This window comes from Ranitomeya variabilis, chromosome 2, assembly GCF_051348905.1.
Source record: "Ranitomeya variabilis isolate aRanVar5 chromosome 2, aRanVar5.hap1, whole genome shotgun sequence".
In the NCBI taxonomy this organism is placed as follows: Eukaryota; Metazoa; Chordata; class Amphibia; order Anura; family Dendrobatidae; genus Ranitomeya; species Ranitomeya variabilis.
Window position 1 is genome coordinate 462,228,324 of NC_135233.1, and position 72,089 is coordinate 462,300,412.

Genomic DNA, 72,089 nt, shown 5'->3' on the forward strand with positions numbered 1-72,089 from the left:
AAGCGGCAGTAGTGTCCAGAATATGAGACGGTAAAGAGGCCACAATAGATTTTAAAATAATAGTCAATTATCTTACAAATTAATTCACATAGCCCTTCATTGCCTGAAACAATAGGGCGCCCAGGCGGATCGGTGGGGTTTTTCTGAAGTTTTGGTAATAACTGCCTCCAACAGTTATTTAGGAATGACACCACCTTCAAAGGCCTCCAAAAGGATACTGACAAGTTCCCTTTGGTAGTCCTGAAGAGGGATATAAGTTAGTTTTTATAACAGTTATGATCCTGTAGGGCCTGGCCTACAATTGTCATTCTTATTTGATTAAGTATGTACTTCATGTGAATTGCATTGACTTATTTAATTTTGGAAATAATTTTTGCCTTGCTCATATATAGTTAACCCCCTGTGGTCCTGCATTTAGTAGTGCTACTCTATTTTAATCTAGTTTAGATATTTGTATCAATAAAAATTGTCAGTCATGGTTAAAATACTCTTTTCCCTCTCTTTGCTTTAATATGCTCAGTTTGGTTTGTATTCTACCTGTGCGTGTATCTGCAGAGCATCACTTCCCTGCTTGTGTATGTCTCTGGAGAACATTACTTCACTACGTGTGCGTGTATCTGCAGAGCATCACTTCCCTACCTTTATGGGAAGTAGGTGGGACGGCACAAACCTCTGGAGTCCTACACTATAGTTTACCAAATTGCATATAGGCATAACAAATGCAGGCTTTCAGTCCGGAGCAGGAAAGTCACTAAACAGCAACATGTGCAATGTATACTGGTAAGTGAGGGAAAAGAAGTTCCAGTACCTACTTTGCCCCCAGAATGCAAATGAAGAGAAACTGCCCAGCGAAGAAGCGTGTATGCAAAGTTAGAGCATGAGAATCGAGACGGTTCCTGGACATATTTGATTGGTGTCGACTCCAAGTGTAACTTGATGTTGAGGATGTGGGAACCATGACCGTGGTAGAAGCCTCCACTCCTATTTCTGCAGGTACCTTGTTAAAAAAAGAAGCAATGGGCACTATAGGAAATAATTAAAAGCAACAAGGGGACCATGGGCGGCAAAGGAAAGAAACATGGTTCACCACGAGAGACAAAAAAAACAAGGGACACAACAGGAGACAAAGAAAATAAACATGGGGCACTGTCATGGTTCCCAATGGCAAGGGAACGTCAGAGAACATAAATAACAGAACAGCTCTTGGGTGATGGAATCTCGAGCTGACCGTGAGCTAAACCTACCACACAACTAACAGTGGCCGGGTGGCGTACCTACGTTTTATCCCTAGACGCCTAGCGCCAGCCGGAGGACTAACTAACCCTAATAGAGGAAAAGACAGACCTGGCTTACCTCTAGGGAAATTCCCCCAAAAAGGAGACAGAAGCCCCCCACATATATTGACGGTGAGTCCAGAGGAAAAGACATATGCAGTATGAAGGTAGGTTCAGCAAAGCGAGGTCCGCTTACTAGATAGCAAGAAGATACAATAGGGAACTTCACGGTCAGCTGAAAACCCTATTAAAATACCATCCCGAAATTACTTTAAGACTCATGTGTCAACTCATGACACCGGAGTGGCAATTTCGGCCCACAAGAGCTTCCAGCTACAGAAAAATAACATAACTGTGAACTGGAACAAAAATGCAAAACAAACTTAGGACTAAGAGTCCAACTTAGCTGATAGTAGTCTAGAAGCAGGAACATGCAACAGAAAGGCTCTGGTTACATTGATGGCCGGCACTAGAATAACTGAGCAGCAAGGCTAAATAGGATACTCCCATATCCTGATGGAAACAGGTGAACAGAGAAAGTGAAGCACACAAGTCCAGTACCACCAGTGACCACCGGGGGAGCCCAAAAACCAAATTCACAACAGTACCCCCCCCTCAAGGAGGGGGCACCGAACCCTCACAAGAACCACCAGGGCGATCAGGATGAGCCCTATGAAAGGCACGGACCAAATCAGAGGCATGAACATCAGAGGCTGTCACTTAAGAATTATCCTCCTGACCGTAGACCTTCCACTTGACCAGATACTGAAGTTTCCGTCTGGAAACACGGGAGTCCAAGATCTTCTCCACAACGTACTCCAATTCACCCTCAACCAACACCGGAGCGGGAGGCTCAACGGAAGGCACAACCGGTACCTCATACCTGCGCAATAATGACCGATGGAAGACATTATGGATAGAAAAAGATGCTGGGAGGTCCAATCGAAAGGACACGGGCTTAAGAATCTCCAAAATCTTATACGGGCCGATGAACCGAGGCTTAAACTTAGGAGAAGAAACCCTCATAGGGACAAAACGAGAAGACAACCACACCAAGTCCCCAACACGAAGACGAGGACCAACACGACGACGGCGGTTAGCAAAATGCCGAGTCTTTTCCTGGGACAACTCCAAATTGTCCACCACCTGTCCCCAAATCCGATGCAACCTATCCACCACAGTATCCACTCCAGGACAATCCGAAGACTCCACCTGACCGGAAGAAAAACGAGGATGAAACCCCGAATTGCAAAAGAAAGGAGAAACCAAAGTGGCAGAACTAGCCCGATTATTGAGGGCAAACTCCGCCAACGGCAAAAAGGCAACCCAGTCATCCTGATCCGCAGACACAAAACACCTCAAATAAGTCTCCAAGGTCTGATTAGTTCGCTCAGTCTGGCCATTAGTCTGAGGATGGAACGCAGACGAAAAAGACAAATCAATGCCCATCCTGGCACAGAACGCCCGCCAAAATCTAGACACGAACTGGGTCCCCCTGTCAGAAACTATATTCTCCGGAATACCATGCAAGCGAACCACATTTTGAAAAAACAGAGGACCCAACTCGGATGAGGAAGGCAACTTAGGCAAGGGCACCAAATGAACCATCTTTGAAAAACGGTCACACACCACCCAGATGACAGACATTTTCTGAGAAACAGGGAGATCAGAAATAAAATCCATAGAGATGTGAGTCCAAGGCCTCTTCGGAATAGGCAAAGATAACAACAATCCGCTAGCCCGAGAACAACAAGGTTTGGCCCGAGCACAAACATCACAAGACTGCACAAAAACTCGTACATCTCGAGACAGGGAAGGCCACCAGAAGGACCTAGCCACCAAATCCCTGGTACCAAAAATCCCGGGATGACCTGCCAACACAGAAGAATGAACCTCCGAGATGACTCTACTGGTCCAATCATCAGGAACAAACAGTCTACCAGGCGGGCAACGATCAGGTCTATCCGCCTGAAACTCCTGCAAAGCCCGTCGCAGGTCTGGGGAAACAGCAGATAATATCACCCCATCCTTAAGGATACCTGTAGGTTCAGAATCACCAGGGGAATCAGGCTCAAAACTCCTACAAAGGGCATCCGCCTTCACATTTTTAGAACCTGGTAAGTATGAGACCACAAAATTAAACCGAGAAAAAAACAACGACCAGCGCGCCTGTCTAGGATTCAGGCGCCTGGCAGACTCAAGATAAATCAAATTCTTGTGATCGGTCAATACCACCACCTGATGTCTAGCCCCCTCAAGCCAATGACGCCACTCCTCAAAAGCCCACTTTATAGCCAAAAGCTCCCGATTACCAATATCATAATTTCGCTCGGCGGGCGAAAATTTTCGAGAAAAGAACGCACAAGGTCTCATCACGGAGCAGTCGGAACTTTTCTGCGACAAGACCGCCCCAGCTCCGATCTCGGAAGCATCGACCTCAACCTGAAAAGGAAGAGTAACATCAGGCTGACGCAACACAGGGGCGGAAGAAAAGCGGCGCTTAAGCTCCCGAAAGGCCTCCACAGCAGCAGGGGACCAATCAGCAACATCAGCACCCTTTTTGGTCAAATCAGTCAAAGGTTTAGCAACATCAGAAAAACCAGTTATAAATCGACGATAAAAATTAGCAAAGCCCAAAAATTTCTGAAGGCTCTTAAGAGAAGAAGGTTGCGTCCAATCACAAATAGCCCGAACCTTGACAGGATCCATCTCAATGGAAGAGGGGGAAAAAATGTACCCCAAAAAAGAAATCTTTTGAACCCCAAAAATACACTTAGAACCCTTCACACACAAGGAATTAGCCCGCAAAACCTGAAAAACCCTCCTGACCTGTTGGACATGAGAATCCCAGTCATCCGAAAAAATCAAAATATCATCCAGATACACGATCATAAATTTATCCAAATATTCACGGAAAATGTCATGCATAAAGGACTGAAAGACTGAAGGGGCATTTGAAAGACCAAAAGGCATTACTAAATACTCAAAATGGCCCTCGGGCGTATTAAATGCGGTTTTCCACTCATCCCCCTGCTTAATTCGCACCAAATTATACGCCCCACGGAGATCAATCTTAGAGAACCACTTAGCCCCTTTTATTCGAGCAAACAAATCAGTAAGCAGTGGTAGAGGATACTGATATTTGACTGTAATTTTATTCAAGAGTCGATAATCAATACACGGCCTCAAAGAGCCATCTTTTTTAGATACAAAGAAAAAACCGGCTCCTAAGGGAGATGAAGAAGGACGAATATGTCCCTTTTCCAGGGACTCCTTAATATATTCTCGCATAGCAGCATGTTCAGGTACAGATAGATTAAATAAACGACCCTTTGGAAATTTACTGCCCGGAATCAGATCTATGGCACAATCGCAATCTCTGTGAGGAGGTAGTGAACCAAGCTTAGGCTCCTCAAAAACATCACGATAATCAGATAAAAATTCCGGAATCTCAGAGGGAATAGATGACGAAATGGAAACCAAAGGTACGTCCCCATGAGCCCCCTGACATCCCCAGCTTAACACAGACATTGCTTTCCAGTCAAGGACTGGGTTATGAGATTGTAACCATGGTAATCCGAGCACCAAAACGTCATGTAGATTGTACAACACAAGGAAGCGAATCATCTCCTGATGGTCTGGATTCATACGCATAGTCACTTGTGTCCAGTATTGTGGTTTATTACTAGCCAATGGTGTAGAGTCAATACCCTTCAGAGGTATAGGAACTTCCAGAGGCTCTAGATCAAACCCACAGCGCCTGGCAAAAGACCAATCCATTAGACTCAAAGCGGCGCCAGTGTCGACATAGGCATCCGCGGTAATTGACGATAATGAACAAATCAAGGTCACAGACAGAATAAACTTAGACTGTAAAGTGCCAATTGAAATAGACTTATCAACCTTTTTTGTACGTTTAGAGCATGCTGATATAACATGAGTTGAATCACCACAATAGAAGCACAACCCATTTTTTCGCCTAAAATTCTGCCGTTCGCTTCTGGACAGAATTCTATCACATTGCATATTTTCTGGAGCCTTCTCAGAAGACACCGCCAAATGGTGCACAGGTTTGCGCTCCCGCAAACGCCGATCAATCTGAATAGCCATTGTCATGGACTCATTCAGACCTGTAGGTGCAGGGAACCCCACCATAACATCTTTAATGGCATCAGAGAGACCCTCTCTGAAATTCGCCGCCAGGGCGCACTCATTCCACTGAGTAAGCACAGACCATTTACAAAATTTTTGGCAGTATATTTCAGCTTCATCTTGCCCTTGAGATAGGGCCATCAAACCTTTTTCAGCCTGAATCTCTAAGTTAGGTTCCTCATAAAGCAACCCCAAAGCCAGAAAAAACGCATCCACATTGAGCAACGCAGGATCCCCGGGTGCCAATGCAAATGCCCAGTCTTGAGGGTCACCCCGCAGCAAGGAAATTACTATCCTAACCTGCTGTGCGGGATCTCCAGCGGAGCGAGATCTCAGGGAAAGAAATAATTTACAATTATTTTTGAAATTCAGGAAACGAGATCTATCCCCGGAGAAAAATTCTGGTATAGGAATTCTAGGTTCAGATATAGGAGCATGAATAACAAAATCCTGTAAATTTTGAACCTTCGTAGCAAGATTATTCAAACCTGTAGCCAAACTCTGAGGATCCATTTTAATCAGGTGAGATCAGAGCCATTCAAGGATTAGAAGGAGAGAGAGACAAAGGCTGCAATTAGAGCAGAAATGCAACTAAGTCAACTATAGAGCAAGCTCAGAGGAAAAAAAAAAAAAAACGGTTTTAACACTGGGCCGGCCATACTGTCATGGTTCCCAATGGCAAGGGAACGTCAGAGAACATAAATAACAGAACAGCTCTTGGGTGATGGAATCTCGAGCTGACCGTGAGCTAAACCTACCACACAACTAACAGTGGCCGGGTGGCGTACCTACGTTTTATCCCTAGACGCCTAGCGCCAGCCGGAGGACTAACTAACCCTAATAGAGGAAAAGACAGACCTGGCTTACCTCTAGGGAAATTCCCCCAAAAAGGAGACAGAAGCCTCCCACATATATTGACGGTGAGTCCAGAGGAAAAGACATACGCAGTATGAAGGTAGGTTCAGCAAAGCGAGGTCCGCTTACTAGATAGCAAGAAGATACAATAGGGAACTTCACGGTCAGCTGAAAACCCTATTAAAATACCATCCCGAAATTACTTTAAGACTCATGTGTCAACTCATGACAGCGGAGTGGCAATTTCGGCCCACAAGAGCTTCCAGCTACAGAAAAATAACATAACTGTGAACTGGAACAAAAATGCAAAACAAACTTAGGACTAAGAGTCCAACTTAGCTGATAGTAGTCTAGAAGCAGGAACATGCAACAGAAAGGCTCTGGTTACATTGATGGCCGGCACTAGAATAACTGAGCAGCAAGGCTAAATAGGATACTCCCATATCCTGATGGAAACAGGTGAACAGAGAAAGTGAAGCACACAAGTCCAGTACCACCAGTGACCACCGGGGGAGCCCAAAAACCAAATTCACAACAGGGCACCACATGAGGCAAAAGGAAAGAAAAATTGGGCATCATGGGAGGCAAAGGAGAAAAACAGCGGGCACCACAGAAGGAAAAGAACCAGGAGGTAACATCAGAGGCAAAGGAAAGAAACAAGGGGCACCATATGAGGCAAAGGAAAGAAACAAGGGCATCAAGGGAGGCAATGGAGAAAAACAAGGGGCACCACAGAAGAAAAAGAACCAAGAGGTAACATGGGAGGCAAAGGAAAGAAACAAGGGGTACCGTAGGAGGCAAAGGAAAGAAGCAAAGGGCATCAAGGGAGGCAAAGGAGAAAAAAAAGGGGCACTATAGGAGACGAGGAAAAAGAAATAAGCCGTAGTTGGTCTTAAGAAAAACTAGTCAGATCACCTTAACGTGTCAGATTGCGGTGTAGTGTGGGATTACTATCAGGGTGGCGTTGCCCTTAAATATCTGCCGGCTAGCAAAAATTGTGTAATTAGAATAATACAAGGACATCTGAGTGAGGACATGCAGATTAGTGATTGGTCTTACCGGCCATAGATGGTCACTTTGTCTGGATCTTCACCAAATGATTCGATGTTTTTCTGCACCCACTTTAGCGCAGCGATCTGATCCATGAAACCATAGTTGCTTGTGGGGCAGTAATGTGTGGAGAGAGGTTATTACAGAGCTGTTTGGGGTCACCGAGTGTCCCTGGTTATGTTCCGCCCTCTAGCAGGATCAGCTTTATCTATTGTGCTCCTAGTAATGAGCGTTGGGAGCGTAGTTGCCGAAGCTGTTGGTGGCGGATCCTTCTCTCAGCGTCTCCAAAGTCATGAATCCAAACGCGTTCAGACGGTAATTGAAGCTGACGTGGACGATCTGACTCCATTGGGCCAGGTCCTCATTAGGACAATACCCGGGCTCAAACCCACTACCGATGAGCAGATAACCTCCATGAATCCAGTCCACAGCAGGCAGGATGGCATCGGGATCCAGTGAGGGTGTCCATACATTGATATACAGGAAATCCTTTGATCCCATCACTTCCCCCTTTTCACTCAGAGGGCGCACCAGAGGATACATTGATCTCAACTCTGTAGCATCCTGGGTGTCGTTCCAGCAGGTGGGCTCCTTGGGTGGTCTCCACCGTAATGATCCATTCAGAGGACTGGCGTATGGAATCCCTTTAAACATGTAAACCTCATAGCAGTGTTGATCTCGCACTTTACCACATGAGATGATCACATTTACCAAGGTGCAGGCCGAGATTGCAGACAGAAACGCCAAACCGGCCACCACTAAACCCAGTAGCACAACGCCCATGTACATTGTGGCCAGAATCTTTTCGGACAGGGAGCTGCAGGAAGCGTCCGATGGATCAGAGTCCAGAAAGGCGTTCACACCTTTGTTTTCTTCTTCCTCCTCCTCGTCATTGTCAATCAGATGCTTAAATCCAGATTGAGTGTCGGTCTCCCCCCGCACGTTCACTTGTCATGTAGTAATTCCACAGCAGAAAATACACAGCGGCAAAATGTGCAGATTTTCAGTGGAAACGCCCCATGCATCGCATAGAAATAGGCAGCAGAAATCACCATTCTGCAGCTCGCAATCCTACAGCAACAGTCAGTGAAAGCGGAGGATTTTCTCTGCGGTGCACGGATGAGATTTCAGAAAATCTCAAGTCTTGTGTGCTATAATCCGCAGCAGATTTTCCATCTCTGGACGTTTTATTTTGAAAAGTCCTTGACTGGGTTTGAAAGGATCAATCAATTTGTCAGTTGCCGGCGGGGGTGCCCCCAATCCACTGCACACGTGATCCATCATCAGGATCATAGTACAAAAGAAATATACAGTGGCTTGCGAAAGTATTAACCCCCTTTGGCTTTTTACCTATTTTGTTTCATTACATCCTGTGTGTAGATATTTGTGTCATCCGATTTGTGTGATGCATCCGCACTACTGTATATAGTCTAAGTGAGAAAAATATAGGCATAAATTACATTTAAGGGATCAAATAACCAAAAATTGGCATGTGCATATGTATTCACCTCTTTGGCTATGAAGCGGCTAAAAATTTTTGGTGCAAGCAAGTCCCAGACTTAGTGACAGGACGTCCCCCTGTGTGCAATCTAAGTGTCACATGTCTGTCAGTATATACACTTGACCTTTTCTGAAGGTCACTGAGGCTGCAACAACATTAACAAGGGCACCATTAACCAAACACCACCATGAAGACCAGATAGATCTCCAAACACGACTATGAAATCCAAGGAGATCTCAAAACACCACCACGAAGACCAAGGAGATCTCCAAACACCACCACAATGACCAAGGAGATCTCCAAACACCACCACGAAAACCAAGGAGATCTTCAAACAATACCACGAAGACCAAATAAATCTCCAAACACCGCCGCGAAGACCAAGGAGATCTCCAAACACCACCACAAAGACCAAGGAGATCTCCAAACACCACCACGAAGACCAAGGAGATCTCCAAACAACACCACGAAGACCAAGGAGATCTCCAAACAATACCACAAAGACCAAATAGATCTCCAAACACTGCCACGAAAACCAAGGAGATCTCCACACAACACCATGAAGACCAAGGAAATCTCCAGACAAGTCAGGGACAAAGTTGTTGAGAAGTACATGTCAGGGTTGGGTTATAAAGAAAATATCTCCCAATCTTTGATGATTCCCCACTGCACCATCAATCCATTATCATCAAATGGAAAGAACGTGGTAGGTACCACAAAAATCCTGACGAGAGGGTGACCCACCAAAACTGTCAGCCTGGGCAAGGAAGGCATTAATCAGAGAGGCAGTCACCCCAGCCCTCCTGTGCCACCAGGACACCATCCCCTTTCACTACTGTGTCGCCAGGACACCATCCCACCCCCTCACTCCTGTGTCACCAGAACACCATCACCCCCTCACTCATGTGCCACCTAAACAACATCACCCCCTCACTCCTGGGCCACCAGAACACCATCACCCCCTCACTCCTGTGCCACCAGGACACCATCACCCCCTCACTCCTTTGTCACCAGAACACCATCACCCCCTCACTCCTGTGCCACCAGAACACCTTCACCCCCTCACTCCTGTGTCACCAGGACAGTTTATCCCCTCACGATTGTGCCACAAGGATGCCATCCTCTCCTTCTTTCCATGCCACCATAAATAAGTGAAATAAAACTAGCAGAAATAGTCGCCAATGAGAGGGCTCAAACTGAGAAATAAAAGGTTAAGCAAAAGAGAAGGCATGAAATAGCAAGAACAACCTACTGATCGTCTGCAGCCGGGATCACGAGAGGACGAAGCACTGGCTGCACAGCAGCGTTACATACGTGGGTCATCCCGGTACAGGTGATGCTGGCATCGCATTGTGGGTGTGGATGACCCCAGAGTGTAACCGATACACAACAATTCACATTTGTCACTGGATGTACAGTACCTATAATGAGATTTGGTTTGGGAATAATTCCACTTACCAGCATGTGCTGATGAAGGCCCCATTGTGAGGGCTGGGGTGGGAGCGGATGGTTTTTCTGGTGGGGAAGAGAAGCCATATTTATTTGTCATAGTTCACTGTGCGACATAAAAGACCCGGCAACTTTAGGAGTCCGATCCAGACGGCGATTCCACATTTATATTGTGTTTGGGATTTTTTTTACAATTTATATTTTCCTACTTTTGCCCAATGAAAACACAGAAATCATCTGTTTTCTGTCGCCGTGTTCCAGGAGCCTTCACTTTCATTTTTTATTTTACGGTTGATGGAGCGGTGATGGAGGATTTTATACATTTATGTATCTTGCTTATATTTTGGTTTATTAGTGGTGATCACTGTATATTGTGGGATGGAGCGCAGTGATGATATTCTGCAGGTAAATGAGGGAATGCGCGCAAGTTGAGGATTTACAGCAGAATTTTCTAGATAGTCAGCAGGAAAAATGCAATGTAAAATAAACGTGTTGGATTCGCTTTTTATGTGTTTTCATTTGTATTTTGTTTTTTTCAGATTCAATGGGTGAAAAAACCCTGAAAGAAGTGATCCTGAAGATTGGGAAAAATACCGTAATAATGGTTAAAATCTGTAAGGAAAAAATAAGCATCGTGTGCCGGACCACATCATTCATCATTCATCAAATAAAGCCGAGTATCCGCTGCGTCACAGAACCGTCTGTGAGGAACAACTCGCTGTCAGCACCACCGCGCATCACACATGAGGCATCACCTCTCCTGGAAGATGCTGGACATCAACTTCTGGTTTACTATTGTACGACTGCCAAAACGTGACCATATAAAAGGATTGTACTCACCTTCATCTTCAGTAGGAGAGACCTTGTCTGTCTGCCACCTGCCGAGGTCCGTGCACTCCTGAGTGTACACGCTCATTACCACTACAGTCACCGTCTATAGGAGGTGGTCGCACACGCTCATTACCACTGCAGTCACCGTCTATAGGAGGTGGTCGCACACGCTCATTACCACTACAGTCACCGTCTATAGGAGGTGGTCGCACACACTCATTACCACTACAGTCACCGTCTATAGGAGGTGCTCACACACACTCATTACCACTACAGTCACCGTCTATAGGAGGTGGTCGCACACACTCATTACCACTACAGTCACCGTCTATAGGAGGTGCTCGCACACACTCATTACCACTACAGTCACCGTCTATAGGAGGTGCTCGCACACACTCATTACCACTACAGTCACCGTCTATAGGAGGTGGTCGCACACACTCATTACCACTACAGTCACCGTCTATAGGAGGTGCTCGCACACGCTCATTACCACTACAGTCACCGTCTATAGGAGGTGGTCGCACACACTCATTACCACTACAGTCACCGTCTATAGGAGGTGCTCGCACACGCTCATTACCACTACAGTCACCGTCTATAGGAGGTGGTCGCACACACTCATTACCACTACAGTCACCGTCTATAGGAGGTGCTCGCACACACTCATTACCACTACAGTCACCGTCTATAGGAGGTGCTCGCACACACTCATTACCACTACAGTCACCGTCTATAGGAGGTGGTCGCACACACTCATTACCACTACAGTCACCGTCTATAGGAGGTGCTCGCACACGCTCATTACCACTACAGTCACCGTCTATAGGAGGTGGTCGCACACGCTCATTACCACTACAGTCACCGTCTATAGGAGGTGGTCGCACACACTCATTACCACTACAGTCACCGTCTATAGGAGGTGCTCGCACACACTCATTACCACTACAGTCACCGTCTATAGGAGGTGGTCGCACACGCTCATTACCACTGCAGTCACCGTCTATAGGAGGTGGTCGCACACGCTCATTACCACTCCAGTCACCGTCTATAGGAGGTGGTCGCACACGCTCATTACCACTGCAGTCACCGTCTATAGGAGGTGGTCGCACACGCTCATTACCACTACAGTCACCGTCTATAGGAGGTGGTCGCACACACTCATTACCACTACAGTCACCGTCTATAGGAGGTGCTCGCACACGCTCATTACCACTACAGTCACCGTCTATAGGAGGTGCTCGCACACACTCATTACCACTACAATCACCGTCTATAGGAGGTGGTCGCACACACTCATTACCACTACAGTCACCGTCTATAGGAGGTGCTCGCACACACTCATTACCACTACAGTCACCGTCTATAGGAGGTGCTCGCACACGCTCATTACCACTACAGTCACCGTCTATAGGAGGTGGTCGCACACGCTCATTACCACTACAGTCACCGTCTATAGGAGGTGGTCGCACACGCTCATTACCACTACAGTCACCGTCTATAGGAGGTGGTCGCACACACTCATTACCACTACAGTCACCGTCTATAGGAGGTGCTCGCACACGCTCATTACCACTACAGTCACCGTCTATAGGAGGTGGTCGCACACGCTCATTACCACTGCAGTCACCGTCTATAGGAGGTGGTCGCACACGCTCATTACCACTCCAGTCACCGTCTATAGGAGGTGGTCGCACACGCTCATTACCACTGCAGTCACCGTCTATAGGAGGTGGTCGCACACGCTCATTACCACTACAGTCACCGTCTATAGGAGGTGGTCGCACACACTCATTACCACTACAGTCACCGTCTATAGGAGGTGCTCGCACACGCTCATTACCACTACAGTCACCGTCTATAGGAGGTGCTCGCACACGCTCATTACCACTACAGTCACCGTCTATAGGAGGTGGTCGCACACACTCATTACCACTACAGTCACCGTCTATAGGAGGTGCTCGCACACACTCATTACCACTACAGTCACCGTCTATAGGAGGTGCTCGCACACGCTCATTACCACTACAGTCACCGTCTATAGGAGGTGGTCGCACACGCTCATTACCACTGCAGTCACCGTCTATAGGAGGTGGTCGCACACGCTCATTACCACTCCAGTCACCGTCTATAGGAGGTGGTCGCACACGCTCATTACCACTGCAGTCACCGTCTATAGGAGGTGGTCGCACACGCTCATTACCACTACAGTCACCGTCTATAGGAGGTGGTCGCACACACTCATTACCACTACAGTCACCGTCTATAGGAGGTGCTCGCACACGCTCATTACCACTACAGTCACCGTCTATAGGAGGTGGTCGCACACGCTCATTACCACTACAGTCACCGTCTATAGGAGGTGGTCGCACACGCTCATTACCACTACAGTCACCGTCTATAGGAGGTGGTCATTACCCACACACACACATGCAGCGCCTGAGTCCTGGTCGTTGCAGTGATGTCATTCTTCCACCTGGGGGAGTGATATTACGTCTGAAGGTAACAAAGGAGATCTTCCTACCAGGTATCACAAACCATACACTACACTTCACACTCCAGACCACCAGGGAGAGCCTTGCTCCTATCTACTAGGGCACTCCTCACAGAAGGGTAAAACTGGTGGGCTGGATAGAAAGTTAGAGAGACGCTGACTGGGCTTTGCCCAGGCAACACCTGTCAGGCAGACAGGGGGAAAGGAGGAACATCTGAGCTGCAGACAGAGGGTCCCTGTCAGGGGTGGGATCCTGACAGAGGCCTAGCGAGACAGAAAGCTACGGAGCTGCGCCTGCCCCACGTGCGGCAGCATCCTAAGAAAGGACATGAAGAGAATTGTATTGTAGAGGGTGAGAAAAGAAGTCACAGCACAAGGAGAAAAACCGGGAGGAGTTCTGCCCTGAAATAGGCTGCCTCCTTCTGAGGCGCGTAGCTGGTGGCCGGAACACCGAGGGAGTAATTGACTCTACGCTTTACTTCAGAGACCGGCAGGACAGTCAATTCCAAGTTGGCTGCCCGACCTTAATACCTAAGAAGACACAGTGGCAAATTGTGGGGGTCGGGGTGTCTCTAGGGTCCCTATAAACAAGCCTCAGGCCATCAGTCATACGGGTTTGTCCTATCCATACCATCTGGGGAACAGAGAGGAAGAAATAACATCTAGAAAATCTACAAGAGTTGTGAGGACCTTATCGAGTTGCTCAGCAGGGAGGGACTACAACACACAGGCGCTAGTAGGAAGGCTACTGATTTCCACCTGGATAAGTGGACTCTGGATTTGCCTTCGGACCGGCCAGACTATACCTACCCCTGGTCTGTACCCTGGACTGTGGATGCTGAAGTCTTCAGTAAAAGGTAAAGAGACTGCAACCTTGTGTCCTCGTTATTCTCTGCGCCTTACATCTTCCACCATCACCATCTACCCTTCTGGGAAGCCCTGGGGAAACACTTCACCTGTGGGAAGGTATACCATCTTGCTGCCATAACATCACCGCAGCGGACCCCTAAGCAGCGTCGGTCACCCTGACCGAATACCACAGGTGGCGTCACGAACTTCCCCTTTAAAGACCTTTCCCAAAATCATAAAAACTCTATCCCTTTGAATACGGACGTCCCTAGGGCCACGGTCAGCCACTGTGACATCCCCCGAACCGAAGGACCCGGTACCGAGTACCCCATTGCCCTACTGGGGGAGCTCCAACTTTGGCGTCACGAACAGGATCTACTTAAGCCTGAAAATCGGGTCATGTGTGCCTAAGAACTGTGCCAGAACTGTATTTGAACCGTGATCTGCTTAAAGACTGTATTGCCATTTGCCGCCAAAATTCCCGCCAAAATCTCTGCCATTACAGCGCCACGAGGAGCGCAGGAGAAGAAGAAGAGCGTGGAGTTGTGGGCGTGAACGAACTGAGAAGCGCAAAAAATAATGGCCGCCCAGTCTAAATATCTCTGTACCTTGAGGACGTGTCCGTCAGCAGCCGAGATCCACCTCCTGATCCTCAATGGCGGGCAGAGACAAAGAAAACGAAACCGCCCACGAAGGAGGGAGCGGGAAAAAGACCAGGAAGAAGTGAGCCACGTGGAGAACGCCATGGCCAGCTGCCCAGAACCAGAGCATGGGGTCGGAGCGGAGGACTCCCCCAGCTACCCGGAAGGGCACCGGAACCAGGCCTCCATCGCTGACGCCGACTCCCTGCAGGCCGGAATGGAGGAGTTGATTGACCAGCTCCTGCAGATGCGGGTAAACACCAACGCCGCATACCGGATGACACCTGCGGAGGATTCCTCGACACCGCCGCCGCTCCCTGCACCGCTCCAGTAGCCTCTGCCAGTGCCGTCGCAGATGACGCCGCCGACAGAGCCAGTCAACACCGGGAACACCGCTACGGTCGGTAAGCGCGCCGACCCTGCCCCAGAGACAGAGGGACTGCTGATAGGCCCCGTCGCAGCGCCACCTCCTTGCGGTACCCACCGCCTGCAGCGTCTAGCACCATGGGACCAGGCCACGGGCATGGAACACTTTCTGAAGGCCCCAATTGCGCCCACCACCCTGCCGGGTGAGGTGTACGCGGAGCAGACTGTGTACCGCTGGGTGAATCCCGGTCCAGACTTCATGGAGTTCCCGGGGCGGAACAACATAAAGGAGAGACGGTGGAAGTCCTAAGTTGGGAGGACTACCAGACCCAACTTGCCTGTAAGTGGGAGGAGAAGGAAGAGAGACACCAGGCCAATGCCAGGCCCACGACCGACGCGACCTAGCAGTGAAGGCCAAGGCCCGTAAGGACCGCACCACCCACCAGGCCCCGAGTAAGCAGGGCACAGTGGTAACCTTCAAGCTCCAAGGGGGATGGGGCTTCATCAACGAGCAGGGACTGTATGCGGAGGTCTTCGTCAACCGCAGAGATGTGGAGGCTCACCTCTAGGAAGGCCACCCAGACCGAGACCTTTACACGGGAGACACCGTTACTTACACCAGACATTTCGGTGAAAAGGGCTGGTTCGCCTTAAATGTGCACAAAAAGAGGGACCCTGTGGCACATTCTACCAAAGCTCCAGTTAAATTGTCTCCTGTGGCAGCGGCGCCCCCTGGTGTCCAAACTACTGCTACCACAAAGACCACATCTGTCACCCCGACATGCACCATCATCAGGACAACTACATGTACTATCGCAACTACAACCACTGTTGTGGCTAAAGAGTTGACTCCAGTGATGGCTTGTGCTTTGGCTGCTCCCGAACGAAAAACTGTGGGTACTCAGACCCCAAAGTGGAACGAGGGACCTCCCTATGTAGTACCAGGCAGTAGCCAATACCCAAAGGGACTACCCCCGCCGGTACTACCTCCTGAATGGTTTAAATAAACCTCTAAACCACGGCTTGTAAATAGTTAAAAACTGCTTTTTCTTTGCTGCTTGAACCCATCTAGGGTTAACTTTTAAAGGGATCCCCTGTTTAAAGGGATCCTATGTTTTGCACAAGTTGTTTTATCATCAGAACATTTGAATCATGGACGGTGAATGTTTCACAAACTGTTTGTAAATAGTTTGCACCTTTTTAAGGGTGCTCTCTACTGGTTTTACATAGGAGGCTTTTACAGAGACTGCCTCTTAACAGAAACTACTGTTAATTATGCTGTAGAAATAACTGCTTTGCTTCACAGACCTGAAGAAAAACCCGTTGGTGCGGCAGAATTCCGGGTCAGGATTGCACGTCTTGTAGACCACCCAAGACCAACGTTCGGGGGTTCGTAACGGGGCCCTCATATTCTATCACGTCATGTTGCCTTTAAGTAAACTTGGATACTAATGATGTGATTCTTTTGCACTACCTCGAAAAGACTTGGATTTCCTCTTAAAGGGAATGTTAGTTTGTAGCACTTTGCCTAAGAGAAACAATGTTGCCTTGAGTAGTTAGTTAGTAATAATGTTCATACATAGCTAATAGTATGTAGTTAAGAATAGAATGTTGGATGATGTATTTTAAATAAAATTGAGGATAAAGAAATTGGAAGAAGGATACAGTGAGCCCGTAGAGGGGGTGAAACCTGTTCTGTATTTCAATAAAGTGAACCCGTAGGGGTTAGTGAGTCCTCTAGTGAGCCTTAGAAAGTTAGTTGAAAGACTTTGCACTTAGAAAAGAATAACTGTTTTATGCTTGAATAAAGAAAAAGTTAATTTATTGTTTTATAATTGCACTTAGTAGTTAATAGATAGTATACCTGTATGGGTAATAGTATTTCATAGTTAGTTAGCACATCCGTAACTGGTCAATCTACAGAAGTAAGCTGACAATGTAAATATGTTCTTGTTTTGCAACGTTCAAGTGTTCTCACCTCCCATAAAGGGAAGCATTGTTATATTAATTTGTTTTATTGCATTTCAAAATTTTGTATGTCTTTTTGCTAATGTATTGTTGTTTCTTTTCCCAGTCCGGGAGTACTGGATTTAACGGGGGGGGAGTGCAGCGCCCCAGAGTCCTGGTCGTTGCAGTGATGTCATTCTTCCACCAGGGGGAGTGATATTACATCTGAAGGTAACAAAGGAGATCTTCCTACCAGGTATCACAAACCATACACTACACTTCACACTCCAGACCACCAGGGGGAGCCTTGCTCCTATCTACTAGGGCACTCCTCACAGAAGGGTAAAACTGGTAGGCTGGATAGAAAGTTAGAGAGACGATGACTGGGCTTTGCCCAGGCAACACCTGTCAGGCAGACAGGGGGAAAGGAGGAACATCTGAGCTGCAGACAGAGGGTCCCTGTCAGGGGTGGGATCCTGACAGAGGCCTAGCGAGACAGAAAGCTACGGAGCTGCGCCTGCCCCACGTGCGGCAGCATCTTAAGAAAGGACACAAAGAGAATTGTATTGTAGAGGGTGAGAAACGAAGTCACAGCACAAGGAGAAAAACCGGGAGGAGTTCTGCCCTGAAATAGGCTGCCTCCTGAGGCGCGTAGCTGGTGGCTGGAACACCGAGGGAGTCATTGACTCTACGCTTTACTTCAGAGACCGGCAGGACAGTCAATTCCAAGTTAGCTGCCCGACCTTAATACCTAAGAAGACACAGTGGCAAATTGTGGGGGTCGGGGCGTCTCTAGGGTCCCTATAAACAAGCCTCAGGCCATCAGTCATACGGGTTTGTCCTATCCATACCATCTGGGGAACAGAGAGGAAGAAATAACATCTAGAACATCTACAAGAGTTGTGAGGACCTTACCGAGTTGTTCAGCAGGGAGGGACTACAACACACAGGCGCTAGTAGGAAGGCTACTGATTTCCACCTGGATAAGGGGACTCGATTTGCCTTCGGACCGGCCGGACTCTACCTACCCTGTGGTCTGTACCCTGGACTGTGGATGCTGAAGTCTTCAGTAAAAGGTAAAGAGACTGCAACCATGTGTCCTCGTTATTCTCTGCGCCTTACATCTTCCACCATCACCATCTACCCTTCTGGGAAGCCCTGGGGAAACACTTCACCTGTGGGAAGGTATACCATCTTGCTGTTATAACATCACCCCAGCGGACCCCTAAGCAGCGTCGGTCACCCTGACCGAATACCACAGGTGGCGTCAAGAACTTCCCCTTTAAAGACCTTTCCCAAAACCATAAAAACTATCCCTTTGAATACGGACATCCCTAGGGCCACGGATCGGGTCAGCCACCGTGACATCCCCCGAACTGAAGGACCTGGTACCGAGTACCCCATTGCCCTACTGGGGGTTCTCCACACACACACACACAGTATGATGCCCCTACAGCCTCTGAGACAGTATGATGCCCTCCATGGCTCTCTATACACAGTGTAATGTCCCCACAGTGCCGCACCCACTATGATGCCCCTACAGCTCTCTATACACAGTGTAATGGTGGAGCGCCCTCTAGGGCTGTGGGATACTCATTACTGGGTCTGCAGTTTGTAAAGGGAACATGTCACGGCAGCAATGACCCGGTCCGTGGTCCAGGGCGTCGAATAAAAGATGTGAGAAAGGGGAATACAGTTTATGGGATTAAATGTTTGTGACGCCACCTGTGGTAGTCAGCAATAAAGGTCATGTTAGCCGACGCTGCTTGAAGAATCCGCTGGGTGGACTTCTCACTTCCCGTGCCTCTAGGACCCCTTCTGTCCTTCTGGGAGCTTCATTCTGCTTCTCCCTCTCACTTCTCTCCTGTCTGTCAGGAGCTGCAGACCCTCATGTCTGCTCAGCTCCACTTCCCATACCATCTCCTCTCTCCTTCCTCACAAGCTCCTCCCCTACACTACCTACCCCACCCACTCCTCCAACACCGTTTCCTACCCAGCCTGGGATGAGGCCTTCCTCCCTTAGGGTACGCCCAGGTGCCCCGACTGAGTTGCTAGTGTTGGATGCAGGTGTAGGGTTCTGTGCCATGCCCCCTCCTTACCTGAGAGCGGAATACCACACCTCTGGGTGAGGTGCAGTACTCTGTGGTGACTGGACCCTCAGGGGCGCCACAATGGCATCACACTTGCCTGCATAAGCTGGTCTCTGTTGTCTGGTCACATTCCACATATATTTCCAGTCGGCACTCAAATAAATGGTGGTGCTCATGTCACGGGATGGTGTCCCACTCGTGAATATATGTGTAGACCGCCACTCATGTATGTTGCAATCAACTCTAAACTTTATTCCGTAGAATCTTAAAATATCGGATATATGACGCGTTTCGGAATGAAACCAAAGCCTTGTTCAAACAGTTTAGCTTTGGTCTTTACATCTCTTCATGAGTGTTTCCCGGTCACATAACATTCTCATGTCACGTAACCTGGAGGTCCCTCTGGATCTTCAGTGTCAACATAGAATGGCGAAGTTGGGGATCTGTTTTCTCCTTGCTCCACCACTTTGTTCAACTGAACCCATGTCCTAAAAAGAAACATAAACTATAATGAAATGTAGGCTCTTGTAGAATTTGAGAACCTACTGTAACTGAGCATGTTGGAAGGGTATCCTTCACTAATGATCTCTCCTTGTCAGACAGAACCAATCATTTCTGCTTTCAAGACAAATATTTGCTATTTCGGATATACCGTAATCTCTCCACTTGTTCAGACACCACTGATCAAAATTATTTAGAATTTTAGTTAGAAATTACTATCTCACCAGCAGGGGATGACCAGGTTCTGTCTGACCTGCAGCCCAAGACATTCCAAAATGTGAGTATTTACCCCCATCTGCTGGTAATACTTGTACATGAGAAAGCAAGCTGAGGCTTCGGGTAGAAGTGGAGACCCCTACGTCTTTGTACTGTACAAAAATATAGAAAAACAGCCGTAGACACATTTTTTACATATATATACATATATATATATATATATATATATATATATATATATATATATATATATATATACACTCACCGGCCACTTTATTAGGTACACAATGCTAGTAACGGGTTGGACCCCCTTTTGCCTTCAGAACTGCCTCAATTCTTCGTGGCATAGATTCAACAAGGTGCTGGAAGCATTCCTCAGAGATTTTGGTCCATATTGACATGATGGCATCACACAGTTGCCGCAGATTTGTCGGCTGCACATCCCAAAGATGCTCCATACAAGGCAGGATGGATCCATGCTTTCATGTTGTTTACGCCAAATTCTGACCCTACCATCCGAATGTCGCAGCAGAAATCGAGACTCATCAGACCAAGCAACGTTTTTCCAATCTTCTACTGTCCAATTTCGATGAGCTTGTACAAATTGTAGCCTCAGTTTCCTGTTCTTAGCTGAAAGGAGTGGTACCCGGTGTGGTCTTCTGCTGCTGTAGCCCATCTGCCTCAAAGTTCGACGCACTGTGCGTTCAGAGATGCTCTTAGGCCTACCTTGGTTGTAACGGGTGGCGATTTGAGTCACTGTTGCCTTTCTATCAGCTCGAACCAGTCTGCCCATTCTCCTCTGACCTCTGGCATCAACAAGGCATTTCCGCCCACAGAACTGCCGCTCACTGGATTTTTTTTCTTTTTCGGACCATTCTCTGTAGACCCTAGAGATGGTTGTGCGTGAAAATCCCAGTAGATCAGCAGTTTCTGAAATACTCAGACCAGCCCTTCTGGCACCAACAACCATGCCACGTTCAAAGGCGCTCAAATCACCTTTCTTCCCCATACTGATGCTCGGTTTGAACTGCAGGAGATTGTCTTGACCATGTCTACATGCCTAAATGCACTGAGTTGCCGCCATGTGATTGGCTGATTAGAAATTAAGTGTTAACAAGAAGTTGGACAGGTGTACCTAATAAAGTCGCCAGTGAGTGTATATATATATATATATATATATATAATTTATTTTATTTTTTACTTGTACAGAAGCCAGTTGTTTCTTTTTTTACGTCTAAATTCTTTGCATCCATTCTTGTATTATATGAGACAGAAATATTCTACGTTTAAAGAAATAAAAATGGAAATAGAGGTCACAGATAGTAAGAATATATTTGCAATCCACTGCGGAGATCCTGATATCACTTCTGTGCACCTCACTGACTTGGCAACGTTTGCCAAATTCATCCACAGAAGCATGCTCTCATATCTAATCTATGCAGTCATTATTTTCATAATCTTTACTATCTAAGTTTCTGGTTACCGTTTCTATCCACAGGATGGTACCTGGTAGATTGGTGGGTAGATTACCCCAGAGGTAATAAGAACAGGGGTCTTGTGTATCGCATGGCTCTCATCCATTCAGAGTCTATAGGACAGACGGAAATAGCAAAACCCGCACATTGCAGTTATTGCCTATCTAGGGGATAGATGAGACCTTGGTATATCTGGAATCCCTTTTTAAATCTTAAAAGGAATATGTCACCATGTTTTTCCTATCCCATCTGAGATCAGCATGATGTAGGGGCAGAGACTGATTCCAGCGATGTGTCACTTACTGGACTGCTTGCTGCAGTTTTGATAAAATCCCTGTTTTCTCTGCTACAGATCTAGCAGTTCTCTGAATGGTGAGCCCTGTACTATGCCACCCACATCTCTGATTGGCAGCTTTTGTGTACACTGTGCATTGGCAGAAAGCTGCCAATCAGTGGTGGGGGTGGGTTATACAGATCTCTTGAATATGGAGAAGGATAATGTGTTTTATCAAAACTACAGCAACAACCCAGAAAGTGACACATCGCTGGAATCAGGGTCTTAGTCTCTACATTAGGGCTCTTTCAGAGGTCAGTGTGTGGTGACAGCTTTCACACGTACCAGAGACACTTACACACGTAGACCAATTCAAGTGAATGGGTCTGTTCGCATGCGAGTGTGTTTCCTAAGACCATGTATCCATGGGCAAAATATGCTGACGTGTTCGTTTTTGTTTTTTAACAGCAGCACGGGCCACAAAACGTTGTGCACACTGATGACACATGGATAACACACAGAGATATATTCAACTGTTAACAGTGAGAGCAGGCGGCGGTTGATGGGAGTGTTCATCATCCGCCGCCTGTGTTATAAATAAATACATTTTAAAAAACGACGTGCGTTCCCTTACATTTGTGATAACCAGCCAGGCAAAACTGACAGCTGCGGGCTGCAACCCTCAGCTCCAGCAAAGCTGGTTATCAAGAATAGAGGGGTCCCCACGCTGTTTTTTTTTAAATTATATAAATAATTTAAAAAAAACGGCGTGGGGTCCCCTCCATTTTTGACAACCAGCCCTGCTAAAGCAGACAGCTGGGGACTTGTATTCTCAGGCTGGTAAGGGGCCATGGATATTGCCCTCCACCCACCAGCCTAAAAATAGCAGCTCGTAACTGCCCAGAAAAGGCTCATCTATTAGATGCCCCAATTCTGGCACTTTGCCTGGCTCTTCCCACTTAGAAAGTAGCTGTGGCAAATGGGGTTCATATAAAGTCACGACCATAAATTGGGAACATGACTGGCTGTATGTGCTCATCTGCATATGTCACATGCAGTCTGTTGATTTCCACGGACTCATTGACTTGCATGGCCAAGTGCGATCCAAATCTCAGACCAAACTCAGGTGCGAGGAAAAAATTGGACATGTGCCCTGCCCCATTGAATAACATTGATCCGAGCGTGATCCAACATTTTGTCAGATTGCACTCGGACCGAACATACGGCCAAGTGCACAAGCCCTTAAAATGAGAATTTAGTGTTCCTTTAAATTGTGTCCTTGCACCTGCTCTGTAATAGAGCAGCGCTGCCGGATGCTATTTCTGTGTGGCAAGTGCTCGGTACTGAATTTAGTAACAAGCAAATCATTTTTGGCCGGGGACACAACTGAGCAATAAACTCCCAATGGTTGCAGCTGTAGATGATCTGCACCATGACTTCTACAGGGCTGTGGTCTGTCGACTATGAAGTTTATGGAGATGTGCAGGGTAAGAACATAGATTGGCATTTGAAATAATTTTGTTTTTTTGTTTTTAATTCCAAAATAAAAACAAATGTTTAAGTTGTGAAATATATCTGGAAGTCTGAACATGGCCTGAACGCTCTGTATTTGTATTGTGTGTGCAGATGACGGATTCCATCGGTTGCAGACTCGGCATTTAAACACAGTTGCATTTAATAAAGGGCCACTAAAGCTGGACTATAAAATGTGTTTTATGAGCAATAACCATCAGCGAGCCCAGGCAGGTCCATACATATTTGGACATAGACCACATTGGGGTTACTTTAGCTCTCCATTACTGCAGCTGTAGGAATTAGATCCCTTCATACCTTCCCTCCCACTCAATTGTAGAGATTAAGTGTAGAAACTAACAATCATAAATTAAATTGTAACTTTTATTACTGGGTCGCAAATCCTATGTTAATGAAGGCCTGGAGTCTGGAAAAATATATATATTTGTACTGTGGTGGCCAGTAGATAGAATAATATTAATATTTAAAGATATCAGTGGTTGATACCTTTTAATGACTAACTAAAAAGATGGTAACAAATTCTAAGCTTTTGAGACTACACACCTGATGAAGAGACCTGAGTAATCTCGAAAGCTTGCGATTCGTTACCATCTTTTTAGTTCGCCATTAAAACGCATCAACCACTGAGGACTCTCAAATATTAATATTTTTCTGCCTGGAGACTGGAACCCATACACGTTACAAAAGGAGTCTTCTGAGATCATAAAAAGCTGCCAACGCAGGTAATGTGATAAAATATCAAAAGATTATGTACTGATCTGTTATATCCAATGTTGTTCCAGCACTGATGTGCTCATGCTCTATATACTGTAGAAACAAGTGATTGGCTGCAGCGGTCATTTGTCTTGGAAGCCCTTCATTTTCTCAGTCAAGTAAACAAAAAAACAAGTGGAGTTGGCATAGGTCGTTTTCTTCACTTTATCACATTGCCTGCTGTTGGCACCCAAATTATTTATGATCTCAAAAAAACTTTTTTAAGGTATGTACACATGGGACTTTTTGGCTGCGGACCTCCCGTAGCGCATACACTGCAGCATGTGCACGAGATTTCTTAAGATCTCATTCACAAAATTTCTACTAATAAGCAGTGGACATTCCATCCAGACAGTAAATCTGCTCCGACTATATATATACTGTATGTATATATGTATATATATATATATATGTATATCCCTCGTGTACACATACACTTATTGCTGGTTTTCCTCTCTAGTCATTCTTTGCCAGGATCTTACTACGGTTGTCTTCTGTTTTCCAGAACAATAGACTTTTTGTCTTGGACAAGTCTTGGGTTGCTTGGTTTCACACTACGTTTTGGATCATTGTCTATTTGCACTGTTCAAAAGGTTTCAAAGGATTTGAGTAAATATTATAGTTCCATTACCAGAATTAAAGGTATAATTCCCTCCAACAAAAAGGTTATCCCCTTTCCATAAAATGGTGGATAACTTGGTGATCACTGAGGGTCTTAGCTCTGGGACCTTCAGCAATCCTGAAAACAGGGCTATATGGTGTAGAAGCATGCGTGCTTGACCTCTACTCATTGTTTGTGGGACTTCGGGATAAAGCTGAGAGTTGTATATTGCTTTCTCCGGCTGTCTCATTGACAAGGAATGGAGCAGAGGCTCCTCTCCATTCAAGATCAGGCTGCAAAGCCACATTCTCTGGGATCCAGAGCCATGTTCTCAGGATTGATGGGGGTCGAACCAAGGCTGTGGAGTCAGTAAGCCAAACCTCCAACTCCGACTCCTCAATTCCCATGACACCAACTCCACGACTCCAACTCAAGAGCCCTAGTTCGAACGCATGGCAATCAGTGAGTTATCCCCTATCCACCTTCTTTTGTTAAAAATTAATGTTCATTTTGCGTCCTTTAATAACAATTTCATCACCAATTAATACAATATAGAAGTGAACCCGTTCCATTGGCGGCCATATATGCTTACTGCATAGTCTTACATCCACTGAGCTTCAAAGATGATGTGATGTGCTTGAAATCATAAGCAGACCCTTCCCATCTCCATACTCTTTTAACTTCTTCCTTCTGATGCAAGTTGATTCTTTTTTATCTGTCAATAATCTGTTTTTGAGGCTTATGCTGGTTTCACACATCCCATTCATAGTCCAAGGACAGACTGTGATGTCCAGACCGGTCGTAGATTTCCTGACCAAACTCCCCAGCTTCAGATATGATTGTAAGGCCATATGGTATATGACGGCTGTTGAGTTTGGATCAGGAGACCCACAGTCGGTCTGAAAATGGCGGCCTGTTGTCGGATTTTTAAACGTTGACTATGCCAGACCTCACTGTTGGCTTACATCTTGTGATAAATACTCTGTATTTACTCAAGTGAAGGTGATCTTAATTATTAGCCCATACATACAATTGTTTACAGTGGCACAATAAAGAAGTTATAAGAAGAGAAGAAACATAAGTGACATAAGTGAAGAAACAGAGAATTGTCTACAGCTGTTTTGCGTCTAATTACGCTTTATCTGGCTCTTCATTTTCAGGACCAGATGAAGCGTAATTGGATGCGAAACAGCCATAGCCCAGTCTGAGTGTCTTCACTTTGTATTTGATCTTGGAATAACCCCCCTAAAAACATTTTTACACAATAAATTTAATCTGTCATTAAAGCAGTGTCCAATCCCAAGAAGTTTTTTTTTTTTTACAAACAGTTCATAGTGGAGAACCTCCCAAGTCCCAGTTCATCTAGGTCCACCGTTGATGTGTCAAGGCAGCATCTGACCTTTACGGACCATTACTGGCTGCAGGTCAAGGGTAACATCTCCGCTACAGCCAGTGCTTGGCTGCAGTGGTCCCAAGTCCATCCCCCACCTGTTGATTACCCATCTCCAGTGATGACAAGTGACCATTGCACTCAACAACACTAAAGTCACCACTGCGTTGGGTGATTTGCTGCAGCGGTCAAGTTTTGTTGATACAAATCACTAGACCTGGGTAAACAGATAGACAGGACACCAGGGAAGCACGGGTACTTTAGTAAAAGTGGACTGGTGAGTATTAATACTTTTGTTGTTTTGTAGTATTGGGCACTATTGGTAGAATTAAATAACCACTTGGAAATTATCACTTTTACAGCATAAAAGAAAGATAAAACCTGGACAAGTGGAAAGTCGCTAAAAATACGTAGTCATGAATTATAAAAGTACGTGTACATTATTTTCAGGTTTAACTGGTCAACTGTTGTAAGGGGGAGGAAAAGAATTCAGACTTACAGCACAGTTGTCGTGTGTGTCTTATGTCTGTGCAAAAAAAAAACAGCAGCTGCGTATGGTATTAAGAAGTGCAGAATAAAAGGGATCTCTCAGACATAAAACCATTAATGGCTGGAAACTCTCCTCTACTAAATATTTTTAAAAAACAGAGAGATAATCCCTTTAAATTGTACTTCCAGTGATATCTTTCACGTCAGCAGCGCACGCCAAACTTTATTTTTATATTTGGATCAGTTGTCTGCCGTCCTTTATCTATAAGCTCTGATGTACTGGCCGCGCAAATGAATAAAACATGATAAAATGTGCGTTGCTAACATCCCAATAGAAGGGCTGATTGATATAAATTCATCTGTAAAATACATTGATATTGACTTTATTTGGAATCCAGCTATAATTACAATTTGACATTTTGTTTCTCACGGTCTATGGGTGTCCAAACTTTTAACCAGAGAGCTTGAAGTGCAGTCCAAGTTGATATTTCTTTATAGAAAAAGTTACTTTGCTTAAAAAAGAAATATAGAATAGAATTATAATTTGTCCCTGAGGCTGAGGAACAAGTGGTATGTCTTATAAGATCATTGAAAAACTTTTTTTTACTTAAAGGAACATACGCAAGAAGTTATAAGAGCAGCATTAAAGAGGATATCCAGTGCTATTCTATTTAATTTTTTATTACTATGGGTCTAAAAACCAACAGGTAAATAACTGTTGTGGCTATCGCCGATCTTTGCTTGCACAGAGCAGTCACAGACCGCTCCGCTATTCAGAGATCACGTCGACAGAGCAACGGCTTTTCTTCTGCTCTGCTCTGTTGACGTGGTGTGACTGACTGCCAGTATCATGCCGGCTGCCTAACTGCGGGTAATCTTTTAGAATGATGCCGATGAGGAGACCGGAAGAGGAAGAGCTGCTCTATTGACATGGATCAGCTGAATCGCCAGCAGGAGCGGTCAATGACTGATCTTAGTCGGCGCTGAGTAGATCAGGCAGGTAGCTGCCTCTGTTAGCAATTCCCTGCCTTTTAGTTTTTAAGCACATTGTAAAAGAAAAAAGATAACCTCTTTTGTCTATTACTTTTATCTTTAACCCCTTAAACCCATATGACGTACTATCCCGTCAAGGTGACCTGGGACTTAATTCCCAGTGACGGGATAGTACGTCATATGCGATCGGCCGCGCTCACGGGGGGGGGAGCGCGGCCGATCGCGGCCGGGTGTCAGCTGACTATCGCAGCTGACATCCGGCACTATGTGCCAGGAGTGGTCACGGACCGCCCCCGGCACATTAACCCCCGGCACACTGCGATCAAACATGATCTTAGTGTTCCGGCGGTATAGGGAAGCATCGCGCAGGGAGGGGGCTCCCAGCAGGCTTCCCTGAGACCCTCGGAGCAACGCGATGTGATCGCGTTGCTCCGAGCGTCTCTTACCTCCTCTCCCTGCAGGTGCCCGGATCCAAGATGGCCGCGGGGCTGCATCTGGGTCCTGCAGGGAGGTGGCTTAATAAGCGCCTGCTCAGAGCAGGCGCTGGTAAGCCTGCAGCACTGTAAGTCAGATCGCTGATCTGACAGAGTGCTGTGCAAACTGTCAGATCAGCGATTTGTGATGTCCCCCCTGGGACAAAGTAAAAAAGTTTTAAAAAAAATTTCTACATGGGTAAAAAAAAAAAATTCCAAAAATAAAGAAAAAAAAATATTCCCATAAATACATTTATTTATCTAAATTAAAAAATGAAAACAATAAAAGTACACATATTTAGAATCGCCGCGTCCGTAATGAACCAACCTATAAAACTGTCGCACTAGTTAACCCCTTCAGTGAACACCGTAAAAAAAAAACAAAAAAAAAACGAGGCAAAAAACAACGCTTTATTATCATACCGCTGAACAAAAAGTGGAATAACACGCGATCAAAAAGAGATATAAATAACCATGATACCGTTGAAAACGTCATCTTGTCCCGCAAAAAACGAGCCGCCATACAGCGTCATCAACGAAAAAATAAAAAGTTAGAGTCCTCAATAAAGCTATGCCGAAATAATAATTTTTTCTATAAAATAGTTTTTATCATATAAAAGCGCCAAAACATAAAAAAATGATATAAATGAGGTATCGCTGTAATCGTACTGACCCGAAGAATAAAACTGCTTTATCAATTTTACCAAACGACGAACGGTATAAACGCCCCCCCCAAAAGAAATTAATTAATAGCTGGTTTTTGGTCATTCTGCCTCACAAAAATCAGAATAAAAAGCGATCAAAAAATGTCACGTGCCTGAAAATGTTACCAATAAAAACTTCAACACGTCCCGCAAAAAACAAGACCTCACATGACTCTGTGGACCAAAATATGGAAAAATTATAGGTGGAGACGCAAAAACTTTTTTGCTATAAAAAGCGTCTTTTAGTGTGTGACAGCTGCCAATCATAAAAATCCGCTATAAAAAACTCTATAAAAGTAAATCAAACCCCCCTTCATCACCTCCTTAGTTAGGGAAAAATAATAAAATTTAAAAAATGTATTTATTTCCATTTTCCCGTTAGGGCTAGGGTTAGTGTTAGGGCTAGGGTTAGGGCTAGTGTTAGGGCTAAGATTAGGGCTAGGGTTAGGGCTAGAGTTAGAGCTAGGGTTAGGGTTAGGGTTCGGACTAAAGTTAGGGTTGGGGCTAAAGTTAGGGTTGGGGCTAAAGTTAGGGTTAGGGTTGGGGCTAAAGATAGGGTTAGGGTTTGGATTACATTTACTGTTAGGATTAGGGTTGGGATTAGAGTTAAGGGTGTGTCAGGGTTAGGGGTGTGGTTAGGGTTACCGCTGGGATTAGGGTTAGGGGCGTGTTTGGATTAGGGTTTCAGTTAGAATTGGGGAGTTTCCACTGTTTAGGCACATCAGGGGCTCTCCAAACGCGACATGGCATCCGATCTCAATTCCAGCCAATTCTGCGTTAAAAAGTAAAACAGTGCTCCTTCCCTACCGAGCTCTCCCGTGCGCCCAAACAGGGGTTTACCCAACATATGGGGTATCAGCGTACTCAGGACAAATTGGACAACAATTTTTGGGGTCCAAGTTCTCTTGTTGTTTTTTTCTCTTTGCTTTGAAGTTCTCTTGTTACCCTTGGGAAAATAAAAATTTAGGGGGGCTAAAAATCATTTTTGTGGGAAAAAAAAGATTTTTTATTTTCACGACTCTGCGTTGTAGACTGTAGTGAAACACTTGGGGGTTCAAAGTTCTCACAACACATCTAGATAAGTTCCTTGGGAGGTCTAGTTTCCAATATGGGGTCACTTATGGGGGTTTCTACTGTTTGGGTACATCAGGGGCTCTGCAAATGCAATGTGACGCCTGTAGACCAATCTATCTAAGTCTGCATTCCAAATGGCGCTCCTTCCCTTCCGAGCTCTGTCATGCGCCCAAACAGTGGTTTCCCCACACATATGGGGTATCAGCGTACTCAGGACAAATTGGACAACAACTTTTGGGGTCCAATTTCTCCTGCTACCCTTGGGAAAATACAATATTGGGGCTAAAAATAATTTTTGTGGAAAAAAAAATATTTTTTATTTTCACGGCTCTGCGTTATAAACTGTAGTGAAACACTTGGGGGTTCAAAGCTCTCAAAACACATCTAGATAAGTTCCTTAGGGGGTCTACTTTCCAAAATGGTGTCACTTGTGGGGGGTTTCAATGTTTAGGCACATCAGGGGTTCTCCAAACGCAACATGGCTTCCCGTCTCAATTCCAGTCAATTTTGCATTGAAAAGTCAAACGGCGCTCCTTCCCTTCCGAGCTCTACCATGTGCCCCAAATAGTGGTTTACCCCCACATATGGGGTATCGGCGTACTCAGGACAAATTGCACAACTTTTGGGGTCCAATTTCTTCTCTTACCCTTGGGAAAATAAAAAATTGGTGGCGAAAGATCATTTTTGTGAAAAAATATGATTTTTTATTTTTACGGCTATGCATTATAAACTTCTGTGAAGCACTTGGTGGGTCAAAGTGCTCACCACACATCTAGATAAGTTCCTTAGGGGGTCTACTTTCCAAAATGGTGTCACTTGTGGGGGGTTTCAATGTTTAGGCACATCAAGGGCTCTCCAAACGCAACATGGCGTCCCATCTCAATTCCAGTCAATTTTGCATTGAAAAGTCAAATGGCGCTCTTTCCCTTCCGAGCTCTGCCATGCGCCCAAACAGTGATTTACCCCCACATATGGGGTATCAGCGTACTCAGGACAAATTGCACAACAACTTTGGGGTCCTTTTTCTCCTGTTACCCTTGGTAAAATAAAACAAATTGGAGCTGAAATAAATTTTGTGTGAAAAAAAGTGAAATGTTCATTTTTATTTAAACATTCCAAAAATTCCTGTGAAACACCTGAAGGGTTAATAAACTTCTTGAATGTGGTTTTGAGCACCTTGAGGGGTGCAGTTTTTAGAATGGTGTCCCACTTGGTTATTTTCTATCATATAGACTGTTATGGACTGGTAATTTAGGAGCGACATGCGACTAGCTCTGGGCAGGTGGTAACTATACAGACCGCAGTTCCTGATCTTAACACAACACTAGCAGTAGCCGTGGGATGTTCCTGTCACTCCCTGGACACCTCGTTACAGCCGGAGAACTAGCTACCCCTAAAGGTAGAAACCGGAAAGCTATCTTGCCTCAGAGAAAATCCCCAAAGGATAGGACAGCCCCCACAAATATTGACTGTGAGAGGAGAAGGAAATGACATACGTAGTATGAAACAAGATTTAGCAAAGGAGGCCAATTCTAGCTAGATAGACAGTAAGGAAAGAAACACTGTGCGGTCAGTAATAAAAACTAGAAAAAGTCCACCGCAGAGATATGCAAAAATCTCCACACCTGACTAAAGGTGTGGAGGGCAAAAACTGCAGCCCAGAGCTTCCAGCTTAGCTGAATAGATCCATACTGATAAGCTGGACAAATGAGCAAAACATAGAATGTGCTGAACAATAAAGTCCACAACAAGTGGACTGCAAAAGGACTTCTCTTTGCTGAACTGGACAGAGTGTCAGGGAAATCCAAAAGAGCAGTGGCTCCAAGCAGGAACAATTGACAACTGGCATTGATTGAGGAATAAGGTCAGACTAAAATAGCCGAGCCAGAAAGACCATCAGTAGGAGCAGCTGCTGATGCTAAATCCAAGAAGCAGCTATACCACTCAAAACCACAGGAGGGAGCCCAAGAGCAGAATTCACAAAAGTGCTACTTACAACCACCGGAGGGAGCCCAAGAGCGGAATTCACAACAATAGACCCCTCAAAATGACTTCAAATAAGATGTGGTCCCTAAAAAAAATGGTGTTGTAAAAATGAGAAATTGCTGGTCAACTTCTAACCCTTATAACTCCCTAACAAAAAAAATGTTGGTTCCAAAATTGTGCTGATGTAAAGTAGACATGTGGGAAATGTTACTTATTAAGTATTTTGTGTGACATATCTCTGTGATTTAAGGGCCTAAAAATTGAAAGTTTGAAATTGAAATTTTCGCCAATTTTCCATTTTTTTCACAAATAAACGCAAGTTATATTGAAGAAATTTTACCACTATCATGAAGTACAATATGTCACAAGAAAACAGTGTCAGAATCGCTAAGATCCGTTGAAGCGTTCCAGAGTTATAATCTCATAAAGGGACAGTGGTCAGAATTGTAAAAATTGGCCCTGTCATTAACGTGCAAACCACCCTCGGGGCTTAAGGGGTTATTGCTATTTTGTCTGATATCACAAGCTATAGTTGAGGAATATACAGGGTGGGCCATTTATATGGATACACCTAAATAAAATGGGAATGGTTGGTGATATCACCTTCCTGTTTGTAGCACATTAGTATATGGGAGGGGGAAAACTTTTCAAGATGGGTGGTGACCATGGCGGCCATTTTGAAGTCGGCCATTTTGGATCCAACTTTATAAATGGCTCACCCAGGTGTATCCACATAAATGGCCCACCCTGTGTATTAAAAAAATGTTCTCTGTGTTCCAGTAGCCTAGCCATCTTCTCCTCTCTTCTTCAGTGCCTTGTGCCTGGCTGTAAGACAACTAGCTGCAGTCTCCCTGCCCAATATGCAATAGGACAAACTGAATCTTCATCCCTTGGCTAATAGCCCACGTTCCGCAACTGAAACAAATGGAACAGTTTAGCAGGAAATTAACCTTTGTTGTGTGATTCATTTCTAGCTTTTGTTCATTAGAAAATACAAATGATGCATTAATCGTAAAATACAATATAGCAGGGGTGTCAAACTGCATTCCTCGAGGGCCTCAAACCATGCGTGTTTTCAAGATTTCCTTCTCATTCCACAAGGTGCTGGAATCTTTCTGTGCAGGTGATTAAATGATCACCTGTGCAATACAAGGAAATCCTGAAAACATGACCTGTTTGCAGCCCTTGAGGAATGCAGTTTGACACCCCTGCAATATAGGCTTAAAATAATACAATGTCATGTGTTTTATTATGTCTTCCAGGGGTATTCTTCCGAAAGGTACAGTACAAATGCATTGATATTGATTGAACATGTTCCTACACTGTCGTGTTTGCAGTGCGCTTACATTTGTTTGAGAAGGTGGAGGAAATATAATGATCTCGCGCCATCATTTTCTGATTTCATAGAAATATTCACTGACGTAAATATTATTAGATTTTTTTAAGTTAGCAAAACATATTCCACAAAGCTTTACTGTGCAGACAAGAAGCAGACGTACGGGGTTTGTGTTAGTTCTCCTGCACTCCCTACAAAGGAAACCAGAAGAAAAGACAAGAACAACATAATGACAAATCTATCAGCGATTTAATGTCCATGGCTGCTGCCAAGCATCTGGGGAAATCATATACAGTTTTTTATATAAGTATTTGCACCTTGTCAAAATTTCTACATTTTTTCCACGTTAAGAGGTATGAATAATTTTTCAAGACACAATTGGTGGAGAAAAGTTGAACTTGGTGGTCCTAGGTCTTATTTTCAACCTATGTAACTATATATAGAATTTTTTTACAACTTTTTAAACTTTCAAAAGTTTCGGATTTTGTGCTTCACAACAGTTTACAGCACTATACAGTGATGGCCAAAAGTGTTGGCACTCTTGAAATTGTTCCAGAAAATTTATTGACACTGGGCACTACATTGCGACTCAAAAACCTTTGGTAATCTTCAGATTTCATGATACCTTGTATACAGTCAAGGCACCTAGTCCCAATGGCAGCAAAACAACCCAAAAACATCTTTGAACCTCCACTATATTTGATGGTAGGTACTGTGTTCTTTTCTTTGTAGGCCTCATTCCATTTTTGGTAAAAAGTAGAATGATGTGCTTTACCATAAAGATCTATCTTGGTTTCATCTGTCCACAACACTTTCCCAGAAGGAATTTAGCTTATTCACATACATTGTGGCAAACTGCAGTCTAGCTTTTTTATGTCACTGTGTCAGCAGTGGGGTCCTCCTGGGTCTGCTGCTATAGTGTTTAATTTCATTCAAATGTTGACTGATAGTTTGCACTGACACTGATGCACTCTGAGCTGCAGGACAGCTTGAATTTCTTTGGAACTTGATTGGGACTGCTTGTCCACCATCTGGATTATCCTGCATTGCAACCTTTCATCATTTTTTCTCTGCTGTCCACATCCAGGGAGATTAGATACATTGCTATGGGTTGTAAACTTCTTGATTATGTTGCGCACTATGGACAAAGAAATATCAAGATCTCTGGAGATGGACTTGTAACCTTGAGATTATTGATATTTTTCAACAATTTTGGTCTCAAGTCCTCAGACAGTTCTCATCTCCTCTTTCTGTTCTCCATGCTTAGTGTGGCACACACCAGACACACAATGTAAAGATTGTGTCAACTTCTCTCCTTTTTACCAGGTTTCAGATGTGATTTTCATATTGCCCACACCTGTTACTTATAACAGAAAACTGACTGGCACATCAAGAACTAGTCTGAACAGGTGCATTCCAAAAACCAACATATATCAAAATATGAAAAATGGTTGCACTCAGTCGTGTTAAAGCACCGTGGTCACGTGCCCGCCTGCTCCCTGCACCGGAGAATCCTGACAGTGACATTCCGACTAGACGTGTGCGGCTACTCTCAATTCAGTTAAATTGAGTCAGGCCATGCATGTCTAGTCGGCATGTAACTGCAAATATGTAAGTCGTGGTCACGTACCCGCCTGCTCCCGACATCAGAGAATCCTGACTTTTGCACACTGCGCGCTGTGATAATTCACAAGCCTGCAGTCATGTAATGAAGCAATTCTGGTTTTGGCTACCCACACATTTATACACCAAATAAACTATTGCATTCATGTTTCTAAGTGTGAAATTAGCACATTAGTGATGTAAATGTACATTACTATGCCCGTACACAAGGCTATGAAATGTCACAAAACCACACGTTAATACAGTACAGGAGTCCGTATACAAGTCATTACGCCATAGAACAAATGAATGGGAATGTTATGGGAGTTCCCCAAATCTCAGGAATAAAGGTGTAATAATCTAGAGATGGCTCACACCCAGCGAGTAACCACAACAAGTTCTTTCCTGTGTTAATTAATACCAGTGCTCGCTCTGTAGAACCTGCATTGGCGTAAACACATAGGTGCATTGCTCATTGTTTTTTCGTATGAAGATTCTTCTCTCTTTTGAAACCATCTTTAAAGGTGTGGGATAATAATTCCCTGTACAATCAATCAATTTCCGGTGCCAATAAACTGTGGAGCACCCAGTGCTAAATTTAGTGCACTGTATTTTTTTTTTCACTGATACTATTACCACCGATCCTCAGAGGATATTATTCTATCATATTTTATATCTGACTAAAAGGGTCGGTCATCGTGACAAAATTCAATTGTCATGTAAAATAATGTTATTAAACTGTATATATGGGATTTATCTGCAGGGTAATAGCAACGATGGCAATGAGAGCCCCACTGCCAGGAGGAAAATAAATGTATTCCTCTCCAGCAGCTTTCAGTTATAGGGGTGGCACCAGCACTGAAAACCCCACTGTCAAGAGAAAATGATCTTTATTCCTCTCCAGCAGCTTTAAGTCATAGAGTTAGCGCCGGTACTGAGAGCCCTGTCAAGAGGAAACTAACTTTATTCCTGTCCAGCAGCTTTCAGTCATAGAGGTGTCACCGTCACTGACAGTCCCACTGTCAAGAGGAAATTAACTTTATTCCTCTCCAGCAGCTTTCAGTCATAGTGGTGGCACCGGCACTGAGAGCACTGTCAAGAGGAAATTAACTTTATTCCTCTCCAGAAGCTTTCAGTCATAGAGGTGGCACCGTCACTGAGAGCCCCACTGTCAAGAGGAAATTAACTTTATTCCTCTCCAGCAGCTTTCAGTCATAGGGGTGGCGCCGGCACTGAGAACCCCACTGCCAGGAGGAAATGAACTTTATTCTTCTCCAGCACCTTTCAGTCATAGTGGTGGCACCGGCACTGAGAACCTCACTGTCAAGAGGAAACTAACCTTATTCCTGTCCATCAGCTTTCAGTTATAGGGGTGCTGCCAGCACTGAGAGCCCCACTGCCAGGAAGAAATTAACTTTATTCCTCTCCAGCAGCTTTCAGTGATAGGGGTTGCGTCGGTACTGAGATCCCAACTGCCAGGAAGAAATGAACTTTATTCCTCTCCAACAGCTTTCAGTCACAGGGATGGTGCCAGCACTGAGATCCCCACTGCCAGGAGGAAATGAACTTTATTCCTCTCTGGCACGGTTTCAATGACCAGTCAATGTAAAGAAAGCAGCAGCTGTAACTGCTCCCCGGCACTGACTGACAGCCAGCTCTAGTGATGGGCTGCTGTCAGTCTGTGCCGGTTGCACGGTCACAGCCGCCGCTTTCTTTTCACTGATCGATGACTTAAATTGTGCCGGTGCCACCCCTATGACTGAAAGAGCGAAGTTTGGTTTAAGGGACCACCATTATTAAGAGTGTTGGCTGCAGGGCCCCCATAGTGAGATGGATAAGTTCGGGGTTCTGAGTATAATAGTTCTGGTCTGGGGTCTGAAATAAATGTATTGGTCCAGTATCACCTGGTGAAAAGCTGACATTCCTGCACACAGCTGAGATATGTTTATTTGATGCCAATCATCATGACTAAGATTGTGTTTTGGATTGTCTTTCAATCTCCGGGTGTTGCTAGGGTGTAGTGGGGTGTAACATGTTAATAGCAGCTAGACGACCGGAATTAAAATTTCCATGGTTTAAATTGCTGCCTGGATAAAGAGGATAAGAAAATCTACCACAAAAGAGCCCGAAAGTTTATGCTAGAAAAGTGACATTTATTCCAGAACCAAACAGCTTTATTTTTAAACAGTTGAGAATTTCTAGTTACCTAGTAAATAGCTCAAGAGATGCCGACATAATTCCGGCGTTAAGCTGCGTCCCTCTGAGCCAAAAACAAAAGCGTTTTATGTAAGGATTCAGCAGATAAAAGAAACTACATGAAAAAGAAACATTTAATTCTCTGCTGGAATCAATACAAAGAGAACTGGAAGAAATAACAAGAAACATAGTAAAAGTAGGGATTAGCTCTTACTACCGCAGCTGCAGTTTATATGCAAATCATGTGTCCATTTAAAGGGGTTTTCCAGGTTTGACATAACAGTCTGCAGTCGCTCTATGTGACTGCAGACTTCTGAATCCTCACAGCGTACACTGCATGCAGTCAGGATTTTACGATGCAGGCAGCCGCGTGTCCACAAGTATGGGATTTGCATATATGCCGTCACGTGCCAATTAGTCGTGAGCGACCACACGCAATTCACTAAAGTCTTTGCACGTCTAGTCGGAATGTATCCAGAAGAATGCAAACTGCTCTCACCGCTGACACAGTACAATTCTGACAGTGTGCGATACATGAGGATTCAGAAGTCTGTCTTTTTCCTTCCTTTCTTCTCCGTCTGGCTCAGACCTTCATAACATCTTCCAGCTATGTCTCACCTCTGCAGTTTACTGCCCAGAAATCCTTAGTTCTCAACTGCACCAGTCTCTGATCCTATATAAAAAGCCCAAATTCTTAAAAGTGCCCCATACTTTGCCTCCAAAAAAACAATACCGCCACACACTGTGCCTTCTCAAAAATGACACTGCTACACATGTGACCTGAAAACATCGCCACTGAAATAACTAATCTACACTTACCCCTTGAAGTTAATAGAAGCACATACTATTATTCTCCTTCCCTAAAAATGAGCTCCATATAAATCCCTCCTAAATTACATTACACAGTGTTCCCTAAAATGATTTTTTTCAGTGCCCCCTAAAGTAAATTATAATGCACACATTGTCTACCAGAAGTTATAATATACATTTTACCCCCAGGATTAATTGTAATATACTGTGTCCCCCAGAAAAAATATAATATACTATGCCTCTAGAATACATTATAGTATACTATTCCCCAAGAAATATACAGTACAGACCAAAAGTTTGGACACACCTTCTCATTTAAAGATTTTTCTGTATTTTCAAGGCTATGAAAATTGCACATTCACACTGAAGGCATCAAAACTATGAATTAACACATGTGGAATTATATACTTAACAAAAAAGTGTGAAATAACTGAGACTATGTCTTATATTCTAGGTTCTTCAAAGTAGCCTCCTTTTGCTTTGATGACTGCTTTGCACACTCTTGGCATTCTCTTGATGAGCTTCAAGAGGTAGTCACCGGGAATGGTTTTCACTTCACAGGTGTGCCCTTACAGGTTTAATAATTGGGATTTCTTGTCTTATAAATGGGGTTGGGACCATCAGTTGTGTTGTGCAGAAGTCTGCTGGATATACAGCTGATAGTCCTACTGAATAGACTGTTAGAATTTGTATTATGGCAAGAAAAAAGCAGCTAAGTAAAGAAAAACGAGTGGCCATCATTACTTTAAGAAATGAAGGTCAGTCATTCCGAAAAATTGGGAAAACTTTGAAAGTGTCCCCAAGTGCAGTTGCAAAAATCATCAAGCGCTACAAAGAAACTGGCTCACATGAGGACCACCTCCAGGAAAGGAAGACCAAGAGTCACCTCTGCTTCTGAGGATAAGTTTATCCGAGTCACCAGCCTCAGAAATTGCAGGTTAACAGCAGCTCAGATTAGAGACCAGGTCAATGCCACACAGAGTTCTAGCTGCAGACACATCTCTACAACAACTGATAAGAGGAGACTTTGTGCAGCAGGCCTTCATGGTAAAATAGCTGCTAGAAAACCACTGCTAAGGACAGGCAACAAGCAGAAGAGACTTGTTTGGGCTAAAGAACACAAGGAATGGACATTAGACCAGTGGAAATCTGTGCTTTGGTCTTATAAGTCCAAATTTGATATAATAATAATCTTTATTTTTATATAGCGCTAGCATATTCAGCAGTTCTTTACAGTTTGCACACATTATCATCACTGTCCCCGATGGGGCTCACAATCTAGATTCCCTATCAGTATGTCTTTGGAATGTGGGAGGAAACCGGAGTACCCGGAGGAAACCCACGCAAACACGGAGAGAACATACAAACTCTTTGCAGATGTTGTCCTGGGTGGAATTAGAACCCAGGACCCCAGCGCTGCAGGGCTGCAGTGCTAACCACTGCGCCACCGTGCTGCCCCACAGATATCTTTGGTTCCAAACCACCGTGTCTTTGTGCGATGCAGAAAAGGTGAACGGATGGACTCTACATGCCTGGTTCCCACCGTGAAGCATGGAGGAGGAGGTGTGATGGTGTGGGGGTGCTTTACTGGTGGATTTATTCAAAATTGAAGGCATACTGAACCAGCTTGGCTACCACAGCATCTTGCAGCGGCATGCTATTCCATCCGGTTTGCATTTAGTTGGACCATCATTTATATTTCAACAGGACAATGACCCCAAACACACCTCCAGGCTGTGTAAGGGCTATTTGACCAAGAAGGAGAGTGATGGGGTGCTACGCCAGATGAGCTGGCCTCCACAGTCACCAGACCTGAACCCAATCGAGATGGTTTGGGGTGAGCTGGACCGCAGAGTGAAGGCAAAAGGGCCAACAAGTGCTAAGAATCTCTGGGAACTCCTTCAAGATTGTTGGAAGACCATTCCCGGTGACTACCTCTTGAAGCTCATCAAAAGAATGCCAAGAGTGTGCAAAGCAGTCATCAAAGCAAAAGGTGTCTACTTTGAAGAACCTAGAATATAAGACATATTTTCAGTTGTTTCACACTTTTTTGTTATGTATATAATTCCACATGTGTTAATTCATAGTTTTGATGCCTTCGGTGTGAATGTACGATTTTCATGAAAATACAGAAAAATCTTTAAATGAGAAGGTGTGTCCAAACTTTAGGTCTGTACTGTATATAGTGCCTCCAAGCCATAGTATGAGAAACTACGACCCCAAAATAGATGATCATATACTGCACCTTCATAATTTAAAACACTATGCCCCAGAATAAATTATAATACTCTGTGCACGCACAAAAAATGTAATATACTGCACTCAAGAATAAAAAAGAATACACTTGTCCCTATAATTATAATACAAAGTGCCCCTAGAGTAAATGTTACTACTGTACTCCCCATAATAGAATACATTGTGTCCCTTGAATAAAATGCATGGCACCACTAGAATAAATTATAATACACTGCACCCCCAGAAGATATTATAATAACCACAGTGCTCCCTTTTCCATACTAATACGTGCAAAATTCACCTGTGCCAGACTCAGCGATTCAGGACTTGTTTCTGCGCAAGTATGCTGGTCATGTGATGCATGCAGTAAGCAAAAGTGGATCATAAGAGAAAAAGAATGAAGGACTGGCTCCTGTGCAAGTATGCTCGTGGCGTGATGCTTGCACAAAGCAAAAGTGGATCAAAAAGTATAAAGGACTGGCTTCTGTGCAAGTATGCCAGAGGCGTGATGCATGCTGCAAACCAAAGTGGATCATAAGAGAAAAAGAATGAAAGACTGGCATCTGTGCAAGTATGGTCGTGGCATGATGCTTGCACCAAGCAAAGGTGGATCAAAAAGTATAAAGGACTGGCTTCTGCGCAAATATGCTGGTGGCATGATGTATGCAGCAAGCAAAAGTACTGTAGTTCATAGAGCGAGAAAATGTATGAAGGAGGGGCTTCTGTGCAAGTATGCTGGTGGCATGATGCATGCAGCAAACAAAAGTAGATCATAAAGAGAGAAAATGTATGAAGGTCTGGCTTTTGCGCAAGTATGCTGGTGGCATAATGCATGTGGCAAGCAACAGTGGATTGTAAACAGAGAAAAACTATGAAGGACTGGCTTAAACTTATCCTTTTTTGGTTAAAACTTGCAAAACAGCACAATTTCACTGTGTGAATAAAGGCTTGAGCTTCAGTATTTTTCACGTGTGGATTGCATTGCGTGTTGACCACAACTAACATCGTATGACTATAAGTATTAGTATCATAATGCTATTATTTCCTGAGTAGCACGATGTTCACACTGGCTTTATGTTTTTTTTTTTACTCTTTTTAGTTGCAGATCCTAATGGATCACATTAATTGGTAATGGGATGGCTTACATTATACAGTATTTTACCTATGGAGAACCATAGGAAAGATGCCGTGTGAACATAGCCCAGTTTATTCTGTCTGTTTGTTCTTGCAGTATACAGAAGACCAGGCCAAACGTGTTTCTGTCGTTGGATGGGTGAAAAATACCCCATACGGAACAGTTACCGGGCAAGTACAGGGATCAAAGGAAAAAGTAGATTTAATGTGAGTACAGTTAATTTCAATATTATGTGCCACATTATAAATTCTTGCACGGCCACAACAACATGAACCCTTTACTAATTGGTCCATTTCTTGTTGGTTTTATGGCACTCCCATATTGTGCAGGTTTATGGGATCCCACTGTAGCCATTTCAAAGCAAACGGTTAATAATGACCACTTAATAATGAATACAGAATATCGTGTCTGCTTTATGAAATTTTGTCACTACCAGACTTTTAGTCCCCAAGTCATCAATTGCGGGGGGTGGGGGGTGTTATGGGTAAATCCTTTTTTTTGTCTTGTGACTTTTGCACCAAATTCACAAAAATGACCATGATGTTTGATGATACATTATCATCACTGTCCCCATTGTAAATCCCCTATCAGTATGTCTATGCGGTTTGGGAGGAAACCCACACAAACACGGGGAGAACATACAGACTCCTTTCAGATTTTGTCCTTGGTGGGATTTGAACCCAGGACCCCAGCGCTGCAATGCCAACCACTGAGCCACCGTGCTGCCACACAATTGCACACACATTTTCTGACATTTCCAAAAAATGCAAAATTATTAAAACAGCTTGATAACCAAACTGAGCCAATAAAGCCTAACCACAATAAAAATTAAAAAAAAGCTAAGAAAAAAAAGGTTAAAAAAGGCTCAAATTAAATACTGAATAAGGCACAAATAAAAAGTCACTAATTAAAAACATATTTATGCAAAAAAAAAGGCACAATGTGAGATTTGTATTCTTGGTGCATGAACTCATGGACGGGGAAGTGTAAAAATTCCAGTAGGAATACATGTATCAGGCAGCACCCACAATATGTATTTTAGCATTTTCCAAACACATTCTCTTTTATTTATTTTTTTTCAGGAAAAATTGGCTAAGCAATGTTGGCAGTCCAATGTCTCGGATTGACAAGACTGTTTTCTCAAATGAAAGGCAGATACAAGATCTGGGATATTCAAACTTCCAAACAAAGTACTAAAGTGCAAGGAAAAAAAAAAACAGATTAACCCTTGGATACATTGCTACTTTTCATAACATTGTTAAAAATGTTCCTTCCAATGACGAGGCAGCAAAAAGTTAAAATTGTAAAAACTTAAAAAGACTCATAGCAGTCAGAGTCAGAGTCAGCATAGACTGTCTGTTCAAATGCAGGCGCTCGGTGCACCCTTGGTGTGGCCAAACATTTAAGTGCACCTTCCCACCTACTCGTTTTCCATCTATCTCAACCCTTTTCTGCCTCTGTGAAGCCAGAGCTGTCAATCAAAAAAGGGGGGAGGGGGGATAGAGGGAAAACAAGAAGGTGGGAAGGTGTATATAAACGATTAACCCTTCCATGGTACACCGAGCGCGGGTGCTTGGTTTGAACAGTCATTCTGCGCTGACTTTAGTCCCTATAATGATTTACTAAATAGCTTTTTCCGGTAGCCCCTTACAGAACGAATTCAGTGGTGGCTGAGCATGCTCACTGCTGGTCCGGGTCCTAGCGATCTGACCCCACCGATCAATAAGTGATCACCGAACAACCCCTTATATGTCTTTATTGTGATATATTGTCAAATGTTTTCAAAAACCTACACTATCAATAAACCTTATTCATTATTTTTTATTCTTATCTTTCTGCCTTATTTATTTGTGTAGCGTAAATAAGGAAAGTGATTATCTAGCCACGGTGTTATATCCCAAACAGAATGAAATTCCAAAACAGTCCACAGAGATTATTGCATATTGCTGCGTGTTCAAGCCGACCTAAAAGGTCACGGTTAGAGACATTTTTTTAACCATATAGCGTCATGTCAGAGAGGCGGGTTCAAAATGGCTACCCTGGACAGACTTCTGGCAGATTCACCCTTACAGGGAACTGGTCTTACAATGCGGTTTGTGTCTACGGAAGGGCTGCTGGCTGGAGGAGCAAGCAAGCAGCAAGAGGCGTCAACATGCGCTGTCAATACCAAGAGATCACATCGGGGACAATATCAGAAGACAGGATATACGAAGCTGAACACATTGGCAAAGGATCAGAAAAACTAGGTCTTAGCTGAACTCAATACCTGGCAGCTAGTGACTATCTCCTAGAGTCTACATAGAAGGGATCCCCACTCATTGCTCCTGGCAGATAATAAATTATATTACCAGCTTACTGCAGCAAAACACATGTGGACAGGAAAGCAACAACTAGTCTTAGCAATCAAAAAGCTGAACTGCCACATGCTGTGACTATATTAGTGCAGCGCCACCTATCAGCCAGGGCAGGGGTCACACCAATATATTCAGACATGGATGAGACACATAGTCAAACTATATTTTAACTAGTTTTTTCATAATGCTGAGGGTTTAGATAGTATTTTACCTAGTGTAATTTCCTGGTGGGGGAAACAGCTGTAGTTCCCGGATATATGTTCGCTAGCCGTGTATGAATCTGTTATTTCACATTCTTATCATCGTTGTTTAAACATAGTTTTACAAAAGTATGATTATTAGTTAGATATGGTAATATTTTACTCCATTGTGTACATTCCAAGTGTTTGGAAACATTAGTGGAATGCCTAATTTACGACCTGGTGTACTTCTACACGCCACCTATTCTGCTCGTCTATGGATAGTTGTATATAATACAGAAATGTATAATGCATCATAACATTAGCAAATGCATTCCAGATACCTAAAGTATGAGGGAGTTCTTCCCATATGTATATATGAGGAATCTGTGCTATGGTGGAATGAAGTCACACAACTGCCAGCATGGAGGCCTGACGACAGGCTGCCGGAGACTGGCGAGTCTGCTCATGCCTGTACATAGGGGTTGGGAGGATGCTAGTAAGGTATTGTTATGGCCAATAAGAGAATTAGCGTTGAATCATGGTTTTACGGCTTATGTTTAATACTCAGTTATTACAGTATCCACCCTATTTTGACTTTTCATTTTTTCCAATGTCTCGTCAAGATGATCACTATCCCATAAAACTGATTCATTACCTGTCGAGATACCGAAATTCCCAGCAAATTCTCAGGACTTACCGTATACCATTATACAGTGTAGGTGAGTACTGATCAACATCTATATTTTCTATCACCAAATTTAACTTTTTTATTTTTGGTTGTTTTAGTTTTTATCTCCTTTTTTTTAACGATTATCATTTTCTTAAAAATATAGGACTTGAATTCAAAGTCAAAACTCTTTACAGTAGCGTTTTACAATATTTCACTTATTTCTTTTCTTTCTATTTATGCTGCTATTGTTCAGACAGTTACAAGATGCATAAGGCAATGAACACTTAAACTGGAAGAAATGCCAAATTAATATATTTTTTCTAGGATTTTATTTTAGGTTTGTATTGCATTAATTTTTTCATTTATTTGCTTGAAGTCAAATATTCAGAAATTGTGATTTCTGCTTCTCCAATCTGGAAGTATTGGTAATGATTTTTTTTTTTTTTTTACATTTGATGAGTTAATATTGAGAAACAGAAAGATAATAATCAATTAACAAAATCACAACGTTAAGTAAAATAATCAAAATGGCTACACCATGTTCCAAATTATTATGCAAATTACATTTTTCTTGGATTTTCCTAAATGGTTGGTGCAAATGACAGTCAGTCTAATAAAAGTCATCACCCATTAGAGTATACATCAAATTTTATTGAAGAAACCTCCCAATGATAACAGTGTAATCTCCAAAATAAATAAAAACTCAAAATGCACTGTTCCAAATTATTAAGTGCAATAGAATTGCTAAACATTTGATATGTTTTAAAGAAATTAAAATGCTAATTTGTGGAATTTGCAGCATTAGGAGGTCACATTCACTGAACAAAAAAGCAATTTAACGCCAAAACATCCTAACAGGCCAAGTTACATGTTACCATAGGACCCTTCTTTGATATCACCTTCACAATTCTTGCATCCATTGAACTTTGGAGTTTTTGGAGAGTTTCTGCTTGTATTTCTTTGCATGAAGTCAGAATAGCCTCCCAGAGCTGCTGTTTTGATGTGAACTGCCTCCCACCCTCATAGATCTTTTGCTTGATAATACTCCAGAGGTTCTCTATAGGGTTGAGGTCAGGGGAAGATGGTGGCCAAACCATGAGTTTATCTCCTTTTATGCCCATAGCAGCCAATGACTCAGAGGTATTTATTGTCATGCATGAAGATTATTTTGCTCCTGAAGGCACGTTTCTGCTTTTTATACCATGGAAGAAAGTTGTTAGTCAGAAACTCTATATACTTTGCAGAGGTCATTTTCACACCTTCAGGAACCTTAAAGGGCCCTACCAGCTGTTTCCCCATGATTCCGGCCCAAAATATGACTCCTCCACTTCCTTGCTGACGTTGCAGCCTTGTTGGGACATGGTGGCCATCCACCAACCATCCACTACTCCATCCATCTGGACCATCCAGGGTTGCTTGACACTCATCAGTAATCAAGAACATTTGAAAATTAGTCTTCATGCATGCCTGGGCCCACTGCAACCGTTTCTGCTTGTGAACACTGTTTTGGGGTGGCCAAATAGTAGGTTTATGCACCACAGCAAGCCTTTGAAGGATCGTACACCTTGAGGTTTGAGGGACTCCAGAGGCACCAGCAGCTTCAAATAACTGTTTGCTGCTTTGTAATGGTATTTTGGCTGCTGCTTTCTTAATCCAATGAATTTGGCAGAAACCTTCCTCATTATGCCTTTATCTGCATGAACTCTGTCTGTGCTCTGTTTCAGTCACAAATCTCTTCACAGTATGATGATCACTCTTAAGTTTTCATGAAAAATCAAATGTTTTCATACCTTGGCCAAGGCATTGCACTTTTTAATGCTTTTCAGCAGCAGAGAGATCCTTTTTATTTCCCATATTGCTTGAAACCTGTGGCCTGCTTAATAATGTGGAACATCATTTTTAAGTAGTTTTCCTTTAATTAGAATCACCTGGAAAACTAAATATCACATGTGTTTAAGATTGATTTCAGTGATCCAATGAGCCCTGAGACACAATATCATCCACGAGTTTATTTGAAAAACAAAACAATTAAATCTTTATGACACTTAAATCCAATTTGCATAATAATTTGGAACACAGTGTATACACAATATAATAGATGTTGGCCAGTTCATTCAGTTGACTGCCTCTCCTGACTTGCCCATGAACGAGAAGCCTTGGCTCGGTGTGTTTGTTTTATTTAAGAAGGAGGTTTATTTTTTTATTTATTTATTTATTTTACATTTTTTGCTTCATTTGAAAGGAAAAAAAATATTTTTTTTCATATTATTCAGTATTGGCCGGTAAAGGGGGCTAAGTCTAAAAGTGGTCATGTCAAGCATCCTATAAAACGTTGAGTTGAGCAAAAAGACTTGTGCTGACCTGGTCCGGCATCTTGTAAGGTAGCAGCTGGAACGGGGCCAGGGTGAGGTGGTTCTTCTTAATAGACATCGCAGTAAAATGTTCATCATGACGTTGAGTGAGTCACATCATGTTGTTACTAGGCTTCACGACATCATTAGTTCTAGTAGAAAGGACTAGTAAATGCATGAGGAGCCCTGGATGCCCAGCCAAGAAAGCCAAGTGCATATATGAGGCCCAGATGCCAGGGACAACAGGACAGGATGCCGGTCCTGGGCAGTGCAAATCTTTTTATCAACTCTAGATTTCGAAAAATTTGATCTTGTGCTTCCCACCCCTAGTGATCTCAAGCTTCTCTTCTTTTTTGTGGACGGAAGTCCAGCACCATTTTGTTATTGGCTGAACAGCTGTAAAGTACAGCTCTTTGTGCAGGACAACAAGTTGTGCCCCGATGGACTGCCCAAAGCCACACAACACTCCCAACTGGACAGTCAAGGCAGCCGCCCCAGTATCTTCAACGTGATGACTTTAGTATCTCCATACCAGCAATTTTTGGGTTCCATAGTCATACCACCTGGCTCTTCCTCCCAATTGACCACTCCAGTTCCTCTACGCTCCACGTAACATAGAGTAGGGATGACATATGCGATTTGCAACATCCAGTTCTGCCCTTCATGGCAGTCGTGCTTTGCGGTGGTCGTTCTTCACTTCTGTAAAAAGAACTTTGCCCTTTTTCAGATTGCAAAGTATAATTTTGATTCTTGTTAAGCATCCAAAACCGTGACGTTTCGGTCAAACGTTTTCTCAAACGTCAGATTGTAAAAGAGAAGAGCAGTGATTGGAGGAGGTATGACCCCTCATAGTAAGAGAACTTCTGAGCCCAACAGCCACCGCTCAACATCTGGAGTAACTAAGACAGTTACTAGTCATGGTGTCGTGGTGCAATTCATGTCATGATGTTCCATGAGGGCTAGTGACTATTCATGAAGTTGAAGGATCTAGTAAGCACAAGAGGTGTCCAGGATACTGGGAACACAAGACAAGCTTCAAATGAGGATCGGACTGGGTGCCTAAGCACAACAGCATGAATTTAAAGCTACCAACACTTTTTTATGGACGCGACATTTGAGTCCAGTTTGATTATTAGGTGTCAGGTCAAAAATATAACATCCATGTAAAAAGTGCAGGACGTAGTTGTGTAAAATCACACTTAACTTAATGGTAACTACGTCTCGGAGATTCCTTGCCATTGTCGTAGATGCTACCAATCAGAATATTTATTCAAACCCTACATCAATGGATTAAAGCGATCTTTTCTCAGCTCTAAAAGTCTTCTTCAGAATCAACTCTCCTGGAGTAGGACCAACATTGGGATAAATAGAAGGACAAACGCTTCACACTCCAGTGCTCCTGTTTAGTGCGAAGTTCCTGGCTGCATTCCCTCTTATCCCTGTGTTGTAGGATACAGATCTTTGTTATGACGGTGCAGCCATCTGGACTGTTTCAGATCATACACTAAGCAGAGTCATTTATCAAACCTTTCAGGTGCATTAGACAAAACATCCCATTCATTTTCATTCTTTCCGAGACTTCGTTGAAAATTACAGATTCTGTTTTTGGGGGTTAAACCTTTGTATACTCTTTGATGACCTAGAAGCAAGGGGTGGGAAGAACTGGTTCACCTTAAAGGGAATCTGTCACCAGGTTTTTGCTACCTAATCTGAGAACAGCGTAATGTAGAGACAGAGACCCTGCTTCTAGCGATGTGTCACTTCCTGGGCTGCTTGATGTAATGTTGATAAAATGACAGTTTTATCAGCAGGAGATTATCACTAGAGGACTAGTAAACCTGCTGCCAGGTAGTCTTCTATATTTATGAGCTATTTATAATCCCACCCCACACCACTGATTGGCACAGTGTACACAGAAAGCAGCCAATCATTGTGTGGGTGGGGTTATACAGAGCTCAGCCTTAAGAGAACTGATAGATCTACAGTGGATAAAACAGTGATGTTATCAAGACTACAGCAAGACACCCAGTAAATGACACATCGCTGGAATCAGGGTCTCTGCCTCTACATCATGCTGCCCTCAGATGGATAACAAAAACCTAGTGAGCAACGATTAGATAGCCAATAAAATAATATTTTTTAAAAAATATGCAAATTTGGCATCTCTGTAATCACACTTGCGAAGTCACTTTTCCCTTACTATGAATACTGTAAAAACAAAAAACAATGGTGAATTTGCATTTTTTTTACCATTTTATCCCACTATGAGTTTTTTCCCAGTTTTTCAGTAGATTACAAGGCCCAATAAATGGTCTACTTACTTGTATGGCTGTGTTGATGGAATTATTAAAATGTTATATCTCCTGGAGAAGGAGAGGAAAAAGTGAAAGCTCAAAAATGAAAAATTGCCCTGTGCTTAAAGGGCAAAAAAATAACTTTAATTGACTAGCTTACAGGGTCGTCCTCTACAATTCAAGAAATATTTATGATTCCTAGAATGGGTCATCAATAACAGAATTTTGGGAGCTCTGCAGCCCATCCACTATTAAAGTGTTAGGATCAACAATAAGGAGCATTTAAATGTAAGCTCAATATATGTGGCTAGAGATGCACCCACTCAATAGACTACCAACAAAAGAACAATATGGTGCCAATATGGACCCCCCGACGAAGCAAGGGTGAAACACGCATTGTGGGCGCCACATGCAATCACTACCTGCCATACTACAACATGTAAGTGCCTTACTACCATCACATTCTGACAGCCTTATCCTCCCACTAGTGGTATAATACACAGTGTTACACTTGGATTTATCTTGGTTCAACTAAGGTTTTCATTATCTGATATACTATATGTAAGTTTTTCATAATTATTACATTTTGGATAAGCCTGTCTTTCTGTATGGCAGAGTATATAGTGATTATTTCACTAAGGGCTCCTACTCGCGCGAGACTCGGATGAGTCTCGCAGGGCAATACCCGGCACTGCACCTGGCACAGAGGAGCGGAGCGTGCGGCTGCATGCATTGCTATGCAGCCGCACGCTCCGATCTGAGTGCCGGCAGCAGCGCCCGGTATTAACATGCGAGACTCATCCAAGTCTCGCGCAAGTGAGTAGGAGCCTTTATAATCGCTATTGGCTCTAGGAAGGTAGCTTAACCTAGTAAAATATATGTCAGAGCATATGTATTTATGTATATGGTCCTCCATTGGATTACTCTGTTGTTTAAATTATTGGTTTTATTGTATATTTTTCATTTGAATAAAAGTTATGTTGTATGTGACTTCCATGCACCATACTATTAAAGTGTGTAGGAGCTGAGCTGCAGTACCAGGAATGGCCACTACACAGTGAATGGAGCTGCTGTACTTTTTGCGTCAGTTCACTGTTTTCATGTAGTTGCTGCTGAAAACAGCTGATCGGTGACAGATCCCCACTGATTGATTATCTACCTTAAATGAGCTTTCCGAGCACAAAAAAACAGTGTGGCTGTCCTCAAACTTCCTTTTTACTTTTATTTTTTCCTCCCCTTCCACACATGGCAACCATCCTTATCAAGTGTTATTTTTTACAACCTGAAATTCCTGCTAGCTTTCCCTCTATGCCTACATCTCCCAGTATCTGATCCACAGCTCAATCACTCCTACCCTCAGTGCCTGCCCTCTTCACCTACAAAGCACCATCTAGAGACTCCTATACAGTCTCAAGATGGATAAATTGCTGCACGTACAGTTTTTCCTTCCTAACATTGAAGGTTGAACTCGATGGATTAATGTCAGCCTTCAACCTAAAAAAGCTATGAAACATCACTCCCACTTCACATTGAAGTCATTATCATTACATGTGCTGACCCTGGCTGGCTCACTGTGCTGTAAGGGCCAATATACCAGGCTGATTACTTGTCCTATGTGGAGTTTGCAATGGCTCTCCCTTCCTGTAAATCTTAACAATGATCACAGGCCGTGCCCCCATGACATCACCATTCAGAGCCGCTGGTCAATCCATTCAAAGCACAGAGAGGAAATTTCTTTACTCTGTGCTTTGAGCATGAGCATGAGCATGAGCATCAGCATGAGCATCAGCATGAGCTATAGGTCACATCACCCCTGAAAAGTGACAGCTCAGGTGCAGAGCAGAATTTTTACAGTAAGTAAATTATGAAATTTCTTTATTTTTTATAGCCTTTACAATTCTTTAATAATCTGTTCTGAAAACCTCTTTAAGAAAAACCCCTTTTAAGCCTGGAGAAATCCTTTTTACCCCTTAACGACAGCTGTCACGTGCCGGAAAAGGTGCGGGTTCAGCGCCGGTGCCGGCACCAAAGAGGGGATGGTGTCCTATGACGAATATACACGTCATAAGTCGTTAAGGGGTAATCATAAGTATTTTCATAATGAGTAAGATACACTCGGCTTTCGGTGATGGTGGTGATATCTAACTGATATAAGATACACTCAATTTTCAGTGACGGGGGTGACATCTAACTGTCGATGTTTCATTAGACGCCACATTTCATCTAATAAATATCAACTATTATTCCATATTAGAAACTGGAGACGGAAGTGAAGCAAAGGATGCAAAAGGCTATCCATGGTTTTAATGCACAAGAAGAGACTTTTATAAGACATTAACATTGATATCAGCTTTGCTAGTGACTGATTACATAGAGACGATAATAACGGGAGCTTGTAACAAATGACATTTAATCTACCGCTGCATAAGAAGGTGGCAATGACACGATACCTTGTAATGAAGCACTGTTCCATCTCACCACTTAGACAATGACGTGTATAGAACTTTTTCTACAGAAATGAATAGATGTAGCCTACGGTAGGTCGGCTTTGCATCTTTTTCTACCTATTTTAAAACCCTGATTTCTGTGTTTATATGCACTTTATTTGACACTTCCAGAGGGCATGAATCATGGTAAAGTGGATCCTTGACACACTCTACAAACAGCGTACTTGAACTATTCTTTATATGCGTGTATCATTATTATTCAGGCTGAGTGGTTGTCATGGACAACCCAATTAGATTAATGTAGGTTGATGGCTGTCGAATGAATGATCATCTGCTGATAATCATTCACCATATAATCATTACACTAAGAAAGCAATACAAGGCCTTTTTGTTTTCTTAACGGCCTTCGGTTCAATCTCGAGCAATGGCGTCTCGATGGATGAACGATCTGTAGGAAGATCGATCTTGTGCAAGTCTAGATAGGTCCACCAGGGTCTTTTCCGAAGTTATCTTGATAGTATCAAGCCATCGGGTTGATGGTCTTCCTCTTCGCCTTGTTCCTTCTATTCTCAACAAGGCCTTTTGTTTTCTTAACGGCCTTCGGCACAATCTCAAGCCATGGAGAATTGATGGATGAATGCTCTTTAGGATGATCGATCTTGCACAAGTTTAGATAGGTCCACCAGGGTCTTCTCCATCGTCATCTTGATAGTATCAAGCTATTGAGTTGCTGGTCTTCCACTTCACCTTGTTCCTTCTATTCTCAGTCTTTATATAACGGAAGAATGATCTTACTCAGAACTGTCCTTCAGCAGACTAACAACTGCAGCGGAGATGCCAACCAGACGTGTTACCAGATACATTTGCTGAGTTGTGCATCAGTTTTGGAGCTGTCAATTTAAAACAAAATGATATATTATTACATCTTAATTGGAATCTCCAAAAAGCAGTAAATTGTAGTCGTAAAACCTGGAGATCAGGTAGACACAAATTGCTAGCCAAGTTCTCACAGCAAAGATTCCAATTCTGGCTTAACCCCTTCCTGACGTCGGACCGGATAGTACATCCGACGTCAGGTCCCCTGCTTTGATGCAGGGCTCCGCGGTGAGCCCGCATCAAAGCCGGGACATGTCAGCTGTTTTGAACAGCTGACATGTGCCCGCAATAGCGGCGGGTGAAATCGCGATTCACCCGCCGCTATTAACTAGTTAAATGCCGCTGTCAAACACAGACAGCGGCATTTAACTACCGCATCCGGCCGGGCGGCCGGAAATGACGTCATCGCCGACTCCCGTCACATGATCGGGGGTCGGCGATGCTTCAGTATTGTAACCATAGAGGTCCTTGAGACCTCTATGGTTACTGATCGCCGGTGGCTGTGAGCGCCACCCTGTGGTCGGCGCTCACAGCACACCTGATTTTCTGCTGCATAGCAGCGATCTGATGATCGCTGTTATGTAGCAGAGGCGATCGAGTTGTGCCTGCTTCTAGCCTCCCATGGAGGCTATTGAAGCATGGCAAAATTAAAAAAAAAAAGTGAAAAAAAAAGTGAAAAAAATAAAAAAAACATAAAAGTTTAAATCACCCCCCTTTCGCCCCAATCAAAATAAATCAATAAAAAAAAAATCAAACCTACACATATTTGGTATCGCCGCGTTCAGAATCGCCCGATCTATCAATAAAAAAAAAAGCATTAACCTGATCGCTAAACGGCATAATGAGAAAAAAATCCGAAACACCAGAATTACGTTTTTTTGGTCGCCGTGACATTGCATTAAAATGCAATAACGGGCGATCAAAAGAACGTATCTGCACTAAAATGGTATCATTAAAAACGTCAGCTCGGCAGGCAAAAAATAAGCCCTCAACCGACCCCAGATCATGAAAAATGGAGACGCTATCGGAATATCGGAAAATGGCGCAATTTTTTTTTTTTTTTTTTAGCAAAGTTTGGAATTTTTTTTCACCACTTAGGTAAAAAATAACCTAGTCATGTTAGGTGTCTATGAACTCGTAATGACCTGGAGAATCATAATGGCAGGTCAGTTTTAGCATTTAGTGAACCTAGCAAAAAAAACAAGTGTGGGATTGCACTTTTTTTGCAATTTCACCGCACTTGGAATTTTTTTCCCGTTTTCTAGTACACGACATGGTAAAACCAATGATGTCGTTCAAAAGTACAACTCGTCCCGCAAAAAATAAGCCCTCACATGGCGAAAAAATAAAAAAGTTATGGCTCTGGGAAGGAGGGGAGTGAAAAACGAATACGGAAAAACGGAAAATCCCACGGTCATGAAGGGGTTAAAAACCCAGCTAGATAGTTAATAGTGACAAGGAAAATTTCTCAAATCTCGAAAATTTGAATAGCCATTTTTCAGTAGGCGCTGATCGCTAAAGGACAGGGAAACTTGCTACCAGGGAGTCCAGTCCCTCCCCCACCACTGATTGGCAGCTTTCTGTGTACACTGTGCATAGCTGCCAATCAGGTGTGTGGGCGGGGTAATACAGAGCTCAGCATTCAGAGAACTGCTTGATCTATAGCAGAGAAAACATGGTTTTTATCAAAAAGACATCAAGCAGCCCAGTAAGTGACATATTGCTGGAAACAGGATCTCCCCCCTACATTATGCTGCTCTCAGATGGGGGAGCAAAAAGCTGCTAACAGATTACCGTTAATTAGTTCTCCCATTTAACCTACAATAACTGTCCCACTAAAATGACCTCAGAAATTGCTATCATTATTTTTTTGTATGTGTATGGAGGCATTTTCTTTGATGTATGATGGATGTTTGACCATAGGCAATCTCTGCAACCGTTATGAATTGGCATTAGAATCATATTTTACCAGCGTCTGAATTCTTTATGTTCTTATCGCCCATTATAAAGCTCATAATTTACTTAATGCTTCTGGTATTGCTGCGCATTGTATAGAATTGCTAAACAAAACTTCCTTTTATAGGACTATGTGCAAGACAGTTACCAGTAATACAGATCGAGATGATGACTTAGACATTCCTTCGATGCTTACTTAAGCTGTTCTTAAAAATGTAATTTCAATATCCTCTGATTAATCAATGTAAAGGGAAGATTATCAGAAATCACATTATTTAAAGTCTCATTGTTGTTTCAAATCACTTTTCAGTTATTTTGTGTTCAATTATGGCTGTTATGTGACCTGTAGTCTACACATTTTACTGCACTTTCCCCCTTTACAGTCTCTATTTCTAATTGTCAGTTTTGCCTGAACTGAGTTTCAAAAGAGATATAGCAGTGACTAAATGCTATGATGTCTCCTGTATGCTGCACACACAGATACAAGAAGAGATCTTTCTCCCATATTTCTATACCTCAGACAAGCAGAAGGTTGGAGAACATTATACAACAGTAATAAGCAGGGTTGCTGTGAATCTAGCACTGCAGTGAGGGAGTAGAACACTTTTACATGTTAAAAGGGTTATCCACCTCTTTCTTTCTCCTAAAACTTGGCCTAGCATTGTGTAAACATGGAAACTGACCTACCAGTCCTATACTGCTACTCTTCTGGCACTTTGCAGGTCCTCTACTGCTACGCTCCTGGCACATTGCAGGTTCTCTACTGCTACGCTCCTGGCACATTGCAGGTTCTCTACTGCTACGCTCCTAGCGCATTGCAGGTCCTCTACTGCTACGCTCCTAGCCCATTGCAGGTCCTCTACTGCTCCTCTCCTACCACATTGCAGGTCCTCTACTGCTCCTCTCCTAGCACATTGCAGATCCTCTACTGCTCTTCTCCTAGCTCATTGCAGGTCCTCTACTGCTCCTCTCCTAGCACATTGCAGGTCTTCTACTGCTCCTCTCCTAGCACATTGCAGATAATCTAGTGCTCCTCTCCTAGCACATTGCAGGTCCTCTACTGCTCCTCTCCTAACACATTGCAGATCCTCTACTGCTCCTCTCCTAGCACATTGCAGGTCCTCTACTGCTCCTCTCCTAGCACATTGCAGATCCTCTACTGCTCCTCTTCTAGCACATTGCATGTCCTCTACTGCTCCTCTCCTAGCACACTGCAGGTCCTCTACTGCTCCTCTCCTAGCACATTGCAGGTCCTCTACTGCTCCTCTCCTAAAAGGGTTATCCACCTCTTTCTTTCTCCTAAAACTTGGCCTAGCATTGTGTAAACATGGAAACTGACCTACCAGTCCTATACTGCTACTCTTCTGGCACTTTGCAGGTCCTCTACTGCTACGCTCCTGGCACATTGCAGGTTCTCTACTGCTACGCTCCTGGCACATTGCAGGTTCTCTACTGCTTCGCTCCTAGCGCATTGCAGGTCCTCTACTGCTACGCTCCTAGCGCATTGCAGGTCCTCTACTGCTCCTCTCCTACCACATTGCAGGTCCTCTACTGCTCCTCTCCTAGCACATTGCAGATAATCTACTGCTTCTCTCCTAGCACATTGCAGGTCCTCTACTGCTCCTCTCCTAGCACATTGCAGATCCTCTACTGCTCCTCTCCTAGCACATTGCAGGTCCTCTACTGCTCCTCTCCTAGCACATTGCAGGTCCTCTACTGCTCCTCTCCTAGCACATTGCAGGTCCTCTACTGCTACTCTCCTAGCACATTGCAGGTTCTCTACTGCTCCTCTCCTAGCACATTGCAGATCCTCTACTGCTCCTCTCCTAGCACATTGCAGGTCCTCTACTGCTCCTCTCCTAGCACATTGCAGGTCCTCTTCTGATCCTTTCCTAGCACATTTCTTACAGTAAAGTTGTCATCTTCTTCAACTCGTCTTCCAAAGATTCGATTTTTTTCCCTTCAAACAAACTAATACAAAGCTCCCCCCGATACCACTCCAGAGAAATCTGTAGATTTTTTTTATATTAATTAGTTTGCATGTGTAATGAGCATACTTAAAACATTTATCCTGGAATGATCACATCACAAGTGTTCATAAAGCCAGAGATTGCCATATGTTATCTCTCAGTGGAACTCCAGATGGTAGAACTGGAACATTCAACGAAGGTCCCCAGATGTTGTCAAATTTCTTCATTGCTTTTCTCTTTCTATATACCCCTTTTTACAACCAAATAATATTGTTTAGCTTATATATTAACTCATTAATTGTCGGTGGTTGAGCGTCTAACCAATGATGTGGAATAAGTTTACGAGCTTGATACAATGTTCGCAAAGACTTATAGTCAACAGGATTCAAAATAGACCGATTCTCCCAATACACATATTTTGGGGTCTGCTTGGATTCACACACCAAACACCCTTTTTTTAATTAAAGATAGTGTGTTTTTCCAGTAGTAGCCCAATCTCCTGCACTTCCAGAACACAAAACAAATGTGCATCTCCTGTTCCTCATCTTTCACAATCAGCATTTGGACGTAACCCAATTCCAAAAAGAAAACTCAGTGTTCTATATACTCTATGAATAAGGTATATCTGCGAGAGATTCACATGGGGACAGTCTAGGAATGAACTTCAACACCTCTTTGCACTGTTCTTCCGTAATCTTCCGTACATCTGCTTCCCATTTAAATGTAGGTGTCGGGATGGTCTCCCATGCTAGACTGTAAAAGTTGCTGATAGATTTTTGAAATTAGACAGGTTGTGTATTTTGCCGCCGCTATTGAGCCTAGTGCATAATTTTTCCATATATCCGGTGCCGCAGCAGTGTCCGGAGTCAGATATCCATGCCTAAGTTGAAGGTATCGAAAGAAGAGGCTGTGAGGCTATCCAAACTCTTGTTGTAGCTTGTTGCAGCTTTTAAGTGTTCCATTTTCTATTAACTCATCTAAAGTTTGAATTCCCCTTGATTCCGAAACCAGTCAATTTGTCAAATTCCACCAATCGCTAATTTTGCCATAATGGGGTAAAATTAGAGTATTAATTTTTCCTCCACAGTCTCTTCTGCCGGCCCCCACCTTGTACATCAATGCTAAGGTCGGTTTCTCTCTATGTGTGTACTTATTGCCTACCTCTACACATTCTTGTCCATACTCTCTCTTTTTTCCCACCCATGAAAATGTTGCATCTGCGAAGGTATACAATATATCCATGGATCTAGAATCGCTAGACCTCCCTCAGTTTTGTCTCTCTGAAGTGACGCCAGTTTTATCCTTGCATTATGCTTGCACCATATCAATTCCCTGAGCAATGACTGCACCTTTCGAAATATGGGAGAGGGATCCACCTAAATACCTTTAACTAGCAAATTACATTTATTTTGTGTAGGGAAGTGATCAATAAATAGATTTAAATGACAGCCATCTTGTTAACAATAACAGGAATCTGTCCTAGTATGCTAACAGGACAGGTGCTTTATAGCATGTACAGTAGGAAGCTCTGCCCCATCTGTTTATGTGCAGGATCATGTGCTCCCAGTGGATATTCTGATCTAATACTGGGGATACCAGGGGTGCTGAGGTATGAAGAGGCTGCTCACACTGCTGTCCACCCTGTCTATCTAATCTAATACTGGAAATACCAGGGATGCTGAGGTATGAAGGGGCTGCTCGCAGTGCTGTCCACCCTGTCTATCTGATCTAATACTGGAGATACCAGGGGCGCAGAGGTAATAATAGGCTGCTCACACTGCTGTCCACCCTGTCTATCTGATCTAATACTGCAGATATCAGGGGTGCTGAGGTAAGAAGAGGCTGCTCACACTGCTGTCCACCCCGTCTATCTGATCTAATACAGGAGATACCAAGGTGCTGAGGTAAGAAGATGCTGCTCACACTGCTGTCCATCCTATCTGATCTAATACAGGAGATACCAAGGTGCTGAGGTAAGAAGAGGCTGCTCACACTGCTGTCCACCCTGTCTATCTGATCTAATACTGGAGATATCAAGGTCCTGAGGTAAGAAGAGGCTGCTCACAATGCTGTCCACCCTGTCTATATGATCTAATACAGGAGATACCATGGTGCTGAGGTAAAAAGAGGCTGCTCACATAGCTGTCCACCATGTCCATCTGATCTAATACTGGAGATGCCAAGGTGCTGAGGTAAAAAGAGGCTGCTCACAGTGCTGTCCACCCTGTCTATCTGATCTAATACTGGAGATACCAGGGGTGCTGAGGTAAGAAGAGGCTGCTCACACTGCTGTCCATACTGTCTATCTGATTTAATACTGGAGATGCCAGGGGTGATGAGGTAAGAAGAGGCCGCTCACTGCTGTCCACCCTGTCTATCTGATCTAATACTGGAGATACCAGGGGTGCTGAGGTAAGAAGAGGCTGCTCACACTGCTGTCCACCCTGTCTATCTAATCTAATACTGGAAATACCAGGGATGCTGAGGTATGAAGGGGCTGCTCGCAGTGCTGTCCACCCTGTCTATCTGATCTAATACTGGAGATACCAGGGGCGCAGAGGTAATAATAGGCTGCTCACACTGCTGTCCACCCTGTCTGTCTGATCTAATACTGCAGATATCAGGGGTGCTGAGGTAAGAAGAGGCTGCTCACACTGCTGTCCACCCCGTCTATCTGATCTAATACAGGAGATACCAAGGTGCTGAGGTAAGAAGATGCTGCTCACACTGCTGTCCATCCTATCTGATCTAATACAGGAGATACCAAGGTGCTGAGGTAAGAAGAGGCTGCTCACACTGCTGTCCACCCTGTCTATCTGATCTAATACTGGAGATATCAAGGTCCTGAGGTAAGAAGAGGCTGCTCACAATGCTGTCCACCCTGTCTATATGATCTAATACAGGAGATACCATGGTGCTGAGGTAAAAAGAGGCTGCTCACATAGCTGTCCACCATGTCCATCTGATCTAATACTGGAGATGCCAAGGTGCTGAGGTAAAAAGAGGCTGCTCACAGTGCTGTCCACCCTGTCTATCTGATCTAATACTGGAGATACCAGGGGTGCTGAGGTAAGAAGAGGCTGCTCACACTGCTGTCCATACTGTCTATCTGATTTAATACTGGAGATGCCAGGGGTGATGAGGTAAGAAGAGGCCGCTCACTGCTGTCCACCCTGTCTATCTGATCTAATACTGGAGATACCAGGGGTGCTGAGGTAAGAAGAGGCTGCTCACACTGCTGTCCACCCTGTCTATCTGATCTAATACTGCAGATACCAGGGGTGCTGAGGTAAGAAGTGGCTGCTCACACTGCTGCCCACCCTGTCTATCTGATCTAATACTGCAGATACCAGGGGTGCTGAGGTAAGAAGATGCTGCTCACACTGCTGTCCACCCTGTCTATCTGATCTAATACTGGAGATACCGGGGGTGCTGAGGTAAGAAGCGGCTGATCACACTGCTGTCCACCCTGTCTATCTGATCTAATACTGCAGATACCAGGGGTGCTGAGGTAAGAAGAGGCTGCTCACACTGCTGTCCACCCTGTCTATCTGATCTAATACTGGAGATACCAGGGGTGATGAGGTAGGATGATGCTGTTAACACTGCTGTCCACCCTGTCTATCTGATCTAATACTGGATATACCAGGGGTGCTGAGGTAAGAAGAGGCTGCTCACACTGTTGTCCACCCTGTCTATCTGATCTAATACTGGAGATACCAGGGGTGCTAAGGTAAAAAGAGGCTGCTCACACTGCTGTCCACCCTGTCTATCTGATCTAATACTGGAGATACCAGGGGTGCTGAGGTAAAAAGAGGCTGCTCACATTGAACGCTAAGAAGCTGCTATTACCTGGAGATAAACTATATTATGTACTGTCCAGATATTTTAAGGTCACAGTAGTGTTGTTTCCTACTGCACATGCTCATAGGCTTCTGTCCTATCAACATTCTAGGACATATTTCTGTTTGTGTAACAAACTATAGTGTAACTATAGTGATTACCTCCCTAGACAAAACAAGTGTGATTTCATAATTAAAGGTATTTAGGACATTTTGTTTATTTTTTCTGTTCGGTTTTAAATGAATTGCTCCACCTTTTAATTCTTATGATCCATCAATGTGGCATGTGAGAAAAAGTAGTTAGATGATATGACCTCCATAACCATTGCCTACAAACTATATTCCTGGTCTTGACCAGAGAAAAGGATGTCCAGGTTTGCTTCTTCAACTATTTCTATCATTCCTTTTCACTGTGAATAGGATCTTCAATAACATCTGATGCCATTGGAGCGCCCCCACACCGCCGCAGGGCCGAGGGGTACCCGGAGCCGGGCCTCTGGGTCTCAGTCCTGGGGTTGTCACGGTGGCTAGACCCGGTCCGTGGCCCTGTCTGTCAGTGGGGGACGTCCGGTGCAATAAGTGGTGTTGTAACGGTGCAGTTGTGGGGTGCAGGTCGCGGTAAATAATGAGGACACCAGGTTGCAGTCTCTTTACCTCTTTACTGAAGATCTCTGAGTCCTCAGTCCAGAATACGGTTCACCAGGCTGCGCAAGTCCGGCCGGTCCAATGACACTTCCAGAGTTCTCTTCACAGGAGGAAATCTGTGCCTTCCCCCTAGCGCTATGTGTTGTAGTCCTTCCCTGCTGTGCTTACGGAAAGTACCCCACAACTGTTGTGTCTGTTTCTGATGTTCCCTCACAACTCGATTAGATGATGTTCTGCTAATCCTCCGTCCCTCCCTGAGGTTTGGGTAGGAACGGCACCCGTTTGACGGGTAGGCCTGGAGTTCTTCCGGGACCCTAGAGACGCCCCTCTCCCGCAATTGCCTCCCAAGACTTCATAGGTGATTTGAGTTAGACAGCCCGCCTGAGACTGACTGCCCTGCCGCTGTTTGGAGTATTGCTTGAAGCTGAATGTTATTCTACTCCCTCGGCATTCCGGCCACCGGTAGTGCGCCTCAGTAGGATGTTGCTTCGGTCTTACAGCACGACTCCTACTGGTATTTCTCCTTTGCGTGATCCCGTTTCTCACTCAGCACAATCTATCTCTCTTCTTATCCTTTCTTGGGCACCGCCGCTACCCGGAGCAGGCACGGTCCCGTTACGTTCGTTCTCGTTGCCAAGCCTCTGTCAGGATCCCACCCCTGACAGAGACCCTACTGTATCTTCCCCTGCAACACCCTCTGCCACAAGGTGTTGCCTGGTTCCAACCCAGTCAGCTTTCTGATCTAACTTCCTGCCTGACCCCCAGTTTACCCACTATGGTGGGGAGTGGCCTAATGAATAGCACCCTTAGCTCCCCCCGGAGGCCCGGCTGTGAAATGTATTGGTGTCTGTGATACCTGATCAGATGAACTCCTTCAGTGCCATCGGACGCACCATAGCTCCCCATAGTGGCGGAGCCACAGTACTGCAACGACCAGGACTCTGGGGCGCTGCACTCCCCCCTGGTTAAACACAGTACTCCGGGACTGGGAAGAAAACAACAATACAAGTTTAGCAAAAAGACATACAATTTTTGTTGAGTGCAAATAATAAGTATACTTGAACAGAGCTTCCCTTTATGGGAGGTGAGGACACTTGAACGTTACAAAACATGGTTAAATATTAAAACATTATAAATTACAGGCTATAAATAACTCCTGTTACCCAACCGGGTATTCTACTGAGTGCAAACATTGGTATAATACATTAACATTGTCTTTAGAGGACACACACTCTAAGTCCACCAAAGACCTTCCTATAATCACATTATAAGGCATATCAACTTTTCATTCTCCTTCTTTGAATCTGCAGGACCGCCTGTCCTATCGGCACCAGACCTACTGCCTCTCCTTTCTATTACAGGACCGTCCCGTTCAGCCAGGACCTACTGCCTTTTCAACTGCTATACATAGTATAGGACATAACATACTTTCAGTTTTAGAAGCACTGAGCCATCTACGTATAGCTCCTAGGAGGACTCACTACCTAACCCCTACGGGTTCACTTTCTGTCCTCTGTAGCACATTATTAACTCTTCTTAACTTTCTATGGAGGACTCAGGGTTTACCTTCTATCCCCAGTTTCTTATCAACATTATCAACTATCTTCTTAGATCATCAACCTTCATTAATACTTTCTTACTTCCGACTATGCAGGACACTCTGTCTACCCCTAGGGGCCTACTGCATCTTCCTTCTGTCTCTCAATCTTTCTTCTAAGGAACATTATCAGCATTTCTTTACAGTTAACCAGTTGGATACATATAACTTTTACATGTAAGTATCATCATTTTCTCTTATCAAACATCATTGCTATCTATCAGTCTTAAAGCAATACCATTTCTTTAAGTGCAACACGTGAACATCCCCTTTAAGAGGGGACCAAGTCTTTAGGAGGTAGCATTTGTTCTCTAGCTACCAGTTCATACTCAGCAAAAGCTCCGGTATGGTATCTTCGCAAAGAGTCTTTAAGTAGAACCAGTAGGAGACACCCTTAAGAAGGTGTAAACTATTTACAAGGAAGAGTTTGTATCATGCACGGTCCATGATTACTGCAGTTCTTTTAACTTGTGCAAACTTGAAGAACATAAATAAACAACAAGGATCCCGGGTCAGCAAAGGGATCCATAAGAATTAACCCTGGACGGGTTTAGCAGCAACAATCAGGAAACAAACAGTTAAGCAAAGAACTATATACATTTTCATGGTTTCGAGGTTTATTCTTGTTCTGGCGGTCTTGGTCCCTGACCCCCGACTACTGTGGCACGGATACCAGCGGCAGGCCCCGCAGGGACCACCAGGTCACCCGGTGTCTGAATTTGAAGACTGACCCTGCTGGCGAGTTCGGGAGCTACTACAAAGCGCACAGTGGAGACAGTAACGAGATCTGGCAAATCTGGATCAACCATAATTGGGGCCACAGGTGACACTCCCTCAGGCTCACATCGCTGAACATTCCGGGCACGCCATCCTTGTGCGTTCCAGTGACGGGTGTACGTCACCTGGTCCCCTTCTCGCAATGGTTCGCCTTCCCGATCACAGCAGGGAGTTTCCACGTCATAACTAGCAACGAAGACGTCAGTCGATAGACCCGGTTCCTGTATAGAGCCCCATCCTTTCCTTGGGTGGAAGGCCGACACCATTCCTCGCTTCACCACATCTTTCCTGCCAGGCACAGACTTCTTGCGTTGCGTCTCCCGTTGTTCAACTCCATCTCGCTGTTTCCAGTGCTGGAGCACGCATTGATTGTACTGGTCCCAGGTAAGTATCGCGATGGTGAGACCATCCACCGGAACCCCATCTTGCTCAACCCAGGGGGTGTCCCACCGGAACATCACTCCGTCCGGGCCCATCTCTATGGGCTCCTCCCACCTGGTTGGTAGTGGCGGCAACAACTTCCCGATCGCGCTGGGGCCGAGGACCACCCGCTCGATGGTGAACGAAGGATTACTGCTGCGGGGAGGATCGGTCGCGGGAGCGGGATCGAGCGTGGGGGCAGGGATATCTGTCGTACCTGCGCCTGATGTGGTTCCACTGGTGTCGATCCGGTCCGCTGACAAGAATGCTGGAGTCGGCTGCAGCCCGGACTGCGGCTCTTCCAATACGGTCCCCGGACGCGGCTCCGCTCGCTGTGGTTCCTCCTCCGCTGGCTCCGAGGTCGGGATTGGTGGACTCAGCTCCGCTATCTGTTCCAGGGGCTTCGGATCCTCCGGCTGCAGGGGACACGGGTCCGCCTCCGGTGAACGAGGGCAAACCGGGACTGCTCCTTCCCCGTTCCGGCACTCGCTGTTCTTCGTCATGGTCTGCTGATCGGTGGCAATGCATGCATCGGACTCCGCCATTTCTCCGGGGCCGAGCTTCTCCATCTCCGGCTTCCCGCTGTTGCAAATCAGGGGGTCGTCCTCTGCTTGAAGGCAGGTCCTCACTTTGCAGCCAGAAGCGCAGGGGGCGGTAGCCATTTCTCGCGCCACCCTGGTAGTCTCCTCCCATGGCACGCCCTCCTTCTTCTCTGGCGTAGCAATGGCGGCGGCTTTTAGCGCGAACTTTTGGCGGCAAGTGACAATCCACAGTCTTTGCAATAAAGTACAGTCCAAGCACAATAAATCACAGTTCCAAGGCACACATGACCTGATTCTTTAGGCTTAAGTAAATCCTGTTCGTGACGCCAAGTTTGGAGCGCCCCCACACCGCCGCAGGGCCGAGGGGTACCCGGAGCCGGGCCTCTGGGTCTCAGTCCTGGGGTTGTCACGGTGGCTAGACCCGGTCCGTGGCCCTGTCTGTCAGTGGGGGACGTCCGGTGCAATAAGTGGTGTTGTAACGGTGCAGTTGTGGGGTGCAGGTCGCGGTAAATAATGAGGACACCAGGTTGCAGTCTCTTTACCTCTTTACTGAAGATCTCTGAGTCCTCAGTCCAGAATACGGTTCACCAGGCTGCGCAAGTCCGGCCGGTCCAATGACACTTCCAGAGTTCTCTTCACAGGAGGAAATCTGTGCCTTCCCCCTAGCGCTATGTGTTGTAGTCCTTCCCTGCTGTGCTTACGGAAAGTACCCCACAACTGTTGTGTCTGTTTCTGATGTTCCCTCACAACTCGATTAGATGATGTTCTGCTAATCCTCCATCCCTCCCTGAGGTTCGGGTAGGAACGGCACCCGTTTGACGGGTAGGCCTGGAGTTCTTCCGGGACCCTAGAGACGCCCCTCTCCCGCAATTGCCTCCCAAGACTTCATAGGTGATATGTGTTAGACAGCCCGCCTGAGACTGACTGCCCTGCCGCTGTTTGGAGTATTGCTTGAAGCTGAATGTTATTCTACTCCCTCGGCGTTCCGGCCACCGGTAGTGCGCCTCAGTAGGATGTTGCTTCGGTCTTACAGCACCACTCCTACTGGTATTTCTCCTTTGCTTGATCTCGTTTCTCACTCAGCACAATCTATCTCTCTTCTTATCCTTTCTTGGGCACCGCCGCTACCCGGAGCAGGCACGGTCCCGTTACGTTCGTTCTCGTTGCCAAGCCTCTGTCAGGATCCCACCCCTGACAGAGACCCTACTGTATGTTCCCCTGCAACACCCTCTGCCACAAGGTGTTGCCTGGTTCCAACCCAGTCAGCTTTCTGATCTAACTTCCTGCCTGACCCCCAGTTTACCCACTATGGTGGGGAGTGGCCTAATGAATAGCACCCTTAGCTCCCCCCGGAGGCCCGACTGTGAAATGTATTGGTGTCTGTGATACCTGATCAGATGAACTCCTTCAGTGCCATCGGACGCACCATAGCTCCCCATAGTGGCGGAGCCACAGTACTGCAACGACCAGGACTCTGGGGCGCTGCCCCATCTATCTCTTTGGAGAGATCTTACATGCTTCTCCAGCTTTCCAGTTGAAAAGAAGGACTAGTGCCCCGTATTTTGGCAACCGTGGGGAGTCATAACCCTATATGCCTTTATTTCATTGTAGTAACTATTTTCATACATATAGAAAGCCTGTGTATTAGATGCATTTCACTGTGCCATTCAGTGAGGATCTGACAGAAGAGAACCCATTTGTGACCAGGGCCATAGTCATCACTAGTAAGACGTGCATATATCTTCATTTTGAACACTTACAACCTATGAAAAGCTATATCGTTAAAAAAAAAGTGCATTACTAGTGTTACCATGACAGGTGCAACTATACCGGATGGAGGAGATGAAATTGCAACCAACCCTGGAGCCAAGTGAGGCCAATGTGTCTTTTTGGCCCATAAGAGAAGACCTAATACTAGTAAAGACCTGAGATAGTTGTGGGTCTGTTGGAGATTTTACATCCATTCCCAAACAACAAGGTTCAAGTTATGGCACTGGCTTGCTTTTATCTTCATGGTCAACCCCATTAATTGGAAAGATTGAAGAAGGTGCTCTACCTTTCACCACTATTTCTATGTCAGTATCATGGTGGCACATTACTACATTCCTTAGAGTTAACCATAGAGGCTACATGTGTTTAACCTACCAGTACAAATTCTCATTTTTTTTCTATGAAATCTCAGCTCAAGAAATACCTAAGTGACTCTGCTCCTTCAAGTTAGGATCACAACCAGATAGGAAGAGGTTTTCACCTTATTGTTCCATATGCCGATTTTCTCAGTCATAGAATGAAACAGGAACATAGATTTGACCATTTTTTTCTTGATTATCATCTTTCTGACTAATCAATTCATGGTAAACCCAGTAGTGAACTCGGTGAAAGAATTTGATAATTTGTATCCATTTGATTAAACCTCACATATGGACTAAAAAACTTTAGGTATGGACTAAAATACCTCAGTCCATTTTTAGTGCTCCACACATTATGAAATATTGAAGTAGGTATAGAGTTTATCATTTATTCTCAGTCTCTCCAAACTCTAAATAATATATGCTATATACGGGAAACATAAAGTGAGGTATCCTACAGAGAATAATGTAATGTACTATTAGCATACATGTGGACTTTTTATTAAGAAGAAGACGTTTTCTTGTTCCACAGTTTATGAATTGAAGAAATTATTGCCATAAAATACTAAGCGGATGAAATGTGTCTGGTGTTGGGGTTTTGTGTAATTATTTCTTGTTTTGCACAAGTAAAAGTAATTGAAATATTTTATTGGTGGGTTCAGGTGTGTATACTGCATGGAAAAATTTATTGGGGCACCAATTAATTGTTGCATTCCAGTTTTGCATACAGCCTCATTACCCCCTGTGTATAAAGTTTCACTTTGCTTCCCCTAGTGTATAACATCCATCCGGCCCTTCAATCGGTGTATAACATCTAGCCCTTCGCCCTGAGCATGTAACATCCGGCCCCTTGCTCCCCCAGTGTATAACATCTGGCCTCACACCCGGTGTATAACATCCAGCCCCTCACTCCCTGGTGTAAAATATCTGGCCCCCCTGCCGCTGGTGTATAACATTTGTCCCCTTGACAACCAGTGTATAACATCAGACCCCACACCCCCCAGTGTATAACATCTAACCCTTGACCTCGGTGTATAACATCTGGCTCCTCACTTCCCGGTGTATAACATCTGGCCGTTGCCACCGTGTATAATATCAGGCCCCTCACCCCCTTTGTGTATAACATCCAGCCCTTCAACCAGTGGATAACGTCTGGCCCTTCACCCCCCAGCATATAACATCCGGTCTCTCACATCCGGTGTATAACATCCAGCCCCTCGCCCTCCCCTCGATGTATAACATCCAGCCCCTCACCCCGGGTGTATAACATCCGGCCCCTCACACCCCTCGGTGTATAACATCCAGCCCTTCACCTACTGGTGTATAACAACAACTTGCCCCCCCCCCCCCCCCCCCCCCGTGTATAGTGGAGTGATGTAAAGCCACCACCACCACTGGACCCTGGAGCAGAGGAATTAAGCTTCTATACACGTTTCCCAGTTCAAACTACTAACACTGATCTACAAAGCCATCCACAACCTGTCCCCTCCCTATATCTCTGAACTAATCTCCCACTATCTTCCCTCATGTAATCTTCAATCCTCCCAAGACCTCCTTCTCTCCTCCACACTTATTTGTTCCTCACACAACCGCCTCCAAGATTTCTCCCGAATATCCCCCATCCTCTGGAATTCCACGCCTCAACACGTCCAATTATCCACCACCCTCGGATCCTTCAGACGGAACCTGAAAACCCATCTCTTCAGGAAAGCCTACAGCCTACAATAACCATTCTGCCGCCTCACCAACCACCCGAGCTGCCGCCACTTCATCGACCACCCAAGCTGCCGCCACGTCACCGACCACCCGAGCTGCCGCCACGCCACCGACCACCCGAGCTGCCGCCACGTCACTGATCACCCGAGCTGCCGCCACATCACCGACCACCCAAGCTGCCGCCACGTCACTGACCACCCGAGCTGCCGCCTCACCACCACCAGTGCTGCAGCACACCAACCTCCTGTCTCTTCCCCATTATCCTGAAGAATGTAAGTCCGCAAGGACAGGGTCCTCTCCCCTCTGTACCAGTCTGTCACTGTAAATTTGTTTACTGTTAACGATATCTATAACCCTGTATGTAACCCCTTTCTCATGTACAGCACCATGGAATTAATGGTACTATATAAATAAATAATAATAATTGGGCATCTGATGGGCAATTATGGGTTTGGCAAACACCAACAAATGTTACCTGCTGCCTGCATTTTGCCAGCTGTACATTTTTTAATGTTTCAGCTACCAAGACATTTTGGACAATTGTAGCTTTCAACTTTGAGGGAATAGATTGCGGAAGGCACTTTTCTGTTCCCTATCACTATGGTCTCGTAATTCTGGACCTCCAGGGACGCTGCAGTTCTGGACTATGACAGTGCTGGAGGATAATGGGCTCCCGGTCGCTTCACGTTTGATTCTTCTTAAACCTTGGGCAGTTGCTATTCATATTTTTTTCCTCAACATGTTTTTTGCTTCGCTGTTGACTGTTTGCAAATAAAGTTTGATGGTTCTGTGATCTCACCCCAATATCTTAGTGAATTCAAGAGCTCCACATTCATTTTGTTTTGTGATTGCCTTCAATATATCTATGTGAGGATCATTTATTTTTATTGTTTCGGCTTTCAGAGCACTATACAGAGTAATATATCAAATTTGAGCACTGCCACCATTGTAGCAAATGAGTTCTTGAAGTTTCCTCTCTCTTCTTATCATTTCATGATCAACACTGAGTGATATGGAAAACTGGAAGCGTTTAGGAATCACAGTGACTCGGCCATGAACTGAAGACCACGGAAAGTTAAGGAGCTGGGTCATCGATTGCTCAGGAGCATAGAACAAAAAAGTTACTAATGCTCTGCTGACTCCGTAACTGCTCAAGAAGACATTTGTAATACCCTCAGTGACTGGCTGGTACATTGGTAGGAGGTTGTGGAAAGCCATTCATGTTCCTTGTAACAGCCATTGCAGGATACGGAGTGTTACATTACAGCACTTCAGATTCAATCACTTAATGGATGGACTGGCCAATGCACTGGGGTTAGTGTTTCTCTGTTCAGGAGGACCCCTCTCTATGATTTTGTCACAAGTTAAAAGGAAGCTCTCACTAATCCATCCTGAATGCAGCAGGATCATATTTCTTTCCAACTGCTACACCGATGCCTCCACCCTGTGCCAGCCATTAGACTGGTTACCCATCCACTACAGAGTCCAATAGACACTTATCTCTCTCACCAACAATGCTCTCCACGGTTCAGCACCACCCAACATCTCCTCCCTCATCTCATTCTACCACCCTACCAGTGCCATCCGTTCCGCTAATGACCTAAGACTAAAATCCGCAATAATCTGAACCTCACATTCCTGTTACCACAGCTTCTCACAAGCTGCACCAGTTCTCTGAAATGCACTACCCCCGTCAATCCAATTAATTCCCAGTGTCCACAGTTTTAAGTGTGGCCTAAAAATGCATTTCATGAGACTGGTCTATGACCTCACCACACTTATGTAACTATTCCCGTTTTGCGCTGCCAAAATATTCTTCCAAATCTGGTCTGTTGTTGCATCTGTTCACACACCCTTCATGCAGTACTAAAAACTTATAGACTATATACAGTGCTAACCACTGACCCACCATATACAGTGATAACCACTGAGACAATATACAGTGCTAACCACTGACCCACCATATACAGTGATAACCACTGAGACAATATACAGTGCTAACCACTAAGCCACCATTTACAGTGCTGACACTGAGCCACCATATACAGTGCTAATCACTGAGCCACCATATACAGTGCTAACCACTGAGCCACCATTTACAGTGCTAACCACTGAGCCACCATTTACAGTGCTAACCACTGAGCCACCATGCTGTCCTAATTGTACCACGACTTGCACGAAAACTGTGATTTTATTTCTCGCTTTTTGAAAATTTTAATTTTAGTCATTCAGATCTACTTTCCTTCAATTCTATAAAATCCTACCGAATATACAAAAAATACGAAACAATCCCTCGATATTCTGAGTGTAACACGTTAGTATCGGTTTCCTAAACCGTTAATATCATTACATCTAAATAGAGGTGGGCTAAAGTCCGTGCAGCAGCCATGTGTCCAGCCTTCCCTCTCTGCAGCTCATTTGGTGCTGGCTATTACCCCTCACTTTTCTGTGCATCCCTTTCTCTACCCATCTTGTCCTCCTCCCTCGCCCCTCCATCCACACAGCGGCCCTGCCCCCTCCATCCTTTCTCTACAGAAGCTATGACATCGGATTCATTCTATCCCTCCCTCTCCCTTGCTTCTGTACCAGGCTCATAAACAGCTCTGCCTGCTGCACATTTAATATCCTTTTTTTTTTCTGTCCATTTGTATTATATTCCCCCCATTTGTCCATGTTCCAGGCCTGGTCTGTTTTCTTTAGGATGCCTCTCCTTGTACACCGCCTCTTCTTTTTGTAAGCACCAGGCCTATGATTCTACATGCAGGAAAGGTAGGTTCCATCTGCTGATTTCAGCCATTCCTGGGTTAGAAGCCAGTGGCCTGGCTCTGCATGTGTTCTACCTTTTCCATTCTTCGACCCTTCGTCGATTGTCTTTTTTTTTTTGCCTGGAACCATTGCTTTTACATGGACCCAGATACAGAATGATATTGTTGACAGCGACCATTACAAAGCAGAGCTCCTTTTGTCTGTGTATGTTCATTCATGTATTATTGATGCTAAAACAATAGGGCTTATTTCGGATTAGGCGTTTGCAGCATAGCATCCTCCTTGCTCTCTGTGCTGGGGGGTTTGCTGTCATGTCATTATCCTGACCCATGTATGTAACATTCTGGTGATGCATCTTTTGTTAGGAAATGACCGATGAATACTAAAGGCTTTAAAGTGGCTGCAGCATTTCAGGTTCAGCTGTAATCCCGAAAGCTTAGAGATTATTCAACTTTACAATGTGGCAACATGTAACATAATGGAACCTTTCCTGATTTCTATTTATTTATTTTGCTTATTTATAATAATAGAATTTGTCAGGATCTTGTGTCGTCATTTCATTATATGTTATCTCGGTGGCCCATATGTATCGGAATCAGATACAACACGTTGATGTTCAGGAAGGAATATGTGGACACAATCTATTTGGCATCTCTGAATTAAGTGACGAGGTTTATTTATGATTTGATGGTTTTGATGTGAAGTCCTACTTTTCTGGGACTTTTTCTAGAAATTCTTAGGTCAATGCAGATATTTGTTTATACTGTTTTTTTTATAATCAGAGGTAGCAGATGCTGAAACTAGTCATTTACAGGAACACTGAACCCAACACTACCCATAATAGTACAGCATTGATAAACAAGCTGGTATTCAGCGGCTTAACTAGAGTCTGATGGACTGGGCCCCCCACCTGCATGTTGGTCAGATGTATGGGCCTTTGTAGCATCTTAGATCCTATAAAGACATAAATCTTTGCCCCAAAGTAATAATGTCCCTCATCCTGGGCCCCTTCCTGGTATAATGTCCCCCATCCTGGGACCCTTACTTGGATAATGTCCCCAATCCTTGTATAATGTCCCCATTCTGGTATAATGTCCCCCATACTGATATAATGTCCCCCATCCTGGTTTTATGTCCCTATTCTGGTATAATGCCTCCATTCTGGCATAATGCCATCATTCTAGTATAATGTTCCCCTATCTTGGTATAATATCCCCCATTCTGGTACCCTAGTATAATGTCCCCATTCTGCTACAATGTCACCCATCCTGGCATAATGT

The 72,089-nt window shown here is 44.3% G+C and overlaps 3 protein-coding genes across 4 annotated transcripts in view; 2 read left to right on the top strand and 1 right to left on the bottom strand.

Annotated features, from left to right (window-relative positions):
• Positions 1 to 7,336: 7,336 nt before the first annotated feature.
• LOC143803840 (para-nitrobenzyl esterase-like) lies at positions 7,337 to 11,197 on the bottom strand. The gene is made up of 3 exons (XM_077281606.1): positions 11,122 to 11,197; positions 7,586 to 8,278; positions 7,337 to 7,446 (listed from the first exon to the last, which is right to left on the bottom strand). Exons 1-3 carry the CDS (start codon positions 11,195 to 11,197, stop codon positions 7,337 to 7,339), a joined length of 879 nt encoding a protein of 292 aa, XP_077137721.1.
• Positions 11,198 to 23,331: 12,134 nt separating this feature from the next.
• LOC143809600 (acylphosphatase-2-like) lies at positions 23,332 to 42,592 on the top strand. Of its 2 annotated transcripts, XM_077292645.1 has the most exons (4): positions 23,332 to 23,452; positions 33,224 to 33,240; positions 41,372 to 41,481; positions 42,358 to 42,592. In XM_077292645.1, exons 1-4 carry the CDS (start codon positions 23,386 to 23,388, stop codon positions 42,470 to 42,472), a joined length of 309 nt encoding a protein of 102 aa, XP_077148760.1. In that variant the 5' UTR covers positions 23,332 to 23,385; the 3' UTR covers positions 42,473 to 42,592. The 2 variants fall into 2 exon arrangements, with proteins under 2 accessions (XP_077148760.1, XP_077148761.1); XM_077292646.1 differs by lacking the exon at positions 33,224 to 33,240 and having other exon boundaries at positions 23,347 to 23,452.
• Positions 42,593 to 70,569: 27,977 nt separating this feature from the next.
• SPTBN2 (spectrin beta, non-erythrocytic 2) overlaps positions 70,570 to 72,089 on the top strand; it is a 183,006-nt gene continuing 181,486 nt past the window's right edge. The window contains exon 1 of the mRNA XM_077287515.1: positions 70,570 to 70,812. The gene's annotated coding sequence lies outside the window, so the exon portion shown is untranslated. The remainder of the gene's footprint in view (positions 70,813 to 72,089) is intronic.

Coding starts and splice junctions, on each gene's coding strand:
- LOC143809600 (XM_077292645.1), top strand. CDS start 23,386: ATGATCTGCACCATGACTTCTACAGGGCTGTGGTCTGTCGACTATGAA. Junction 41,482..42,357: donor AAGGAAAAAGTAGATTTAAT/GTGAGTACAGTT, acceptor ATTTTTTTTCAG/GAAAAATTGGCTAAGCAATG.
- LOC143803840 (XM_077281606.1), bottom strand. CDS start 11,197: ATGAGCGTGTACACTCAGGAGTGCACGGACCTCGGCAGGTGGCAGACA. Junction 8,279..11,121: donor CTCTCCTACTGAAGATGAAG/GTGAGTACAATC, acceptor CTACATGACAAG/TGAACGTGCGGGGGGAGACC. Junction 7,447..7,585: donor AGAAGGATCCGCCACCAACA/GCTTCGGCAACT, acceptor CACATTACTGCC/CCACAAGCAACTATGGTTTC.